This window comes from Cyclopterus lumpus, chromosome 6 (assembly GCF_009769545.1).
Source record: "Cyclopterus lumpus isolate fCycLum1 chromosome 6, fCycLum1.pri, whole genome shotgun sequence".
NCBI lineage: Eukaryota > Metazoa > Chordata > Actinopteri > Perciformes > Cyclopteridae > Cyclopterus > Cyclopterus lumpus.
This window is the reverse complement of record NC_046971.1, coordinates 22646620-22717337: the sequence shown is the minus strand read 5'-3', so window position 1 is coordinate 22717337 and position 70718 is coordinate 22646620. Positions and strand designations below refer to the sequence as shown.

The window sequence follows — 70718 nt, the reverse complement described above, 5'->3', positions numbered from 1 at the left end:
TGGTAGATCTGTGGGGATGGAGTGGGGGTCAGTGGTGTTAATGAATGATTCAAGAGGTGTGTGTGTGTGTGAGTGTGAGTGTGAGAGAGAGGGGAACTGGTTTGTCTTGTGAGGAACCAGAGGCGACATCCACACTAATACTTTTTTTGTTTTAAAATCGGAAAAGATCTTTGTCCACAAAAACGATTTCTGCCCATAATAACAAGCCTTAGAAGGAATATCGCGTGGCTATTCACGTGCACTGGGCGTGCGGGGGCCAGTCTAAACAGGAAGTATAGATTTATTGTTTAGTATTATATCAGTGTTTAATAATAATAGATAATGCTTGATACATCAGAGCTTCCTCTATAAACTATATAAACAGACATATTTCGTGGAAAGTTTTCAAAGTTTTATTTCTCTATCTCTCACACACACACAAGTCATTTACTTCAAAATGAACACTTACAAAACAAAGTGTATATCATGGGCCAATAAATGTGGTCAACACACGTCTCTCACTCGTTTCCTCGGTTTCGTTGTCATCCGTTGTCTCACTCAGGGAGCTCTGCCGACGCGCTGGAGAGCATTTATGATTTTGCTTGTTTGCAGTTTCTGTATGGACTTCACAATAGTTGTGCAGAACAAGATGAGCATCTCTCTATCCCTGTGTGTGTGTGTGTGTGTGTGTGTGTGTGTGTGTGCTCCTTGGTGTGTGTGTTTCTCTGTGGGTGTCAGGAGGGAGAGACCAACCCAGTTTGCATAAATCTCCGGCCGATATCGAGTTGACATTTACATGGCTTTCCCAGGGCCTGCTGTCACGTGTGTCAGTCTGTGTGTGTGTGTGTGTGTGTGTGTGTGTGTGTGTTCTCCAACTATCAGTTGCATATCGGCACACAAAGTTGACACAATTGCAGTAACAAAAGCCTTTTTCTTCTCGAAATGGTTTTCCCTGGAGCTTCATGCTTCAGTCACTCAACTATTTAAAAAGAAGGACTTTTGGGATCCTCTTTTTTCTTTTTTTTTGTCCGTCAGCTATTAGATTTGAAGCATGCTGTATCGGCAGTATGTTTAATATGTTACCTGAATCTTTTTCTTTCTTCAGCAGCGCCTGACAAACTTAATTCACACGTGAAAAAGGTCACACACACACACACGGTCCATTAACATCCTCCGGTCATGCTATGGTGCCAACTGAAGTCATGAGAGTTCTGCTAGAGTCACAAGGACATTCCGGTTGTTGAGGATAATATCGCCGCTCCATCACGTCAGGTACGGCTGGAGGACGAGTGATGGCACCTCGACCTAAGTGTTGAACTTACCCCACATTTTCTTCCTTAATGATTGGCTGGCTTAACATTGGATGGCATTTCCACCACGGAGCGCAAATACCAGAGCAGGAACAGGGTGTGTGTCAATGGGTTTTGATTTGCTCTTGGATGGCATCAAACAGACGCCGTCTTGTCGACTGTTAGCGAGCAGCTTTGCCTTTTTGTGGTCGGGACACGGCGGCATTGATTAATAATTTGCTTTATGAAATGTGTCCAAACAATTACTGATTTACTATCAAAGAAAACCAGCAAATCGTGTCATTTGAGTTGTTGGGGACGAGGGAATGTTTGGTAGTTTTGGCTTGATAATCTGACTTTTTTCAGTGCCGATATCGATACCGAGAACCGATCCAACACCAGTGTCGAATTAATACGCCGTGTGAAAGTGACTGGGATCTGTTCTTTTCGGTGTCCGGCAACATCAGGCTTGAACCAAACGTGTATTATTAAAACAACGAATCGCACATCAGCACGACACACTTTTATTGCTCACAGTGCAAACAGAGATTAGAAGAGATGGTATCCTTCTTGTCTGCTTAAGTAAGATTATATATCCTCTTTGAAAATGTGTTCCTCAGAACGGCGAAGCCCAAATGCATCAGTCAAGAGACGCCACACGTCTTTCAGCCAGCGCTCAGCAAATGATCTCGTTGGACAATGAGTCGGCCCATGCCGTCGATCTTTGGCGCACTAATGCGCACATTAATCATATTAATTTATAGTCACATGCTTCCGGACCCCTGAACATGATGTTTTTCTCACAATGTTTTTCTCAGACAGAAGACTATGAATCGCCACCTTAACGTGGTGGAGGAGTTTGAGTGGCTCAGTGATCCTGGGAGCTATGTTGTCCGGGGCATCAGCCCCTGGTAGGGTCTCCCAAGGCAAACAGGTCTCGGGGGAGAGCCCAGACTAAGAGCGGTTCAATAAACCCTGATGATAAGTAGCCCACGGACTGAAGCTACCTTGCCTTGGACAAGGGAAACCGGGGGCACCCTCCCGGAGCCAGACCCAGGAGGGGAGCTCGTTGGCGAGTGTCTGGTGGCCGGGCTTTCGCCCATGGGGCCCGGTCGGGCTCAGCCCGAAAAAACACCATGGAGCAGCAGTCACCCTGTGGACCCACCACTCGCAGGGAGAATTATCGGGGTCGGGTGCTATGTAGACCGGGCGGCGGGTCAGGCGGAAGACCTGGGCGGGCCGATCGCCGGCGGCATAGACTAGCTCTAGGGACGTGGAATGTCACCTCACTAGCGGGGAAAGAGCCGGAGCTGGTGCAGGAGGCGGAGCGGTACCAGCTAGATATAGTTGGGCTCACCTCCACGCACAGCATGGGCTCTGGAACCAAGCTCCTGGAGAAGGGTTGGACTTTGTCCTTTTCTGGAGTTGCCCAGGGTGAGAGGCGCCGGGCGGGAGTGGGGATACTCACGAGCCCCCGGCTGAGCGCCGCTGTGTTGGAGTTTTCCCCGGGGAACGAGAGGGTCGCCTCCCTGCGCCTACGGGTTGCAGGGAGTAAGGCTCTGACTGTTGTTTGTGCTTATGCACCGAACAGCATTTCGGAGTATCCGGCCTTCTTGGAGTCGGTGGGAGGGGTCCTGGAAAGGGCGCCGCCTGCCGACTCTATAGTTCTCCTGGGAGACTTCAACGCTCACGTGGGCAATGACAGAGAAACCTGGCGGGGCGTGATTGGGAGGAACGGCTTGCCCGATCTGAACCCGAATGGTGTTTTGTTATTGGACTTCTTTGCTAGCCACAGTTTGTCCATAACGAACACCATGTTCGAACATAAGGTGGCTCATAAGTGTACCTGGTACCAGAACACCTTAGGCCGGAGATCAATGATCGACTTTGTAATCGTATCATCTGATCTGCGGCCGTATGTCTTGGACACTCGGGTGAAGAGAGGAGCAGAGCTGTCAACTGATCACCACCTGGTGGTGAGTTGGATCAGATGGCGGGGGACTCGGCTAGAGAGACCTGGCAAGCCCAAACGTGTAGTGAGGGTGAACTGGGAACGTCTGGCAGAGGATCCTGTCCGGGTGGTCTTCAACTCCCACCTCCGGAAGAACTTCTCACAAATCCCGAGGGAGGCTGGGGACATGGAATCCGAGTGGACCTTGTTCAAAGCCTCTATTGTGGACGCGGCTGCTCGGGGCTGTGGCCGGAAGGTCATCGGTGCCTGTCGTGGCGGCAACCCGAGAACCCGGTGGTGGACACCGGGGGTGAGGGAAGCCGTCAAACTGAAAAAGGAGGCCTTTCGGGCCTGGCTGGCTCAGGGGTCTCCTGAAGCAGCTGACGGGTACCGGCGGGCCAGAAGGGCTGCAGCGGCGATGGTCGCGGAGGCTAAAACTCGGGCATGGGAGGAGTTCGGGGAGGCCATGGACAAGGACTTTCGGTTGGCCTCAAGGAAGTTCTGGCAAACCATTCGACGGCTCAGGAAGGGAAAGCAGGGTCTACCCCAGGCTGTTCTCAGCAGGGGGGAGGGGGGGGAACTGCTGACCCGGACTGGGGACATCGTCGGGCGGTGGAAAGAGCACTTTGAGGAACTCCTAAACCCGGCCAACATGTCCCCCGGAGAGGGGGCAGCGCCGGAAGACTTTGGGGTGGATTCACCCATATCCCTGGCAGAGGTCGCTAAGGTAGTTAAAAAGCTCCTTGGTGGCAAGGCGCCAGGGGTGGATGAGATCCGCCCTGAGATGCTGAAAGCTGCTCAGCCTCCCGGGAAAAGCTTATGCCAGGGTGCTGGAGAGGAGGCTCCGACCGCTTGTCGAACCTCAGATTCAAGACGAACAGTGCGGATTCCGTCCCGGTCGTGGAACAGTGGACCAGCTCTTTACCCTCGCAAGATTACTGGAGGGGTCCTGGGAGTTTGCCCAACCAGTTTACATGTGCTTTGTAGACCTGGAGAAGGCTTTCGACCGGGTCCCTCGGGGTTTTTTGTGGGGGGTGCTGCGGGAGTATGGGGTGCCGGACACGTTGGCACGGGCCATCCGGTCTCTGTACGCCTGCAGTAGGAGCTGTGTTCGTCTCCTCGGTAGTAAGTCAGATACGTTCCCGGTGGGTGTTGGCCTCCGCCAGGGCTGCCCTTTATCACCAGTCCTGTTCGTGACCTTCATGGACAGGATATCTAGGCGCAGCCAGGGGGCGGAGAGGATCCGGTTCGGGAGTCTCGGGATCGCCTCTCTGCTGTTTGCGGATGATGTGGTTCTGTTTGCCTTCTCGGACCGTGACCTCCAGCATTCACTGGGGCGTTTTGCAGCCGAGTGCAAAGCGGCAGGGATGAGAGTTAGCACCTCCAAATCTGAGGCCATGGTGCTCTGCCGGAAACCGGCGGATTGCTCCCTCCAGGTGGGGGCAAACTGCCTACCCCAAGCGAAGGAGTTCAAGTATCTCGGGGTCTTGTTCACGAGTGAGGGTAAGGTGGAGCGGGAGATCGATAGGCGGATCGGTGCGGCTGCAGCAGTAAAACAGGCGCTGTACCGGTCCGTCTTGGTGAAGAGGGAGCTGAGCCGGAAGGCAAAGCTCTCCATTTACTGGTCGGTCTACGTTCCCACCCTCACCTATGGTCACGAACTCTGGGTCGTGACCGAAAGAACGAGATCTCGGATACAAGCGGCCGAAATGAGCTTCCTCCGTAGGGTGGCCGGGCTCAGCCTTAGAGATAGGGTAAGGAGCTCGGACATCAGGGGGGAGCTTGGAGTCGAGTCGCTGCTCCTTCGTGTCGAAAGGAGTCAGCTGAGGTGGTTCGGGCATCTAGTCAGGATGCCTCCTGGACGCCTCCCATTAGAGGTTTTCCGGGCACGTCCAACTGGTAGGAGGCCCTCGGGGAAGACCGAGGACACGCTGGAGGGATTATATCTCCCGGCTGGCCTTGGAACGCCTCGGGATCCCCCAGAATGAGCTGGAAAGTGCTGCGGGTGAGAGGGAAGCCTGGGTCGGCCTGCTGAACCTGCTGCCACCGCGACCCGACCCCGGATAAGCGGGTGATAATGGATGGATGGATGGAGAAGACTGCAGCCTCTGGTGTGTGTGTGTGTGTGTGTGTTTGTGTGTGTGTGTGTGTGTGTGTGTGTGTGTGTGTGTGTGTGTGTGTGTTTGGGAGCAGGTTTACATTCAAGCAGAAGCGTTGTTTATACTTCAACAAATGAAACTGGTTTGTAATAGATGGCGATTGCTTTCATTCAGAAGTCCAGTGTCATCGTGTCGACAGTGGAGTCATCGGGGGGGCCGCAGAGACACTCCGTGACCTCACGACCTTTGGCAGTGCGCAGACACCGGCTGCAGAGAGAACGACCGATGTTCTCTGAGGGAGGTTACAGCAGGACACTGAGAAGAAACTCTTGAGTTTTTAGTGCTACCTACCCAGCTCCAAATTATTTCCGTTTTTCTTTTAGTCCAGTATACCTGAGCTATTTCAGGTGTTTCAGCAGACCTTTTAACCCCAAAGTTTATATTTTTTTAGGGAAAATCTGTGCAGTATGTTGCATTGTGGGCATTTTTCAAAGACAAAACTGCTTATTGTCTTAATCAGTGTGTCAGTCACAGGCGCACCTTTGTTTGCTCTGTGCTCTTATCTACCTCTGGACAGGATGTGGAAATACGCCTCTCTCTGGGCCTCGGCAAATTATATTTTAATTTAGTTTTCCACTTTTTGTCTCTCGCTCTCTTCCTACACAGTGATCGGAAATGCAAACGAATTCAACGATGGCGAAAGAGGCGGAAGTCGCATTTTTTATGCCTAATGTGCAAGAGAATGGCGCTCTGTGGTCGTTAACTTGGGAGGATAGTGCGTATTGTTCAATAAGTGGATTCGCAAATGAGTGAATGAATGAACAGCGGTGTGTGTGTGTGTGTGTGTGTGTGTGTGTGTGTGTGTGACGAGAACGAGATAATAATCTGTTGAATAATAGAATTAAGTGAAACCCAGAGAACTAAATTAAGCCCAATTAAGGGCAGAGCATATAGAATATAGATATGTGTGTGTGTGTGTGTGTGTGTGTGTGTGTGTGTGTGTGTGTGTACTCCATGATGTGATTGTGCCTTTCACCAGAGGGCAGGCTGTGGAAGGGGGGCGGGGGATTGATCGAGAGAGTTAGAAAAGGACTTGGTATAATATTAACAGTAACCTCAACATTAACAATTGCAATGTGGAAGATGTGGCCACTGGTTAGTCATTTATCTTTTCACCAGCATTGGAAATGTTCCAAAACCATCTTTTCCTTCCACATACCGATATCGTTACTTGGGTATCGGTCGACAATAAAGTCAAAATGTTCTCCTTTTACTTTGTTATTGACATTCATCGTGGTTTTATTTGCATAAAAACACACAATCCAAATCTTTAGGAAATAAATGATTGTATTTCTATTTAAATATGTGCTTTGATTAAAACAGCTCTTGGCATTATAAGTGTTAATCGTGTTCTTAAGCAGCTTAGAGCGATAGTCTCCCAAATCTAACGTCTCCATCAAACAACTGTATTTATTCAAGTTTACATTTGAAGACGCCATTATAAAGTTATACTTGACCTTCGCCCAGTATAAATTGTTCCCGATTGGAGCTTGAACGCATCGTAATGGAACTTAACGGGACCCCGTTAACCTTGGCCGGACTGTGCTGCCGACGCTAACGCTATCGACCTCTCCTGGTTTGGTTACGTTGTGGCTGTTAATTAAAGACGTTGTGCCATTATACTACAATTATAATACGTATTACTACGTATTACAATCCAATTAATAGCATGGTAGATCTAAGGTCCATTGCATGTGCTTTGTTTACATTCAGCTCCACTCCACACCAGCACGCGTGTCATCAGTTCTCTCCCCAACCAAGCTGTCGAGGCAAACTGTCTCTTTTACAACTCTTAAGAGCCGTCCTGAGTTTATCACCATGGCAACACATTACCTGGCTCATTGTTTTCCTTTGCTGCCATAGAGACTGCCAACACGGCAATTAGCGCTCAGGTGCCTGGCCCCAGGCGGCTCCTCCTCATCACTACGGTAACACCTGAGAGACGAGGAGAGAAAGAGAGAGAGAGAGAGAGAGAGAGAGAGAGAGAGAGGATGAGGGAAGCTGGGTGGACGGTCAGAAGGGATGGAGACGAGCATATGCTGGAAAGGAGCAATTGATTTGGGCAAAGTGTCTCACAGGAGTGACGCTGAAGCCCGCGCTTAACCCTTTACTCCCAGCGTTTGCACTGACCCGAGAGTCCTAAGGTTGCGACTTCATTTCCCCCCCCCCCCTGCCGGTGTTCGCCAGTGGACATAACGAACAGGACAGAGGAGAATACAGAAGGCTAGGAATGACTTTCCACTCAACTTTCCTAAAATATCATGATGCATTTTGCATATCCCGAATTACTAAAGCAAAGTCACGTAACTTATTTGTGGTCAACAGATCATTTCCCCATTACGTTTAGATTTTAAGGTCTGGTTTGTTCTCTATGAAATGAATACTCCAAATAACCAAATAGTGTTTAGATTACTTTCCAATGTTATGGATATTGTGTAATCAGTGCAGGTCTTTCAGATGAACCATTCTTATTCGGGGACAGAATGAAACCTCTGCTCATGTGCTCTTCTGGAGAAACACCTCGGTGTCGGGTGAAAAGAGTCAGCTGGGAATTTGCGGTGAGAAATACATTTGTGTATACAGTAGCTGCTGCCTTTTACTCCATGCCCTTTCCTACTCCAACTCACAGATTTTACACGGACAGATTAAATATAACAGAATCAAGCTGCTGTTGCAAACCCCTCTAATGGCCCGAGATGAAACCATTGCAATGTTTACTTTCTGTCAGCTGAGTGCTTGGTAATATGACCAAAAATCTATATCATTGTATTGTTTTCAGGAGTAAATGGAATATACACAAACAAAACATTTCACGTTTAACAGTTAGCATAAATGAACAAATTAATTTAAAACATTTTTATTGTGCAGTAAAAAAACAAGAACTTAAAAATAGTTTGATCTGTGCTTTTCCTTCTGGTGCCCAAGGAGTTCATTAAGGTCGATCCGTTATTCAGGCCCCCAGTAAATTGAGTCTTGATTTAAGTCTTTACATTTGTCACTGAGCGACATTCTTTTTCTTTTTTCTAACAAGAACATTTCTTCAGAACATGGCAGCATGCTGAGGGTGGACACACTGTTTATATGGCACTTGACTCACTAGTGACTATCTGTATGGTAACATGACACCTGCTCCACAAACTGGCCAGCTACACAGAGCCTCTGATTATGACACACACAAACGGGGGGAGAGAGGGAGAGGGGGAGGGAGAAAGAGAAGGGGAAGGGGAGAGAGGGAGAGGGAGGAAGGAGAGGGGGAGAGGATGGAATCTCAAGTCCTGGTCATTCAGGTTTAACCGGTTCTTTTAGTTGGAGGGAGACGAGTGATATTGCTCGCTACACACACACACACACACACATTCATTCCATTTCAAATTTCTTTTGCTGTGTCCTCGGGCAAAAAAACAAACATGCACAGACACACACACACACACACACACACACGCCCGAGACAGGAGGACACAGGAATCAAAGCATCCACGGTCAAACCGCAGCAGCGCCGCCGCAACAATAGATGATGTGGCTTGTGCTGTGGAAGGGTTGCATTCACCATTCAACACGAAGCCTCGTTTACATTCCGTCATTCGCCTCGCGAGAGAGGGCGATGGCCCCGAGCTTCAACATCGTTGCGTAGTAATCGTGTTTAGCTTCTGTGTTTTGGGTCTGTTTGTCTGCAGGATTCAGTCAAGAACTAATTGGGCCCTATTTAAATACCCCCAAACATTTGACGAGATTACATTTAAACACATCGTGATTTCCTGAAAAGAGCCTGAATGTGTCATAATGTAACTGGATTGAACCTCTGCATGTTAGCCGTTAGCGCCCGTGCTGCCAACTCTCCTCCTGATCATTAAAACACTGTCAGGGGTCCTCGACGAGAAAGCATTAATGGAGATCTCCTGATCGCATATTTGTTTTGTGCAGGTACAAACTGACATGAATGCATAACAGCGTTATTTTCGGGTTAACTTATCACATCAATAAAAAATGTCAAGGAACTTTCCTTTTGTGTTGAATTTGGCCCTCCCTGTGGACGAAAGTGGTAGTGTTTCCGATCACCAGAGTCTAGAAAACTTCCCTTTACTGCACAAAAATAGAATCATCTCGCTGAGGGTCTCGTTTACTTATATAATACTTATACTGATATAGAGGCATCAGTATAAATTTGAGCCTGTTTCATATCAGTTAAAAGTTCCTCACACTAACTTAAAATACTTGATGAATGAAAAGAGATCTTAGCATGTGCTCAATTCAGACAACATAATTGTGTGGCACGATATCTCAATATATGATATCATCACCATATGGTTCAATTGGGAGACGATAAATTATTATCAGGTTGATTTATCGCTACTCTGTCAGTGCATTTTATTGACGATACGTGGCTATTCTTTGGCACGTGCTCTGATCCGCCCACAGGTGGACATGAAACAAGAGCAGCGAAGGAGAAACTAAAGCCGGGGGTCCACTTCCTGATGGTACGCATTCAAAGTACCTAACCCCAAATCCTGAAGGAACCCAGTCGGAGTAAACAAATATGACATATTTGTTCTGGGTTGTTCTGGGTCTCGCAAGCGTCGTTTCTTACAAAATGGTCGTATCGGCGCAGGTGTGATGAACCAGGTCAGCCCCCACAGGTGCAACTGGAGGCCAGAGGTCATGGAAGCTTTTTCCAGCACGAAGGTCGCCTGTAGACCTGCTGCCTTTGATGGCCCTGTTGTGTCCTGGCTGTTATTTATTTACTAAAATCCTGGTGGGATCTCCCCCCCCACCCCCGCCTTACCCCCACCCCCCACACCCCCCACACACACCTTTAGTCCCAACATGCTGCCTATCAACATCCATAAAACACAAGGTGATGAAAACTGCTGAAGAGGAGCCCACTCTTTATGGTGAAAATGCACAATCTTTAAATTGTTGGTTTAATATTAACTCAAAGTATCAAATCAGTAAAAGACAAGAAACAAAGAGAAATACAAAAATGATGATTCCTTTTATACCACTTGCCTGATTTGGCAAGTGAGGTGTTCCATCTGCTCGCCTGATGTGGCATTTCATTGGCCCTGGGCAAGTGGGCGAGCCCTTTTATTGAGCCCTGAGAAGCCCCTTTAGTCATAATTGCTCTGTTTTAGATAAGTTTCTCACGACAATAGTTAAATATTAATATTTGCTGTTGAAAACGTTGCCGTTTTTATTTGCTCGATCGGTTTAATCTTTTGAGCCCTGGGACGGGAACAAGGGAAGGTATCCTGGATGACGTGCTTAGAAATGAAAAAATATATAAGTTGCAGGAGATATTTCTGCAGAAGACTAGGCATATAAAAAGTTCCATGCTGTACAGATTTTAAATTGAAGGGGGGGGGGGAGGGAGATCTGGTGTGGGATCGGAACTCGCCATCGGCAGATACCCGTCGTCGAGGTATTATGAATTAAGAGCTGTTACTTCAAAGGGCTAATCTGGACTAATTTCACTCTGCCCTGTCGTACGTAAGCAGTGATGCGCCATCGAGCCCATCCTTCACCTTGGCCTTAACCCATCCCCTAGTTATTAGTTCAGTATCTGCTCAGCCCTTTGCCCTCTTTCATGTCATTTCAACCCACAACCCCATTATGCCATGGAGACCGTTCCACAGTTCAACACTCCAAATGGGTCCAGGGTTATTTCCGGTTGCAGTGTGATGACTGTATTATAAATAGGAAGGGTCATTGTGACAGCACAAGTGATCGGGGTGGGCACCATTATAGTCCCATTATAACCCATCATTTCACCTTTTGACTGACAAATGCTTCCACACAATAACGGCAACAACACAGACATGATCAAACAATGATCCTACGCTCCGGATTGCTTTTACAACCAGGCCAATGTATTAATGGCTCTGATGATAACTGGTTTGACTCAATGACATGGCCCGTCAGAGCTAGGTAAATAAAGGGCTTGACAGTATGCTGCAATGCTTGCAGTTTGCCTCGGTGATTTGCATTCAACTAGCATGCACGGGATCAAGCCAGGAAGGCTGTAACATTTGCTAGCCATAACATTTGCTTTGCCATTAATGGTCTCATCTCCAAATGAATGTAGGCCGTCTCAACAGACCATATTGCTGGCTCAACAAATGCTGACTGAGTTCATTGACAAACAAAGTAACGGGCACCTGAATAGAGGTCCAGATTTAATGAGGCATAACGTTAGCCCTCCTAAATATTATTACATTTCATCAGTTTGATGGTCGGTTAGTTACTGATAACAATCAATTTCAATTCAATTCAGTTTATTTTGTATAGCCGAATATCACAAATTACAAATTTGCCTCAGAGGGCTTTACAATCTGTACACATAAGACATCCCTGTCCCAGGACCTCACATCGGATCAGGAAAAACTCCTCAAAAATAACCTTTGACAGGGAAAAAAGGGAAGAAACCTTCAGGAGAGCAACAGAGGAGGATCCCTCTCCCTGATGGACAGAAGCAATAGATGTCATGTGTACAGAATGAACAGCATTTACAAAGTTACATAAACACATTACATGAATATGACAATGTATGAATGGACCTCCAATCCATGAAACAGTGAAACAATCAAGTGCATGTAGAATACGACCGACGTAACGACCATTGGGTTCCTCTTCCTTCCCATTCCTTCCCTTTCTCTTATCTTTGGGAATACAATAAATTGTTGACGAAATTAAACTTCCTCCTCGTCCAGCGGAGGCTGACTAGTTCCTGTGTTGTGATGGTACCAGGCCACACCGCCACCCCAATCTGACCATCTCCTTTGTTTTATGTTTTGTTTTTCCTCCTGCTGGGACAGAGTGCTCCTTTTGTTTTTCTCCTTGACTGTGACGCTATGTAAAATAAGATTATTCAGTCAACCCTGCCCTCTCCTAATGATGCGTGCATTTCACTGCGATCCATGGAAGCAGAGACATGGTGACTCTGCAATAACCTCAAACCTCCTGTGGCATGAGAGGGTAAATTGAAGATTTAATAAATGTAATCAATGATCTAACTCAACGGAAAATATGGACAAAGGAGGGATGACGTAATTGAGGTTTTGCCTAAAACAACAACAATTATTATTTTGGTTTCGGATGTTTGCGGAGCTTGTTGAATGCTCTTAATCACACATGTGTAATGTAAGCTAGCGCAGCCTCATAGCCATCCCTCCCCAGACTGCAGTCAATAGGTGTCCTTCTCAACATGACAATGGGTCGAAGTAAGTGACATTTGTGTCAACAGCACAGGCATACCATTGTCTCAGCCCAGGCCTGAAGGGTACACATAGGCGCTCCTGGATCAACAGAAACAGAGATCGAGGCCAGCAATCAGTTACTGAACTCATTCCTCCTGCATTCAGTGTTTTTTTTTAACAACTAGCCAACGGCACCGGCTATTAATTTGTTCTTTCGCCCTGTGGCTGTATATGCAGTAGCGTAGAGGACGTGTCAGAGTGGGTTGATTGAACCTGAGCTGCCTTTGACTTGCATTCTCTCTCCTCGTCTGATTATATGGAAGTTTATGAGCAAATGACTTCTCACTTGATTTACTACCTCAGTAAACATTGATTTGAGTTTATGGTCTTAATCGCTACTTCAAGTCTTCTTCAGTCCAGCATGTTGTTCATTTACTAAATTATGGTCCCCTTTGAGTCAAATAGAACATAAAGCAGGGTACGCTTTTGGGCGGGGCTACCTTGTGATTGTCAGGTTGCTAACAGAGTCGTCTCTACCGCAGCGTCACTCCTCTGTAGTCCAAATATTGCCACTTTTGTTCACTGGTTGCACTAACCCAAGAAGGTGACAGACAAAATCCAAGATGGCGACCGCCAAAATCCAAGATGGCGACGGCCTAAATGCCAAACTCAAGGCTTCAAAACCACCTTCCACAAACCAATGGGTGATGTCACGATGATGCCCACTTCTTACATAGTCTATGAGATGTACAGACATGTTTTGTGAACCAATGGGCGGCCTTAATTTTCATGGTGGAAGACTAAAAAGAATTGAAGCTGAAGGTAAACAAATCAATTTGAGGTTTCTAGAGTATGGTGGACACATGTTGTCCCAATGTCCAACTTCAAAAGAAAAGAGGATCTCTTCCCACACAGGCCTGGGATCATTAGAAACTATAACTTTGTCATCAAAGATGTGGTCTTTGTTTCTTTGTTTCAGGTAAATGGCAGAACTGTTGTTCCATTCCAATAAAACTCAATTGCCATATATTTAGGCATGTTGTAAATCACTGCACCTGGCTTTTCTTGTACTTCCCTCAGATATCGCACACGTAGAGAAACTTTGAACTTTTGTCAACCTGCCACATTAAACATTGGTTAAAGATTGAGCTTAAATGTGAAACTAGCCAAATATAAATCAAAGCCTGCACTTGAGCAGGCGATGATCGCTGCAACTGTATCCTTGTAGGCACGGGTAGTTTTATCACCTTAGTGAACACTGTGTACTCTCGCTGAATTCCCCTCATGAGCTTTGTTACTTTTCAACCACTAAGGTCAAAGAATCTGTCAAAAATAATATGTAAAACAACTTGCTCGGAAAGCTCACCAGCACCTCTTTCTACCTTTCCTTTTTGTGTGCATGTATGTGTGTGTGTGTGTGCAGTGGTGATGTTTTTAACCTGTGCCTGTGTGTTATCTCATGATGGGAATATTACAACGGGTTGAGTTAACATTTAGCCCTGTTTAAACCTTCACATTTTGAAAATAAGGAAGCACAGGTTTCCCTCGAGCGTTGAATGTCTCATACATAGACTCGCAGAAGTGCCTTTTAACGTGCATTCTCCTTGACCAGCAGGGGGCGACTCATCTGGTCGCAAAAAGGGGTCCGATTGTATAGAAGCCTACGAGAAAATAACATTTTTTTTTTTTAAAAGGAGAAAAAAAAGAAAGAAAGAGGAAGCAGAGACATTGTTGATCACTTTCAAGCCAAACTGGAGCTTTCCTCCAAATATTATCACCAACAATAAGTTATAACTTGAATGAATTATCAATACTGATGCGGATCACTTCTCATTTCTGTTGTAATGTCAAATGAAGCACATGGAGGATTGCACGTATTTTGAGTATAATTGAAACAAGGGCAATGTTGATGCACAGTGAAGCATTGCCGCAGCGCACCTGCAATGTGTCGACCTTTTGTGAAGCCTGTCCTCGTATGTATAAAGTGGGATGAGCTTATTAATAACCCTTTGAGTCGCTGCTGATACAGAGGGTGTGTTCGCTTATTACTGTCGCCAACCCAAAGCTATCGCCGTGCCTGGTTCAGTGTGTGTGTGTGTGAGTGTGTGTGTGTGTGCATGCGTGTGTGTGTGTGTCGGTAGCTGTGTGCCAAAAGAGTCTGCCGTGCCGCCCTGTGTGATTGTTTTTCGGTATCGGTCTGTATCGCCAGGTACAGTTTCACGATCGACATCACAGTGTTATTATTGTGTGCAAGGCCCGGGGGTTATGGATCGCAAAACAGGTTTCAAGTAAAGTATTGATCTCATATTACTAGACGCCCGAGTGAGTTACAACATCAGATGTATTGGTCTTCCAAGAAGGGTGAGACAGCTTATTGGTCCCTTTGTGTCTGTTTTTTGTACAGTGTGATAATTGTGGGGCTGGGGGGGGGGGGGTTATGTTGCCTCCATAGGTGTTATATTACAACGGTGATGTAAGTAACAAACCACGGGGGACCTGGGAGTAAGGGTGTGTGTTGTGTTTTATGTACGTGTGTGTGTCTGAAAACCAACCAGCTGATGAATATTGCACTTGACTGACAGCCAGTCAGAGGAAGAGGAAGACCACGACGAGCTCGGTCTCTTCGTCAGCAGCAGCATTTCACCGACTTACGACGAATACGACAATATTCCTACGAGGCTGTTTACACGGCTGAGGAGAATGGATATTCCACTAATATTCCGGTAATATTAACTGTGCCTCCCTCTTTCATTCCTTCAACCACCTTCTTGAAAAGGTCAGCGCTGGGATATTTGCGCATTTCCGACAACCTGCTGCTACCCAAGTCTTTCAAACTGCTATAATAGTTGGTGTGTTTCTCCCTCCGACCAGAATCCGTTTCTAATTCAGCATTAATGGTGGAATATAAGATGGTTTCAAGTGGCTCCTTCACACGGGTCAAAGGTCGGTCCGAACGGATTCCAGCGCCAAACCAAGTTTCGTGGGAAGAAGTGCATAAATGTCCACTTATCAAACTTCCCCTGCAGCACGATCCACATCTCGGCCGTCTGTCAGTGCGCTTATTAATTTCCATTCTGCATTCATAACACTCACGTCTCCTCCAACACGCACGCGTGTGAGGCCGCAACAGCTGCCGCTTCCTCGACCACTGATGTTTAATTCAAATGAAGCTACTGCCGCTTCAGTTTCATGGGGGGAAGTCCGTGGAAAGGTTTGGCTTTCGTGATGGAGAGGTGACCGGGCCGCTGCCTCCACGGCTGACACTTCACGGCCCACACTTTCCGGTCTTTTTTCCTTCCGACCGCAGCCATCAACACCAACAACAACAACCACAACAACCTGGGCCCTATTTCTCGTACCTGGCTAACGCGGTTAGCTGGGATATATAATAATTTATTTAGCGCTTAAGAAACTCATGGTTGTGTTCATTACGTTCCCTGGCCATGTCTGTGTAAATGCAATAAAAGTTCTATATGGTCATCTCCACATACATGAATATACATATATATATTATCTACTTGTTCTGAAAGAGTAGAGATAGTTATTTTAGATCTCATTGGATGATGCATGCCATTAAGCCGACTGCCAGCAGGCACATTTAATGAATGAGGCACTTAAAATTAGCCGATACATTTTCCCAACACTTATGCTGCGTTCACACTAAAAGCTTTCTGAGTAGATTCCATAAAAGTCAATGCACAGACAAATGGATGCGAATAAAGAGGATTTTCATCCATTTATTTAGACGTAGTCACCGAGCTGTGTGAGCCTACGAGTGATGTTATGTTTAAATATATATATGATATTAATGTTATGAACCCAAAAACGAGGGCATTAGATGTTCCGAGGTTTGTGGGATTTCCACAACAAGTATAAAGCAGAAATAGTGTTTTTTTCTTCCATGGTGGAAGTTATAACTGTTTCCATGGAGATAAGCCACGCCCCCTCACCAGCGCGAGTGAATTGAATGAATAAACCACAAATAGTCCGGCGAGTAAAGCGTTGTGACTATTCGTGTGAACGCAGCATTACACATTTAACTTGTCCGATATGTTGCCATGCTTCTTGTCTAGCCCTCACAGTGTTAGAGCCATGATTATGGTCTGGAATTCCTCATATGCGTTCATGATCATCTCCTGCTCCTCAGTGGAGAAAAAAGAGGCTCTTCCTTTGAGTTTATTTGCCTTTGTGCTGTTAGAAAATCATGTTTTCTGTGATCGACGCTTCTCCCTTTTGAAGTCGGACGGGCATGCGCAACTATCCTGTGAACTGAAGTGTGGTTCAAATTAACGAGATGGTTTGAGCGCGGATCAGCCTTTGAGAAACCGGCATAGCCTGATGTCAATCATCGTGTTGATTTAAGCTGGCTAAAAGGACATTTGATCGACTTAGTTGAGCCGCGTACGAGAAATAGGGCCCAGGTCTCATATTCGGCTCACATCTTGAAAAGCGTGCAGCGCAGTCGCATCAATGATTGATGATTGCGCCGTGTTTTGCACATCTAGCTGTGGAAACAACGGCAGCTCCAGGTGTTTTTTTTGTCGGCTCAAAAGGTTCAAAGATTGAGGATCGTAAATGTTAAGTGTTGAGGTGCACATGTCACACCTTAACCTTTGTAAATGTACGACGTGGTGACGAGAGGGCTGTCCCTCTGGAAAAGAACTGGTTCATCTCTCACTGTTCATTTCCTGCCACGCCCGCACTGATCTTGCACCCCCACTATGACTCGGCACCTATGCAACCGAACCCCCCCCAAACACACACACACACACACACACACACACACACACACACACACACACAGGTCCGTGTTTTAACCAGGTTGGAGAGAAAAGGGGCTCGTCCCAGCTCTGACCACGAGTCGACCGTCTCGCTGTCAATCACGTCCATTGTATTTCATTTTTGTCTCGTTTTTCCTTCAGACTCTGAGAGAGAGGAGGAAAGCCAGTGAGACGGGAGACGAGACGACGGACGAGAATGCCGATTACAACCGCTGCAGCTCCGTGGACCTGGACAAGGTGTGTGTGTGTGTGTATGTGTATGTGTGTGTGTGTGCTGGTCATGGGGTTGTAGACTAAGAGTGAACAGTCATGGGGTTATTCTCCCTGCCTCGTCCCAACCCCGTCCCTGTTTGTTAGGACTCTGTCGTTCTCACACTGCCGGACAAGAGCACGAACCCTCACTTTGAGAGTCTTTACCCGATACCGTCCATCAGCACCAGGTCCTTGCGCAGGACATCGCGGTGACAGATTGGACCCTGTCCGTCTCCCTCACTCCGTCGCCGGGCATCAGCGCGTCGAGCTGAAGCGCGGCCCAGACCTCGAGCGGGCCTTCGGGACCTCTTTAGCCCTTCGCAGCATTTTCCGCCTCCGCAGCAAGTCCAGATGGTTCCAGTGACACGGCCGCTCGAGGCCCCAGTTCAGATGTCACTGAGACTTAAACCGTCACGGGTTTGATTCCAACAATCAAACCCGTGTGGAAGATACATGAGAGGCATTTGTTGTGTTCTGGCTGCAATGCAGAGGCAAACTGGGAAAAGCCCTGAATATAGAGTTTTAAGGCCAGAGAGAATTAGATCTAGAGCTACAAGCTACCATCACTTGTCCGGGGGAAGTACCGACCCTTGTCACAAGTCTGCATATCTTCATCCCGATTTCACTTCTTTCTTGGAATAAACAGCTGATTTCGGTGCAGCTGTTGTGTGTAATGCTCCTTTAATTTCTGCTGTAACCCTATAGTTTTTTGTCTTAACTATTTATTGCTATATGACTTAAGTGATAGTGATTACACTAAAGGTGATGTCATTTTCTGAACTAACCAGCCTGCACTTACATTGCTGATAATTATTGGTTAAAAAATCTCCAATGTTGCAATATCGCACCTGAAGGCATCTAATCATTTACTGCCCGCCATTACTCGCTATCAGTACAAGCAGAAACATGGGGCCATCAGTTCGTCCCGAGGTAATAAATGACAGATGCAACGACTGTCGGCGAGCTGACCGGCCACGGCACGCTGAACTGTCGCCGTGAGGCTGGCTGTGGAAGTGGAGCTGTGGGCCACGTTGAGAGAACATCTAAGGGTTTCTTTGGGTTTAAATAGGGGGGGGGGCGTTATCACCTGGAAAGACTATTATCAGCTCTTCTATCTCGGTGATATTGTCCGTCTGTGCCTGATACGGATGTCCTCCAATTGGTATCATAAGAGAGACACCATTAATCATCATATCCCAAAATAATATATAACAAACACTTTTTTTAGAAGTGCAACATTTGGGATCATATGATGCCTAAAGTGTCGACTCTCTGGTTTAATGTGATCTCTTCCCCAATGGTCACTGTACTCATCTGTCCTTTGGATATAAAAAAAACAATAGTCTTCATTGTTCATCTCGATCTGCATGCCTCATGTAAAAATAAAAGTAGCTTATTCTCTGGTTTTGTGATTCAGAAATTTTATTTATTTATTATTACTGGCTCAAACACAACACAGACATACAAGCAGGTTTGACCAGAGCGGTTCATCCGTTTTCTAACTCTCTGCTGCCACCTGCCGGAAGCTTCTCCACAGCGCAGGCGCGTTCCCCTGTACAGAAGCCGTTGTCGGTTGTTTTCACACAGGATTTGGTGGACTGGCGGAAGCCGCTGGCATGGCAGGTCGGCCACCTGGGAGAGAAGTATGACGCGTGGGTTCATCAGCCCGTCGACAGACCAATCAGACTGTTTGGAAACCCGTTGCTGGAGGCCAGCACCAAGACTTCCTGGTAAGTTATATTACATAACATCTAAAAAATGTATTATACAAATATACATACAGTAATATAATGATTATGTATATTATATTATGTTATATTTTTTTGTGAAAATCTTTCATAAAATCGCCCAATTTTAAATATATATATATATATATACTTGATATCAGAAATATATAGGCATAATTCTATGTATAGATACTTCTATTTTTGTCAATAGTACAGCTGCACAGTGCAAACTCCAAATACACTTCACTCCTTGACAATCTAATAGCCCGATTAAGAAATAAATGTCCGTCATCTATGAATAGATGACTGTAAAGCGCACGGCCGACTCAGAGTGCACGGATTTTAGAAGTGCTCATCAATTATGTAAATAACAAATAAACAGTCTCATATTGCCTTTTGCTGCAGTTTATAGTCTGTGGCGCTTTGCTGCGGGGCGGGGCCCCGTCCACCGACTTGCATGAAAGCTCAGCGTGTAAAAACACAACATGGCCGATACAGATCAGTTCAAAGATGCACCGGCACCGATACTTTTGAGCTACAGTAATACAGTCGCTCCCAAACAAGCGGAATTCACCATAGTCCTAGTTCATCCTCTACGGTACATTCGTTTTCAAGCTCCTCTGACCAGGAGGCTGCATCACCCTCGATGTGATATGATATGATATGTTAGAGAAAAACCAAAACCAAACGTGGCTTCTTCCATAAAGAAGGAGAGATCGACCATATTGCTTTCTGCTCTCTCTCGCTACAGGTACTGGGTACCAGTGGTGTGGCTTCCTATTGTGTTTTATGTCAGTTGGCACTGCTACACCACCCTGGCTAAGGGCACCACAAGGCTCGACCTCACATCAGGTAACACACTCACTCACACACACACACACACACACACACACACACACACACACACACACACACACACACACACACACACACACACACACACACACACACACAACACACACAAAGTGCCTGAACAAACATACAATGCATGCTGATAACGCTGGTAATGAACACAAAAGTGTGTGTGTGTGTGTGTGTGTGCGTGTGTTCCCAGGCATCTCAGTCCCGATCCACAAGTACTTCTTCCCGCCGCTCTTTCTGCTGGGCTGGTTCTTGTGGTCGTTCATCGAGTACTGCATCCACCGTTTTGTCTTCCACATGAAACCGCCGGGCCACAACTACTACCTCATCATGATCCACTTCCTCCTGCACGGACAGCACCACAAGGTACAAACACTGAGGGGCGCGGGCAGGAAACGGGTTGAACCGTTAGCTCGTCTTAAGCTTGTTTCATATATGTCTGTCTCCCTACTCCACATAGTTTTCCTTTTGTGTTCTGAATGTTATCAATAGCTATACTTGACATTGATGTTGCTTCACCCCGTGTGTGATGTCTTGTCTCCACAGTCTCCGTTCGACGGCTCCCGGCTGGTCTTCCCCCCCGGCCTGGCCTCCCTGGTGGTGGGAAGCTTCTATCTCCTCCTCTGCAGGACGCTCCCTGAGATCCTCGGGACGTCCGTGTTCGTCGGAGGCCTGTGTGGCTACGTCGTGTACGACATGATCCACTACTACCTGCACTACGGTTCGCCCAAGAGGGGCTCGTACATGTACGGCCTGAAGGCCTACCACGTCAAACACCACTTTGAGCACCAGAGGGCAGGTGAGCGCCAGAAGCCTGTGAGACCAGGGGGGGGGGTTAACTGTTCGATTTGATGCTCCACGCCGCTTCTGTTTTTGTCTGATCCATCTAAAAGTGTCAACGTAATCCCTTTCCAGGTTTCGGAATAACCTCCACGTTCTGGGACCACCCCTTCAAAACAGTCATCCCCGGGGAGAAATTCTAACACGGAGACGGCTCTCCTGAATGACCCTCCAGCTAGCGACCCGCCCACGTGCTGTAACCACCCCGTATTTCAAACTCCGCCGCCACAGCTTTACCAAACCACGGAGGATCCGACGAGTACATCTTCCTCTTTGACTCCGGCTCGCCAAACATTACTGGCCCGAGCTCGGTCATGTGGGTGCGCACCAGGACGCACCAGGACGCACCAGTACACACCGGTTCCTCTCTGTGATCATGCACGTGCACATCTGTGTACTTCCAGCTGTAGAATAGTATATTGCACATTCAAAATCACACTGAAGAAAACGCGCTCTTTGCCCGCTTCCTAAATGTTCGCCAGCAGCGCGAAAGGACGCGGTCGCACGTGCGCAAAATTTGCATCTCCACTTTCAACTTCAGCGCCATCGCAGCCTCAACGTGCGCGCTTGGCCCCAGTTGGCTCCGCCCACGTACAGCTTTGAATATCGCCTCATGTGTGACCACGCCCTGACGCCAAATGAACGTAGACCCACATTCACGCAAAAAGAAACCGTGTGCAGCCGTCTAGAGAGGTTCTTTTGGCCTCACTGTACAGCTGTGAACGGAGAACGTTTGGTTTCAGATATTTGAACATGCTGTTGGGATTTAATTTATTATGCAATGTCATGCTAATGTCACATAAAGCCAAGTCCCACATGTTTCTAACCACTAGAGATATATTTTTGCAAGTCTTTTGTAATACCTCGTCCGTTTTCCGTTTCGTCGTTCACGACACAACAAAGATGTCGAAACGATATTTTGTAAGATGCAAAAGAGGAAGGTGTTTAATTGCGTGAGCAGACTTTCTTTTTTTTTATCGCCGCTGCGTTGAGAAAACAAATGTGTTGGGATGTAGAGATGGATGGATGTAGTGCGTTGCCATGGCGTCAGAGGGACGGAGCTGAAGGCATGAGGCCGGCCTGTCAGACTTCCTGCTGTGGGGATCTCGGGGTTCTTTTATTTTTTCGTGGCCCCCAACAGGATGACGATGGATGCACCATTTGACCGGGCAGCAGGAGGCCCTGATGGCGACCGGTGGATCCTCACAACGCCTCCTCTAAACACTCCACGGCAACACTGATAACTAAAGCAGAACAAACCTATTAAATAACATTTACATGAATAAGTAGAGCAAAGTGAAAATATACCACAACTGCAGAAAATCATCTCTCATCCACTTCTAGTTTGAAGAAGATACCCCTATTTACATAATATACACATGTACATACATTCCTACGTAATGTAAAATAACATGCTAAATCTATTTCAGAACATTTATGAAGAGGAAATAATAACAATAATGCAGTGAAATGATTCCATGTGTGTATTTTTTTTCTCTCCTTACTATTCAGTACAGTTTTCAGGTAAACCTTCAGAGGGCTGTGTCGCCAAAACACTGCTTCTGATAAATAAATGAAAAGAGAAAACCAAAGATTCCTTTTGATGTCGGTAATGACAGTCGATGATGACGATGATGATGAAGAAGATGAGTGTAATTATGCAAACTGATTCCGGTGGCTGCTTGGCAAAGTGGAACGATTCCACCCGTTGGAAATGAAGTCCAAGCAGATCTTATTTATGTATATTTACATGATACTGATGAAAGACTACAGCTTGATCCTGACAAGTGGACTTTTCATTGTGCTAAATAATGCAGCGTGAAATGATATTCCCTGCATCTGTTTACTTTAATATCTTATAACTTTTATTTTGGAAGTGTCTATGCAAATGCATAAAAAAAAAAAAAGTGTTTGTAAATAAATGCCTGTATATTTCTGATGTCAGTCTGTCTTGTTCTTTTTGTTTGATTGCTGTTTATTATACATTTCTGTGGTTAAGGCAAGTTTATTTATATGGCACATGTCAACCAAAGGCAATTCAAAGTGCTTCACATAAAACCATTAAACGCATCAAATGAATTCTTAAATGGCATGGAAAGCCATCAAATATTTGTTGAGTCGACTGCCAACCAACATTGCCATTCCTAACCCTTCAGAACAGTTGATATTACAATAACGTACAAATGTACTCTTATTTTTTTACATTCATGGTCCCCAGTAGTCCACTGAACTCAGGGATCCCCTGACCTTTCCCTCTAGCACCACAGGATCGCTATTTTAGTTTTTTGTGTGAAATACGGACCAGGAACATGACCTTTGGCTTTGGTTGCAGCGCCACCACCAGGTCCACAGTGGACTTTGTCCAAGGCTTTTATTGATAGGCTACCATCTTTGCCAAACAAATGACCTTCGGCCTCAGCTCCACTTTGTGTTTGCTATTAATTAGCGAACGTTAGCATGCTAACATGCTAACCTAAGAAGGTTGGTGAACTTTACCTGCTAAATACTAGCATTGTTAGCATGTTAGCATGGGGAAGTTAGCATCCATCTCCCTGCTGTTCTCTAGGACAGCCTCACAGGACTGCTAGCGTCTCTAATTTTCCGGTGACTCAATCGAATGGCATGGTGCCTGTGAGTTTTGAGAGGTTCATACAAAGAGGGATTCTCACTCCTCAATATCTTCCAAAAACATCTTTAAGAATTTAAGTGGGAATAAATTATTAGAAAACATAATGCTCTATGGCATAATGTCCCCATCCCCCGCTATGATAATCACATTGCAACCTTTAACCTTTATTCCTCTCACGACCCCTTTTAGGGTTTCAACCCTCAGTTTGAGAACCACTGTGGTACGGTTTTCATTTGAGACTCTTTTTGTTTGGATACGGTGAGCAGGGCTCCACTCTGGTTTGACCTGACATGTTTGTCATTGTCTCAGAAGGCAAGGCTCAAAGCACAGTGTCGTTGCCCCGAAGCATCTTTAGGGGTGTGTGTGTGTTCTCACACAGTTGACACCGAGTATAGCCGAGGCGGGTGGAGCAGTAGGACCCAGTAGCAGCAGTAAAGCAGAGTGCTGGCTGGAGGGAGGAGTCTGAGTATAAACCAAACAACCCTCCACACCCTGCAGTCTCTGGATGTTCCTCCGCATTCCTTCCATAATCGCGCACACACACACACACACACACACACACACACAGATATATATCTATATACCCGCACAGAAAGCTGGGAGGAACCAGACACTGAGGCTGGGTAAGTGTGTGCAGAGAGTGAGAGTGTGTTGTGTTTGGTTTCTATTCAAAAAAACTGAAGAGATGTTGTCTCTGTGTTCTTTCGTGTGTGTGTGTGTGTGTGTGTGTGTGTGTGTTCGAACAGGAGTTGGGAGGAGGGGTTTTGTGCCTGCTGTAGGACCAGAGACCAGAGAACCTCATCATCACCGCCCCCTACCAGGTGCTGTATTTCCTGACTGCCACCCTGTACCCTGTGTACTCTCTCTCGATGTCATTGTCTCTTTCAACATAACTCCGTCACTATAGGAGGGACGGTTCCACTTCCAGTCGCGTCTTCCTGTGTCTCCCCCAAGTCTCGTTCTGTCAGTGTATCTTCGAGCCCAGAAGCGATGCAGAGGAAGTTCTTTTGTCTGCTGTCTTTCGCCGACATAACCACAATTACTTCCTGAGAGGCGGAACAAGTAACTGAAATTAGAGCACCGTCTACAGTACGCAGACTCCTGGAAGACTGTTGCTGTCTCACACAACCAGCCTGATGCTGTTGTAATGTTGTAAAAGAAAGATGAAAGTCATAACGGTCAAGATATGATTGGACTCAAATATGTAAATGATGGGTCATTAGAATGAAATGAGTCATCTCAGAAAGGAGGTTACAAAGCTTGGTAGTGTTTGATGGCACACTAACCGAGTCCTTAAACAGGGAGAATGGGAAGTAGACCTTTTATTGCCTTGTGACTGGGCTCATAAAATGATAAATAAATAAAGTAATGACAGTGAACTAACATGTGCATGCTACTGTGTCCACATTTGCAACGCGAACATGCTGATGTTAAGAGGGTTTAATGTTTGCCGTGGACTTCATCTGACATTTGTTTATTCACACAAGGTTCAGCTGAATTGTACTTTGGACTGCCATTAGTCTCGCAGGTGTTTGGTGGCAATTTGAACTGACGATAAGCTCAGAAGTTTCAAGTCGTCCCTGAATGTCTGAACCAGAAGCCATTCAAATCCATCCAGTAGTTGAGGAGACATCCCCTGAAAACATTTGTGCCAAATGTCATAGCTGTTGAGGTATTTCACTGGAAGACAATAATGTCAACTCACTGGTGGCATTATTAGACAAAGTCCAGGACTGCCAACGTCAGAAGGATTTATCCTCTGGCGACCATGTACAGTGCAATTTTTTTTAAAGTGTCACCAAACAACATTTCTTTGAAGATGATCAACCCCCCTAGCTCCTCTCTTGTTTAGGATGGAAAACAGTGAGCATAACAGCGGTCGGAAGCCGCCAACTAAAACGGTTTTGTTCACATTTCGCCACAGTCCCAGCATGAACAAGGCAGCCGGCGATGAAGACGGCGGCGGCGGCGACAGTGAAACAGCCGAGCAGCCGGAGGTCAAGACTCCTGCGGGGGCGGCCCTGAGCAAACTGGGTGCTGCCACCATTGGACCGGGCTGGACCAAAGTCAGTTGCCCCTGCTGCGTATCGGAGCGGGTCGAGCCGTTGGTCCTGGTGAAGCTCGGAGAGAAGGTTCGCCCGGAGACGAAAAGGTGGCTCATCCGAGTGATTGGAACGCCTCAGAAAGAAGGAGGTGAGGGCTCGGATAACGGTGATGAGCCGCGGGAATCCTGCAGAGCTCACTGGTCCGTCTGCATCGTCTGCACCGCATCATACTGGAAGTCTATTGGACAGGAGGGTCGTGGCCTGGAGGGTGTCGAGCATTTAAAGCATCTATTAGTAACGCATTTGCATGCCAGTGCAATGCAAATTGATTACATCAATATAGTTACATTATTATGTAAATGTGCATTTTAATATTCAAACTACCGTATTCGTGTATGAATGGATAGTTCCATTTCATTATCATTTCTTTGCTGATGTCACTCAACATTATTTTGTAGATCATCATGTTGTCCAGTTGAACGTCACATCAAAAACATGAAGCTCAACCTAACTAAGACAGAACTCCTTAACTTCTCAGGAAACAAAATGATGCAAAACCCAGTCAGTTTTGATAATATATCAAATATATTATCACTGTCTCTCCTCAGGTGCTGCATTGCTGGCCCACCCGGGTGAGGACGCCAGTGGTGACATCATCGTGCTCTCCGCCCCGCGCTGCACGTTACTTAAAGCCACGGAGGAGTTGGGTCTATGTAAGACTTACCACAACGAGGAAATGGAAGCCTTCTCCTACAACGACAGAGACAACTTTAAAAATGCAGGTACTGGCCCTGAATGCACATTACATGTTGAAACCATAATTACATTTAAAATGGTATGGCGAGTGTTGCTGTCTCCATGTTTCCTTTACCAGTTGCTCAGATCGATATATATTTATATATAGAGTCACATGTAGCATTACTAAATTAGGATGGTAGCATTATCATTGTGAGCATGTTAGCATTTAGCTTAAAGCAGTGGTTCTCAACTCCATCCCCCCCCCCCCATTTTTTTTCTTAACAGACAGCACCTAGGCATTGTCTATTGGGCTCCAGGCACTGTGGGTGTTTGGTGCATTCTGGGACTTTTTTTCCTCCCTGTAATCCCCCGTCAGAAACTTTGACTCCCAGAAACACTTGCTAAAATTATATTCTGTGGCAAATTATGTCAGCGGTACAAGTAATGTAAAAACAATCCCCAGTGTAAAATATGTTATTTTACCTTTCCACACAACCATCTGGCAACCCCCTGAAAGTATCTCTTTTGGGGGTCCCCGAACCCCGGCCCGGGTTGAGAACCACGGACTTAAAGCGCCAACGTGCCTATAAGTGCGGCCTCGCAGGTTCTCGTGTGCGTTCGTTTACATCCGCGTATCCGTCTCCATTCACGTGTGTGACAGACAACATGGAGGTGTTCCTGACCCTGGCGGAGCGGCAGCACATCGTGAAGTATGAGCTGGACGGTCTGCGGGCGCAAAGGGACCTGAGAGTACCCGGCCTGGCCGACAACTACACGCTGCAACACCGCGACAACATCTGTGAGTGCTCTCCCTGCCGGTGTTGAAATATCCATCAAGGGAGTAAAAAAAATGATGTACTGGGAGGATTTCTGTTTTTCAATTTGTCGCTTAATTTGATCATTTCAATGAACACTTCGGGACAAAGATGGAAACTCTCATCTCTTCACATCGCACAGACTCCCATCCAGTTCATAGACTATGTCTTGAGCAATCTCATCAACACTTTTTTTTATGACATTGACAGCAATGTTGTAAACACTCATTCAGCCAGTATCCACATGCACTATCTGCATCGATGTCTCGCTGACCTCAGCGGTTCTGCTCTCTGCTCGCATTCGATCAAGAAATTGCTTCGGTCAGCATCGGGCCCGGAGTGTGTGACGCACGGAGTGAGTGTGTTTATTACCGTGTACAGTGTGGATTAGTCATCGCATCTGTCCCCCTCTCTCTCTCGCCACTCTGATGTACTGTGTGTGTGTGTGTGTGTGTGTGTGTGAGTGAATGTTGCTTTGTCGTGGTTCTAAAATGGAATGTTGTTGCAGGGCAGAAGCTCGGGGAGGCTGGTGTTATTGTGGACACACTTCCCCTCCACAACCCGGACCAACTGAAGGATCTCAGTGAGGCCTGGTATTCTGGGAATCAGCTGGCTCAGCCTCTGGGTCGGTGTAAAAACAGCTCACACACACACACACACACACACACACACAAGACTTCACACACACACACACGCATGCATAAGATGATGCCAATCGTCAAACAAAATATTCAAATATATCAGAATTTGCAATGGCTGTCTCTTGAATTGATGGAACCAGCCGTGCACTTACACCCGTCTGCTGCTTTGTCCAGATTCAGTCAACGGGTATTTTGGAAGCTCTGTGGCTTTCTACTTCAGCTTCCTTGATTTCTACACCTGGTCTCTGCTCCCGCCAGCCATACTGGGCCTGTCCATCACATACTTCTCAGGTAGGTGTGCGGGTTCCTCCTTTTATTTTTGTTAATGTACACAGTCAAGTTTTCCCCTTAAAATGGAGACGTGTGCATTTATTTTGCAAGCTACTTGAGTACCTGAAGCAAAAACCTGTTTACACCTTGAAAGGTATCTTACAAGGCCGCTTTGTTTCAGCACATATTAACAGGTGAAGCAGCTGTTTGAGCTTGAAGAGGCTCTGGCCGCCATGTGACGCTCAACACCGAATGATAACAAGGGACAAGAAAGGAAACAATAACAGAGGTCTTGCTAATCTTATTAATGGAAGCCAAGAACGGTTGTTGAAAGAATTTTCTTTAATCCTGTTATCTTAAAAACTAGATCACAAGCTAATTATCTCATCTAAAATGTATAACATTTTCCCATTTGTTCTTGGCTCTCATCTTTCACTGCTCCTGAGGAAATTATTGTGGGGGAAAGGTTTTGCCTGAGGGTGGTAACAGAGTAAAGACTGTTCGGTGAGTTAGCATGTTAAAGCATGTTAGCATACCTGTTAGTTATTATCACAAAGGGGGGGGGGGGGGTGGTTGCGAAGCAGCGGAGGTATAGGACCCAAATGCAGACAGACCAGGCGGACAGGGGGGGGGGGGTCAGCTGTTTGTTGGTAGAATAAGGGCACAGGAGCTTAGTGGCCTGTGCCCTTTTCCTGTCCCACACAGAAACAGGAAAAGGTATCAATAAGTAGATCAACCTGACAGCGTCTGCCAGTTGAACACAGAGTTTCTCTCGCCCGTCACAGGGGAGGTCCAGAAGGAGATGAATGAGTCCGTCTCGGGCTCGCTGGTCACAAGTGACGAGGACTCGGGGCTGGCGGTCAGCGGTCAGATGGTCCAGGCGGTCTTCAGCATGCTCTGGTCCACGGTGGTCATGGAGCTGTGGAAGCGTCGGAGCTCCTCCCTGTCCTACCGCTGGGGGACCATGCACCTCGCCGAGCGCTTCGCGGAGCCCCGGCCTGGCTTCCACGGCGACCTCGGGGTCAACCCTGTGACGGGTCGCGTGGAGCCGCTCTTTTCTGAATGGCAGCGGGACTTGCGTATGGCGCTGGTGTCAGTCCCAGTGGTGGGGCTCTTTCTAGGTACAACTGGAACTCTAAATGTGAAATGAACAACCTCATCAGCGCACAGACCTGAAACTGTGAACATTGTGTGTCCCGCCCTCTGCAGGGTTGGTGATTCTGGGCATGCTGTGCTTCTACTGGGGGGAGGCCCAGGTGCAACAGCTCCACAGAGACTGGGACTCCCTGCTGTCTCAGACCCTGCTCTACATGCCCTCGGTGCTTCACATCGCCTACACAAATGTGCTGGGGACCGTTTACAGGACGGTGGCCCGATCCCTGACTGAATACGGTGAGAGAGACGGAGGGGATGCCGCGGGGTCAGCGGCGGGTGGAGAAGTTGGTCTAGTATTGATGATGGTTTGCGTTGGAAACCAATGCTGAGGCGGAGGTTAAAGGACGATGGGGGCGAGAGATGGGGAGACAACGGGAGTCATTCGGCTGATCAGGTCGTGCTACCCTACCAATAGTATTGTTCATAATGCTTGTGATCGGCCTATAATTCCCCTTGTGTGTCCCTTTAGAGAACCACAGGGAGGAGTCCTCCTTCGAGAACCATCTGACGGCCAAAGTCTTGGTGGTGAGTTCCTCCTCGCCCCGGTTCTCCTATCCAATCATTAAAGCTCCATACCTCCTCTTAACTCAGCAGCCACTCTCTCTCTCTCTCTCTCTCTCCCCACAGTTCACCTTCTTCAACTGCTTTGCAGTGCTCTTCCACATTGCCTTCTACAAGCAGGACGTGCCTTTGCTTCGCAAGGTAATAGCAACAAATCTTCCGCCGGTCTCAGTTGAGTGTTGTGTCTCCGAGCAGGGACCCCTAGTGGTTTAGCAATGCACTTCCCTAAACGTGGCCAACGTCACACAGCGTTCGGGGAATACCCCTCGTCTTCCCACTATTTTCTACTCTGCTTAGAAGCTTCTTAGAAGTCCTCAGGGCCTCTGAAGTGCTCTCTTTAAAGGCTAAGTGTGTGTGTGTGTGTGTGTGTGTGTGGGGGGGGGGGGGTTCTCTGTGTTGGCCCTCACTAGTGAAGTCAGTGAATGAAATACAATCAAATTCTCTCTGTCTGTCTGAAGCGCCTGGCGTCTCTGCTGATAGTGACCCAGCTGTTGAACCAGGTGACAGAGGTGGTCATACCCTTCCTGGTGGACCGGTTCATCAGCGCCCCCAATAGGACAGAGAGCGAAGACGACCCGCAGGAGGACAAATTTCGGAACCAAAGCAACCTGCCTGTTTTCCCCGTGAGTGTGCAGCATGCAGACAAACTAAATAAAAATGTGCACACATACAAGACCGGACTGAAAAGCCGCTGTGGCAGCGTTCTGACGCGGCTTCGTGTTTTTCTTTCTCGCCACAGGGCTTGTTTGCGGAGTACATCGAGCTCCTGGTGCAGTTTGGGTACCTTAGTCTCTTCTCCTGCGTGTTTCCCCTGACGGCCGTGCTGCTGCTCCTCAACAACCTAACGGAGATCCGAACGGACGCCTACAAGATCTGCAATCTCTTCCGGAAGCCCTTCTCCCCCCCCCGCGGCCAACATGCGCGTGTGGCAGGTCGGGCGGCAAAAAACACAGCGCGCAACCGTGACGTGAACAGGAGTGAGACGCGGCCGGTGCGTCACACTCAGTCACGTCGTCACCGTCCTGTGTTTCAGGTCGCCTTCGAGATCCTGAGTTTCGTCTCCGTCGTGTCCAACTGCTGGCTGCTGCTGCTGTCGCCGTGGTTGCAGAAGGTGTGCCAGGAGGGCGGGTTGAGCGGCACCAACCTCCTGCTGTTGGCGGTTCTGGTGGAGGTAAGAGGCAGCAGAAAAAAAAGGTTTTCAATAAACATGTTATAATAGCGAAAGAAAAGACAAAAATCACATAATGCCCAATGGTTAGTTAGGGCAAACATGAGGTTGCCTTGCTGCAAAAAGAAACGATAAAAAATAAAATACTGTGTACGAAAATCATTTCCTCTCACATGACGAGTAATTACAGCGTCGACTTTTTCTGTTTTTGTTGCCTTTTTTTGCGTTTGTTTGCAGCACGTGCTGATCTTTGTGAAGGTGGTGTTGACGGTGCTGATACCCGATGAACCGGGCTGGATCCGAAAGAAGAGGGAGCATATTGAGTTCACGTCCATGCAGGCCCTGAGAGAGCAGGTTAACCCCTCCACCACACGCTTCACTGTTCTTTTTTTGTTGAAGTTCCACTTCATTGGCGTGACGACTCCCCGTTCTTGTGTTCCAGAAGCTGCACTGAGAGGCGTCTCGATTGCGCGAGCTGCTGCTTGTGTTGTCCTGCGCAGCACTGCTTCCACGAGTAGACGGTACCGGGCCTCGGTGTTGTGTGGACCCACGTAGGAGAAGAGCCTTAGACCTTCAGCGGGCTCCCCAAAGCATTCCGCTGTGCCCCAAACACTGCCCCTGTACCCGTTAGTGGTCCTGCTGCTCTCACGAGTTATGGCGCTTCCGCAATGTGCACCATTTTTAAGATGCACATATTACATGTACACTGCAAGTGCCGTTGAAACAGCAGCTAAAGAGTGTTTTATTTTAAATATTAGACTGCAAATGGAATGTATTTATTATGTGTGCAGACACCCTCTAAAAAAAGACTTTGGTCTGATAACGGAGGTTTTCACAGGGTTTGTCTAGTTTGAATGAGGGCACTCTAAGGATGTTAAATCCCTTTGGCTACAGTACGTACAATCAGTAGTCACAGTAGTAAGGGACGGAGTCTTTGATGTTACCATCAGAGTCCGAGGCAGAAACAATACTTGACAAAGCTTTCTGTTTTTAGTTTTTTTGTCTGGAGTAGTGTTTTTGCTCGCACCACCTAGTGATGAGCCATAGTTAGTGTTCCAGATTCATAATAAGAGGAGAGTATCATCTCGAGGATACAAAGATACAACTTTATTTATGCTGAGGGAAATCGCTGTGTAGCAGTTGCAGTCTTTGAGACAAAAAGAAACAGATCTATCTCTTTATAAGCTGCTTTACCGGTTCACTGTTCAACATGCAGAGCATTAATATACCACCAAATAGCTATTTGATATAGTGGCGTAACGACTCCACTATATCGTGCTGTAATCCGAGCTTCTCCTTGCTTTATTGCACAGTTGGGCCTCGCTTGCATTTGGAGTGCATGTTAGCACGTAGCGTAGCGCCCACCCTCTGGTAAACACTGTTAACTTCTTCAGCACTGTTAGAGCTGTTAAGCACCGTTAGATGCGAGCTGCCAGCATATTGAGAGGCAATAGATGTGCTCTGCATCTTCACTTTGGACACCTTTAATTATAAAACCTTATAATAATGAAACCACAGAGAATTATCACCCACCTGAGCGTTACAGCATCTCTGAGCTCATCGTTTTGGTTTTTATCTTTGCTGTTTTGATCGACTCGCACTGCTCTCATCAGTCAGAATTCAGTTGTTTTCCCCCAAAAAACCCACTAAGATAGAGGCTAGCTGGTGAACATAATTGATATTTTAGCAGCTGGGACCATATATTTCCCTGAGGAGCAGGTGGAGACCAAAAACAGAGCCAAAAGGAGAGGGAATATTGGACCGTGGCACATCTGTGACATGCAATTACATTACATTACATTACATGTCATTTAGCTGACGCTTTTATCCAAAGCGACTTACAATAAGTGCATTGAATACAGCGAACTATGTACCGACATTTGATTGGCTTTGAAAGTGATGGAGAGCTACCAAAGAGCCGCTGTGTGCTTTTGCTATTACAAATGTATATATTTTTAAATGTGTACGTATTTCCGTCTTCACTCACATGCCGACCTGTTGTGTGCCTAATGACGCCTGCTGTGCTGCAACGACTACTTCACCCAATAGTCTGTCCCTTTACATTCACACTTCTGGTGTGATTTTTTATTTGATATACATTTGACATTTGGTTTTTCCTTATAAGTTATTGAAGAGTTAGTATTCTTTCCAGCCACCAGGAGGCACTCTACGCTTTCCATGTAATTCCACATGCAGCTTTTCACAGTAAATGCCTCAGTGAAGATGCAGAAGTGAGGTGAGACTTCCTCCTGTGGCAGTAAATGTGCACTCCTGACATTAATGATACACCTGTGTGTGTGTGTGTGTGTGTGTGTGTGTGTGTGTGTGTGTGTGTGTGTGTGAGATAGCGAAGGTTAAAACTAGATAACCTGGTCAGGGTTTCAGGTCAGAGAACGGAGGTTTAATGTTTGCAGGTTGTCCTTAAATAAACTCACAGAAGGAAACTGGTTGTTTGCGTGTCTGTACTCTTTGAAAGGAATCCCTCTCTCCAACCCTTTTTGCTCCATTCATTTGACTAAATGATGAGTATATTTATCATTTAGTCCATTAACAGAAACCTTTTGTCATACTATAACAATATAATACTACGGTATTTTTTAAACTATATTTCTGTATTATGTATGGCTTTTTATGACATTTAGACCTACTATACGACATGTTTTCGACATATTACTCTGACTTTTTAAAAACAGTTTTTAACATACTGTACTAGTACTTCTTTCAGGACATAATCCATTTAGACTTTTTATCGGACATGAAGCACTTAAAAGAATTAAGTAAACATGCACACACATGGATAACTCCGTCAAGCAGCCATATTGGACAAAGTGAACGTCACTCCCAGCTGGACAACAGACACAGGATTGAGGTGAAGAAACACATGAGGAGGTGAATAAAAACAGACACACTTTAACCCTAACAAGGTTCATAGGGGCATCTTATTATATAATCATGTTCTATTCGATTATATATATATATATATATATATATATATATATATATATATATATATATATATATGTGATTTATATATATCAAAAGCCGCTGCGACTCCATTTGGCCTCAGTCACCATAACAAGGTAACATGGTTAACCGAGGTTAGCAGCATTTGCTACATCTGACGTGGCATAATTAAATAAGAGAAAGTTAAGATATGAATATGAAAATGTTCTTGCATGAGGTCCAATGATCCATCTCTGGTTGTGTAAATCAGACCGAATGATGTCTGGATGTCTATCATAGGCCACATATTATAATTTCGTTGGTTTTCAAGAAGTTTAGAAAGAAGCTAAAGATGCCACTGAAATTAAGAATATGTTGTATGTGCTCTCAATATTCAACAATATTAGACAGCTTGTCATTAATAGAGTATCTTACCTCTGAGAAGATCTGTTGGTCTCTATGAAGTTCTTCTTAGATGATGTAATCCAGCCTGTGTCCAGAAGGGGATATTTAGTTCTGTCAGTGTGTGTGTGTGTGTGTGTGTGTGTGTATGTGTATGTGAGCAACAACACGGCACACTACCACTTCCCACGTTCCCTCTAAAATCAGCACACGGCACACACATAGCAGTTGATTTAATCCATTTTAATAAATAAATACAGAAAAATAACTTCACAGCTCCGTGGAGACGCGGTCCTCGTTAGAACGCAGGTCAGTAGACACGACCACACTGAGGGGAGACGGGCTGCAATCACGCAGGAACAAATAATGGGATTTAAAAAATAATAACAATTATGCGGCTGATGAAATATGAGCGTCCTATCCCGGATGGCACGCTTTAAAAAAAATAAAAATAAAAAATAGACAAATCCAACTAGTTGTACCCGTGAGGCTGCAGTGACCGACTGGAATTCATCTTATTGTACAGCTTTGGCCTTCTTTAACCTTACAAAACATTTTCACTTCTGGTCTCGGCTTCAAAAAAAAAGAGGGAATATAAATATACAGTATGATAAAATGGAGGAATACAGAGAGGCATTGTACGGTATAATAATACCATAGAGGGGCAGGGGGGGGGGGGAGACTCCTCAGCTACATAATAAGGTATTTGGTCTAAATAACCAACACATCTAATCCATCAGTCCAAGGGCAAAGCTGGCATAAAGCTACCTGCTGCTGTGTGCAATTCATCATTCAGTGGATTACCTCAAGGTACTTACAGTTACACAAGAACTACGTCCCCGTCAGATCCAAGACACATGGAGGTATATCGTGATAAATAACAGTAATAACATGCAGTCACATGTCATAAAAACAGAAGAAAAGAAAAAAAGGAACGTCATCCAAAACAAATCTGTCCCGATCAAATCCGCCGCCGCTCCGTGTGAATAAAAAGAACAAGTTCGAATACGATGGAAGACCTGCATCCCGATTAGTGATCCGATCCGTGGGTTTTATACAGTATGTCAGGACACGCCATCATATCAAGTCGACTTTTAGGATTACAGAGTACAGAGAGTCACGGCATCAGCTCAGTCTTGGGCATATATTACACAGTATCATACATCATATCATAACAGTCTGTCAGTCTCACAATGGATCTGATAGTGAGAGCTTTTTGAACCAATGACAAGCCGGCTGTGCAAAGGGACGAGGAAAACTAGCTGGTTCACACTTTATTCTAGTTCACATGTTGTAAAATATGAAATCATGGATCTACTGAGCCATTCAGACTTTTTATTTTACAGTCAGAACCACAATGACGCGGAGGCCATGCATGTACAGTGTGAAACCCATTTTCATCGTTGTATAGGCACCTTTTAAACAAAACAAAAAGAAAAGACTATAGCTTATTCAATAGAAACGGTTACGCCTCATCTCTCCCTGTCGCCCGCTATCGTTTCTGAGCAACAGATTGCTCCCCGTCTACTCGTTGTCATTCTCCTGTGCTGTACACCACCGCTAGCTTAACACGACGTCCATCACACAAGCACGACGCTGGAGGTGTTTGTAGGTATGAAGCTGTACACGCCCCGCTCTGGGGGGATGGGGGGGGGAGGTCCCACTCACAGCACGTGGCAGCAGTTGTACTGAGCCAGCGGCAGGATTTTGGGCTTGTTGTGCGTCGGTATGTTGAAGGCCAGGGCCTTCTCGCACAGGGGGAACTGGAAGAGTCTCTCGCGCAGCTTGATGCTGTGCCGCTTCCCCGGCACGCTGTGGGGCTGGGGTCGGTCCGCTGGGGGGTCCTCCCTCCCGCCCCCCTCCTCAGTCTTCTCGCCTCGCTCCGCGTTTTGCGACTCCTCCTCGTTCAGCGCGAGTCCGGTGGGGGACGCCGGCACGGCGGGCGCGGGGGACTCCGGGAGGAGAGGGGGAGGTTTGTCGGTGTTGTTGTTGGGTTCCATCTCCTCGTCCCGTCCTTCCACGGGGCCCGTGGCGTCCGGCGGCGTCCGGCAGCACGGTACCCCCAGAGCAGGCAGAGACGATGGTGGGACGTCAGGTGTCTGAGTGACAGGTATGTCTCCGTGACTCACCGGCTGGTCTGAGATCACACACCCACTGTCTTCTTTCTCCAAATCCACTTCTTCCTGTTCTTCCTGCTCTCCCTCTTCCTCCACAATCTCCACTAAGCCTCCTAATTCTTCTTCTTGTTCCTCCTTCCTGCACTTTTGATTGTCTGCACCATCAGACATCTCCTCAGCTATTCTTTCTGGCTGGGCCACGAACCACTCACCCTCCTTTGCCAAAACACAGTCCACCACCACCTCCTCCTCCTCCTCTTCTTCTTCTTCTTCTTCCTCTTCCTCTTCTTCCTCCTCCTCCTCCTCCTCCTCGCAGATCTGCTGTAGTGCGGGGAGGTTCTTGGCGATCGGAGGCTCCTCGGCCGGAGGTGGACGGAGGGTGAAGCTGATGCTGGGCTGCCAGGGGCCGGGGAAAGCCTGCTGAGGCGGGGGCCGCGCCGCGAGCAGGTCCCCACACTCCGGTGCTCCGCAGCGGGGAGAGCTGGGAGAGAGGGCCCCCGAGAGCCAGTGGGGCGGGGCCTCGGGGCTGAGCAGGGCGTCGTCGAGCCCCTGCAGCCAGTCGTGAGCCTCGATCTCCTGGAGCGAGGCTCGGTGGGACGGGTCTTTCTGGAGCATCCTGGAGATCAGGCTGACGGGGGAAACGACAGACAGGATTATTATGTTTGTCATGTTGCATGCAGAGAACAGAGCTGCAGTTTGCTTGCTGTATATTTTGCGTCACAGCAGCCGATACGACGACTGGATCATCACAGATCATGATCCGATTAATATCTGGAAAAGGTCATCTTATGACTAGAGCTGGTTCAGATATTCCAGGACGTGTTCGCGGCTGCAGATCCTCGAACAAAGCTCTTCGTTGAGCGTATTTATGCCGGTTGCCTTCTACAGAACAGGAAATCGGTGTATAAAGACGTTCATTCATTTCATTCTTTTTAATTAATTAATTTTTTAACGGTGCATTATGTAAAACACTCAACACTTTGTCATGTTTCGGTATTTTTAAAGTGCAGACTTCCCCCAATATGCTCAGTTTTTAAAAAGGAGGATTGGCTTTGTTAGGAACAACACGGTCGTGCATCACGCACGACTTTCTCACTTTCCTTTCTGGTCGTTTGGTCCCCCAGCCCATTTATTAAAAATGACTCACAAATACATAATTTAGATACATATTTAAAAAAGGCTCATTAAAACTGTTGATTTGACTAAACATTATTCAGGCCATTGCTGCTTTTGGTCTTCTTGTCATTTGATTAGTGTGAGATTATTTTGAAGAACTTTTTAATTTGACCTATTTCACCTGTCCAGTATGTAGGAAAACCAGTAGAGACGACTGTGGGACTTCAGTCCTCACTAAATGCACAGCAGTATATGTCAAAAATGATTAATTAATTAGATTAACTCAGCCCGGAACAGGAGCAGAACACGGGTGGAGGGATTAACCAATTAGAAATGATTAATTCAGAGCGAGCGCTTGCTTTAGGTCTGAGGGGCGTCGACTGAAACGGCCTCCAAACAATAACAAACACGTTATAATGAAACGGATAACGACAATATTGACAACATTTGTAAATTACGTTTGAATGCCTTCTGAGAGACTTTTCAAGATTTAGTTTTTAATTACAAAATGTACAAAAAAAAAAAAAATTTAAAAAGGAAAAAAGGGGTGAATGCAAATCTGAATTTGAACTTGAGAAAGCTGGACTTGATAAAAATCTTTGGAGTTTTTCATCCACTCTTCCAAGCAGATCGAGCTGTATGTGGTGTAGTCCTTCACACAGTGTGTGTGTGTGTGTGTGTGTGTGTGTGTGTGTGTGTGTGTGTGTGTGTGTTCTGGTTGGACGCTATAAGGAGTGAAAGTGAAGAGTGTCTGTGGTCCTCAGATGAGATTAAATCAGTCAGATGTTTTGTCATGAAAACAAAAAGGCAAATATACAGCTAGATGGATAACGCTCACTGTTTTTGGCCAAGAAAGTCATTTAAATAATGTTTTTTAGCAGGAACTGCATTTGCTGCGGGGTGGAGGAGCTTTTGGGATAACTAGGACACGATCATCATCCAGTGAAACGCACAGTAATGAGATGATTTCACGGTCAGCAGCTTCTTAACGCCGCGTCTATGCCACAGTGCAAACATGTCCCGGGGCCGAGTAAGCCTTTAAAAGGAATTAGTCAATTTCAAATATAGATTTCTTTCAACGGAACATGCAAAGATGACACAGTCATCCTCTGCCTTCAGAGAGGTAAACCGTGATCTCATTGGCCGCGTTCTAACCCGAGTGTGACTCGCCGGTACCCACTCTCTGCAGCCGCCGGAGACGTGTTCGGGGACGCGGTAGCGGCAGTCCAGGATCATGACCAGAGTCTCGCTGTCGTTGGTTTCCTGGAAGGGAGGGGCCCCACACACCAACATGTACAGGATCACCCCGAGAGACCAGATATCTGGAACACACATAGCATTACTGAACATTAACCACGAGGCCTCAAAAACACACATACGGGCTGCTATTATGTAACTGCAGACAATGTTTAACTTTGTCAAAGGGAGGGGCCCAAATGACCCTCGTGTCTCTCCTCCACATCATATGACACACACACAGATTTTTTTTAAAAGCCCACAATCCCTCTGCTATTTTAGAATTCAACGAGAATTCAAAAATAAATGCCAGTTTTTGGGATTTGACTCGAAAAAGAGAGAAAAAAACACCACTGCAGTTATTTTCTGAAGCAGAACAAGGGGGGAAAATCAGATTCTGCCCAACAAAATATACATAAAAAAATAACGGCATTATTTATCTACTCTCTTTCCTCCTCAGAGGTCGGGGGAGCAACAGAGCGGCCGGGCGGTACGTAACATCCAATTAGGTTATTCCTCAATGGAGCGGAGATGAGAGTGCGTGAGTAACGGCTGCATGACCGGTTCCATGTGTCTAGAGTGAGGCATGAGGCCTAAGCTGGAGACGGCTTGGCCCTGACTCACACACTCACACACACTTCCTGGTGCTGACCGACAGTGCTGACAGTGTGTTCTTTCCCCATCTCCTCCCTTTCCTTCCTTCCTTCCTCTCTCTCTCCCTCCCTCCCTCCCTCCTTCCCTCGTCTATCCTTATGCTAATGCAGTGAGAGCAGGTCCACGCAAACTCCACACACACACACGGGAGCCGAGGGCCATAACAAACAGAGGGCCTGTTGTGGCGTTGTGCTATTTTGAGAATGATCTTGCTTTCCCACTTTCTTTCTTTTTCTGTCTCTCCTTCGTTTCTCCCGAACACTGTAAATGTGAACAGTGCACACACTGTTCACATTGTGCGTCTGCCCTGATGTAACACTAGAAACTAGAGCCGGGTGGCAAAATAAATGCCAATCTCTGCGAATATCACATTTGTTTCTCGGGTCACTTAAAGGACAATTCCAGTTATTGTCTTTAAGAAAATATCTTTCACTTGGTGGTTCTTTTGCATTTTGTCCACCGTGTTGCGTCTGCACACCTGTATTTTCCATATGATGTTTTGAACTAACCGTAATGAACACTTTGTGTCATCATTCACTAGACATGCAGCTCTGTGTCAGTCCACCACTCTATTGGATCGACTGCATTCATGATCTCCAGAGGGTGAACCCAAGTGTTTTAGGTGATTCCTGACTTTGACCTCTTTTCCTGTTCAGGTCAAATGTCAAATGTTTTTTTTTTTTTCAATACTTGGAAACTTTACTGGGCCTCAGTAAAGTCTCAAAAGACTTTTTTTTCATGGTTATCTTTGTGGACAAATGTGCGACAAATAAAAAAAAAAATGAAGTTGATGATCACCTCTTTTTCTGAGAAGCCACATACATACACAGCATCAGATAAGATGAAAATGTGACAGCATTGCTGAACATAACACGTAGGGGTGCGATATGCGCACGCTGGTAGATACAGATAGAACGATGGAGATTGTCTGCAGCTGCATGACACTTCACAGTGAGATTAACAAGCGATAATCAGCAAAAACGTTGAATTGAAAAGGCCAGATGACGTTGAACGCCTGCCTTTGCGAGTGAACTTTTTCAATTCTCCTCTCCAAAGCAGAGCCAAATTAGATAGATGGAAAGAAAAGCCTCTTTCAGAACCCTCACTGAGATCCATATCTATCCGTAGATTCTCACACGTACCACTCCCTATGTGGGATCAACATCCAGCCATTGTCCCACATCGCACTCATGATGGTCCAAACAACGGCCCTCAGTCCGCAATGTGCAATGTACACACTCGCGTGCACGCCCATGTCGAGAGCAGTGTTATGCAACAAGGAGGGAGAAGCCACTAAGTGCTGGGAGTGTTCTTTCCTCCGCTGGCTGGGGAATATCACACGCTCCCACGTACTCGTGCAGCAACGCTGGAGAACATGGCCGACGAATGCCCGGCCTCGGTCGCTGCTGCTCGCAAAACAACTTTTCACACAAAACAACTTTTCACACAAAACAACTTCACACTCGACTATGCCAGAAAAAACAAACACACACACACACACACACACACGATTTTACCCGCGACTAAAAGAGCTCCAAACTGCTGTGGATTCATCACGATGTTTACATGCGAAAAACATTTGGTTACATTACTCTTGTAACTCGTCAATATGTAACTGAGCAGTACGGCGTCCTTACTTCCTGTGTACGTCTACATCAGGGGAACACATTGTACCGCTACATTAAAATGACAGAGAAAACACACAGAATATAGTGATTCAAATACGATGCGTTGCCATTTATTACACGGTGCAGCGTCGTAGCATTGGAAGCAGATGTTAACCATTATCGCTGTAAGAAAGGGTGACAAGTAAAGCAGTGTTGGCTCAGGGCACCTTGATGGCTAAGTCCCGCCCTGACAACACGAATAGAGGTCGTGGTTACTCAGGAACTGCGTTGGCGAAGGGGATTTCAACTGCGGTTAAAAGAATAAAAAAGTCGAGCATGGATTTAATTAGCCGAGGTATTTTGCTGGCGGTAACGTTTCAGTGTCATGGGTTTGTATTGCACCGCTTGCTTTGACACAACTTCCGTGGTTCATGAGTAGAGCATGGATTTAATAGGTTAGCTAAACCACAAGCAACAACCATCTTCTTTCCGCCCTCGGGCAGAGAAATGAGTTGTGTATGTATACTAGAGGACGCGGGGAGAGTCACTATGAATGAGATCGGAAAAGCACATCAGAGAACCCCCCCCCGTCCCCCACTTTCACCACATGTGAGTGTGTAGCTGACGCCCAGAGAAGGCTGACTTACAGAACTTCCCCCTTCTCAGAACATAGTCCACCCATTTCGGTCCCCCTCCCTTCTCTTCTTGTCATTGTTCTGTGACTTTCTCCGTCGCAACTCAACAACGAATGTTAAGATTGTTTTCAGGCGGTGCATACAAAACTATCATTATTTTTGTGACCCAGTTCTATTCAAATCTTTAGTGCGAACTAGAAACAAACTTGTCAAAATGTCATTAAAATTAAGACCATTTAGCCAAGAAACAGGTTAGCATTACTGAACATTAACCATGAGGCCTCAAAAACACACATACGGGCTGCTATTATGTAACTGCAGACAGTGTTTATCTTTGTCAAAGGGAAGGGCCCAATTGACCCTCATGTCTCTCCTCCACATCATATAACACACACACACACACACACACACACACACACACACACACACGCACACCTCTGTGTGTATAGAGAAGGCTTTATGAGTCACCTTACTAAGCTGAGATCACTAGGGGACATCTCTTCCTCTGTGCAGCACAGGATTATCACACAGCGGCCTACACATGTATTTATTGATGTGTGTGGGTGTGTGTGTGTGCTTGGATGATAGAAGTATACATTTCTAACAAAGCAATGATGTAACCGTGGCATCCGCAGCTAGAATTGTAGGTAGAATGCACTCAGGATTGGAGGTTTAAATATATACGGCCCCTTTGTGTGGACACTTTTAGAAACAGGATGTCACGTAATTTTTTTTTTTTTTAAAGTAGAAGCTAAATGTGAGAAAATGTTTCTTTGTGACTGCTCCCTTTTTTTAAAAAATTTTTTTTTACGTCTATCCCACAAAGAGGATTACAAGCAGACAAAACAACACAAGGGGAAAGCTCTTAAAATCACACTTTCACATCAGACACTGGAGATCCTTCAACAAGATCGGCTCCCGATTGCGGTTGGGATGCACTGGTATTGTATTCAGTATTCGGTACAGATGCCTTTGTGGTCACCAGAATAAACAGCCAAAACCCCAAACCCTGCCAAAAATCCACCCTGATCCAGTCTAGCGGATCAGGCCACTGACCTCCCTGAAGTCGACATGCTGTGTGTTTTTTCCTTCTGTTGCTATCACATCACATCCTGCAATCTATCGGCCTCCTGTGTCACACAGACCCACAGCAGGACGGACCAACCTTTCTGCTGTGGATGAACAGTGATGCACATTCTCTTTCTCTATCTCTCACACACACATACACAAATGCTTGCTACGCAGTGTGAGAGACCAGTGGTGAGCTGCAGTGTTTGGTTCCACTGCAGAACGTGCCCCGTTGGCTCAGGACTGGCTGGCTTGCTTAGACTGACCCAGATACACACACTAATCCGTTATGGACATTGCACACACACACACACACACACACACACACACACACACCGGACACACACACAAACGCATATGTACAAACACACAAACAAACACACACAGATCTGCACGTACACACGGTCAGGCACAAACAAATCTAAGCACATACATATGGAAGGGGTGTACAGCGCCGGGACACACTCACTAAAACACAAGCAAATACCCGGGGTCAAGGGGGACAAATTAATGTGGCCACACAAACCCTGTCACACATTTTTGGGGGTTTTGACTGTTTTTTGTGGTCAATATCAGAATCCAGTGTGAACTGTTCACAGTCCCGAACTGACCGGCATGCATGAAAGAACAATAACAAAAGATGTCACACGCAGAAGACACCATGTTGGCCACTGAACCGCTTTCAGGGCTTTATCTACGGGTTGATGGGGAGTGGAGGCCAGCGAATTTTGTGGATGACTGAGGATGGAAGACCGGACAAGCTAATACTGTCCTTTTTATTCTATTTAGCTCATTTAAGTTGGCTTCCGAAGAACACGAGAGCTGCTGCCAGGCAGGCAGGCAAGGAGAAAAGTGGAACACGGGACCTTTTCTATCTTACCCAGTAAAATAAGGGGATTCTTCTTTTGGGTGAGGTGGTGTTACGATGCTCAGCCAAAGAGTGATTTTATTTTTTACATCATAAAAATCACTCACCAGCAGTTCCACAATCGGAAGAAAATAAGCCACGTTAAAAGAAAAAAAAAAAAAAAAAAGAACCTAATTGGTACCACACAGCACATATATTCTGTTAATCATCTTGACACCGTTCAGATTTCTCTCGTGACCCCCAGGTCGGGAACCATTGATCGAGACCAAAAGTTCAGTTTCAACACTCCCACATGCAAAAAGACGAACTAAAAACTAAAATCTCAAAGAGTTTCTCACCCACAGCCGGAGCGTCATACTCTTCTCCCAGCAGAATCTCCGGGGCGGAGTACGCCAGCGACCCGCAGCTCGTGGCCAACATTGTCCCAGGTTGGAACAGGTTGCTGAACCCAAAGTCTGTCAGCTTCACCGCCCCCTGCTGTGGGAAGAACACCACGTTCTCAGGCTTCAGGTCCCGGTGCACCACGTGGAGCTGGTGGCAGTACGCCACGGCACGTACGATCTGGGCGAAGTGGCGCTTGGCGGTGCCCTCGGCCACGCCTCCCTCGTGGCGGAGGATGTAGTCGTAGAGGTCGCCCCCCTCCGCCAGCTCCATGATCAGGTAGAGGGTGGTGGGCGTGTCAATGACCTCGTAGAGCCGCACCACGTTGGGATGCTGCACCAGCCGCATGCACCTGGAAGTAATGAGTAATTATGGCGGGATGATCGTCAGCGAGGGAACTAAGAACTTGAGCTTCTACAAGAGGAGGCTTAGAGAAAGAAATTGACATATCCGGGTTTTTTTTCATACGTGGTTCCACGTTTGGCTCAGATGGACCACGCATGCTTAACTACCAGCATGGCCGTTGACCATGACCTAAAAATAGCTACAAAGCGCTCCCACTTAGTTGTGTTTTTCAACCCTATTCCTAAATCCTTTCTTCTCAAGCTTTCGTCTTTCAGCAGCATTTACCTCACTTCCTGTAAGAGGTGGCTCGCTGCCATCACGTCGAGTTTCGTCTTGTCAATCATCTTGACAGCGACCAGTTGCCGGGTGCTAACGTGACGGGCCAGCTTGACCACGGCGAAGTGGCCCCTGCCCAACGTCCGACCCAGGTGGTACAGCCCACTGAGGTCTGAGCGGCCGGGGAGGCTCCTGGGGTCGAGGTGTCCGTCCTGGCCGTTGGTGCTCTCCCCAGAGGTGTCCATGTTTGAAACAAAAAAAGGGGGCGAGGGGGGGGGCACTGAAAGAGCTTCAGGAGAGAAGGACAAAAAGGAAAGGGGCGAGACGGAAAATAGTTGTTTCAAGGTGTCGGAGGGGGCGGAGGGATGAGGGCCTCCTTCTTACAGGGCCGCGGAATTCTTCACTGGCGGGGAGTTGCCTGGCAGGACAAAGAAAAGAAAACATGGTGAGACGCAACGAGAGCATCGTTGATTTTGGCCCTCGGGGCCCCCCGGAAAGAGAAACGGGCTTCGACGAGGTCAGCGAACGCCACATCCCCTTTCAAGTGCCGGCCCCAGATTGACATTTCGCATCTTTGTTTTCAAAGTCGAGTAGTGAAAACTGGATCGCGATGTATACAAAAAGGTCTCCAAAGGCCCAGAAGGAGAACGGTAGAGGGTCAAAGACGATTCTTTATTTGTTATTATCTGCGATGCTGAAGGGCTGCGTTTGGCTCGATCTCACATAACAGCCATCCAGCACAAATGGCACGCCAAATCAATACTGTAACAGGAAACCATAATGTGTGTGTGTGTGCGTGTGTGTCATTAGCTTGTCTAAGAGGGTCAGAAGGTGGCATTAGACCTGATGATGTCATCATCAGACCCCCACTAGGGAAACAAGTTGTTTAGCTGCCGTCATCATCTTCATCACCACGGCCATCATCACTCCCATTACCACTGTCAACTTCATCGCTGGTACCTTCATATTATTCATCCTCATCACCCTCACACAAGTGATGGTGACACACACACTGACACACACACAGAGGGTTAATATGCCCTGGTACCCTTGGCTGTGCAGTTTTACCCCCCCCCCTTTCCCAAACAACAACACTGCGTTATGTCCATGCCCGCGGGCTGCTACACTTGCGGTAAGGCCAGCTGCTCTCTTACTTGGCCTCCGCCGCGGTCCCGAGTCCGCACATACGCATGTAGTCCCCCTCCGGGCGGCAGCCCAGCACCTCCAAAAACAAACGCTACCAACAACCGGCCCGGACGAGCGCCGCGAGCATTGCTACCGGGGAGGAGGCGGCTCCGACGCCCGCAGTAACCCCCCCCCCCCCCCCCCCCCCCCCCCCCGCCCTCCGCCCTCCGCTCCCCCGGTGGACCAACTTACCGTTGTTGCGCAAATACCCCGTAGCTGCGAACTGTTCCGCCGCGCGGGTCCTCCCGTCACTCCGCCGCCTCTCCACGCCGAGCTCGGACTGTCGGAAATGACGGCGCCGCCTCCTCGCTCGGTTTCATAACACTCCATGTTCGCGGCCCGTGTGTGCGCTCATACTTTTCTCATGAAGCGTCCGTCCGTCCGCGCCGCCTGGATTCTCTTCAGAGTCTCGAGCTGCGTGAGCGCGCGACCGCTCCGCTGTGAGAGAGAGAGAGAGAGAGAGCGATACAGCGGGACGGGAACATGCCGACGTGCGCACGCTTACGCACGCTTACGCACGCGCACACGCACACACGCGCGCGCGCGCTTGTGTCCAGCTTTCCTTCTGACGTCAATACATTCCGACTCGCTCCCGCGGCGCAGCAGCAGCAGGAGCGGGCAGCCGGCAGCGGGCGCGAGCCTCTTGTGCTCGTGCGCAGTGGAGAGAGCAAAATGTCAGAATGAATGCTCAGGAAGTCCAAGAAATGATATAACTGACTAATGAGTGTTTTTCTCTAAATAGAAGAGGGGCACAATGAGCTACGCCATAACATACTCGGTGACGTACATTCCTGACATGCTTCTATTATAATGATTTTATTCATAAGGCTTGGCTTCACACAGAAGACTCAGAGGGCCACAACAGAAATAAGGACATACACTAACAAAAGCTATTTCCACTCATACCCCATGTTGTCCTTCAGATATTGGGGTGTCTTACAGAAAATGCACATCGCATTATTTTACTATCTCCATAGGGAGCTACGGTGTGTCAAATAGGACCTCATCTGACCTGAATGTAGTGCGTATTGTTCAAACCCCCCCCCCCCCACCATATGACATTCTTGGACTGACTGAATTTCATATGCTGTCGTCATCTGTAGGTTTTAAAGTTGAAGCCTTGTTGTCATATTGAAAAGTCTGCACTGTTGAGCCAGAAGTCTACTGGATGATCTCATCCCAGCTGCTCTTTGTTTCCTCCAACCAGCAGAATGATGGGGCCATCTAGTGGTACTTTTCTTTCTTTCTCTTGTTGCAATCTCTACCTGCAACCCGGACACTGTTGTGTGTGTGTGTGTGTGTGTGTGTGTGTGTGTGTGTGTGTGTGTGTGTGTGTGTGTGTGTGTGTGTGTGTGTGTGTGTGTGTGTGTGTGTGTGTGTGTGTGTGTGTGTGTGTGTGTGTGTGTGTGTGTGTGTGTGTGTGTGTGTGTGTGTGTGTGTGTGTGTGTGTGTGTGTGTGTGTGTATATATATATATATATCTCGCCCCGTTAAGCACTTTTCAGACCAAAGGACAGATTATTCAACTATAGCATCAACTGTCAAATCTGCAGATCAGGAAAGTTCAGTGCACCTCAGGGGAAAAGCAACTTAGTTTTTTTCCACAAATTACAAACAGAAGGAATATATATATATATATATATATATATATATATATATATATATATATATATATATATCTTTTATTGTTCAAATTTACTCAAACTTCACATTTTCTTTCAAGTGACAGGTATTTATGATTTTCTTTTTTATCGACCATGATAACATGGTACGAGGTACAAACAAAATATATTAAAAAAGTAATCACAAAACAACGACACTATGGCAGGAATTAAGTGGTTAAACATTCTCTAAAAAGTCACCTACCTTACACACAGCTGTTGGCTTATCTGACTGTAATGACAATATTTTCTCCAATCCCATTTACTCCCCCGTTAATACATGTTGTGTTGGAATGCATTAGAGTAATTAAGGTGCGACCTAATAAAGTGGCAAAACACTATTTTGTTTATTCCTCAAAAAATGAAGACTTCCTGAGAAGATGTAAAACAGATATGAACATAAAAATCCTAAATGATCAGATGAATTATTGCATGTTACACTCAAAGTGCCTTCTGCACTGCTGCTGCACACCGTAATGCTTCTAGGGAGGAATGGCTGCTCCTCGGTCGTCCCGTTTAAAGTACAATCTGACAGTGTCAAGGCATGTGTTTGTTTTTTTAACCCCGAGGTAGCACACGAAAATCAAAAATCAGGCCCACCCGGCACAGAAACAGTCCACGCTCCTGTCCAGCAGCTGTGGATCCACCATCACATCGAGAATCCTCTCTCCTTTATCAGGGCCACCGTCAGCCTCTCCCGCAGGACCTCCTTGGACGAGTACAAGGGCAGGTACAGAATGGAGTGGCACGTCAGAGACCCGGGTAAGTGCTGATCGTGGCGCTGACCACTCTGGACTTGCTGGACTTGAACCTTCATCCAGATCTGGTCCATGCCAAGAATAGGAACCCTCCTGTACCCAGTCACGAACACTGCAGAACAACACCGCGGAGGGAAAGGAGGGAACTTCAAGTCACTCTTTACCATCAGCATCGTCTGCTTATGCACTTTTGCACAATCTAAACGATAAGCATGGCCACGTTATTTTTTTAAAGCCCATCACCATCATGCACTGACTCTGCCCCCTACTGTTTATGCGCGAGCTAAAAGCACAAAACACGTAGCTAAAAGCGAGTATATCTCTATATATAAGCGCTATATACATTAAATGCATTATTATTATTATTATTATTATTATTATTATTATTATTATTATTATCTCTGGCTTTAGAAATACCGCCATAATGTCCCGTTCTCAAGCACACAGCATTGATTCCAACCTTTTTTGTTTTTGTTTTCGTGGTGTGGGAATTAATTGTGTGGAGGTAAAGTGGGCGACTGGCTCCGGGCCCCAGATGTACCTCCAACATGAAATACATTTTCCTGTTGCCCCCCCCCCCCCCCCCCCCCCCCACCATTAACCGTGATGTTGTTTGTGAAAAGACCATCTACAGGATTCAACAGCTCACATGCCGTGAAAAGCTGTTGACTCGAGGTACAGTACTTACAAAAGAAATCTTTCTTCTGGTCTTCAGTCAGTTCGTCAAAAATCTCCCAAAACATCTGCTTGCTGTTGTTGTCAAAGTCAGGTTCCCACACTGTGTTCTAATTGAAATAAGAATGAAAAAAAAAAAGATTGGTGCAATCGTCTGACGCGGTTTAAAACGAGCATGTGGAGACTTGGAACAGGCGGAGCTCGTGTTTGGGACTGTGCGCGCTTCACCTGTTTCAGTTTGGGCCAGTCGTAGACGTCTTGGCCCACCAGCACTCCGCGCAGCTGCTCCGGCAGAAACATCTTCACCAGGGCCCGCTCACACACCTGGAAGAAGCCTCGCTGGAACTCCTCGAACACGCCCACCACCGACGCGTTGAAGGCGTGTTTCACGTAGGCCTCCACAAACTCCTTCCTGTTGTGGCAGATTGACGTTTAAATTCAACAAACTTCCTCCGGACCTCAGTGCAGGTCACACATACATAAACACACACACACACAAACACGCACACACACAAACTTAGATTTATATTTTTTAAAGTCTTACTTATTTTGAACTGTCAGTGGCTTTTCAGGATTTTGGGGGTCAAGATCAACATCTGTCCCACCCCAGTTAATCTGTCAATCAATTATGAAAGTGGAGGTTAGTGGAATTGCAGAAAGAAAGGTAAAAGAGGCACATTACTTTTAAAAAACACGCCCTGAATACAGTTTATTTCCCATGCTCTAAGTATTAAGCACTTCCTGTTTGACGCAGTTTCCACATCCCTCCCCATTTGAAACCCAAATCATTATTCGCGTGGTTAGTAAATGGAAGCCCTGCTCGGGTAAAACACCAACCTCAAAGTCCAGGTTTTTTAGGTCATCCTCTTCATAGTCCAAGATGCACTGCAGTCTCCTTAAAAAACACAGAAACTAAAAAGTTACAGTATAGTCAAAGAAATACTGAATCGCTTACTGAAATCACAATATTCAGACATCAATTTAACACGACAAAATCTGTGTTACTAAATTGAGCTGAATACTGACTTTCCAACAACCGGGCTGAATTCCGTTAAATCGTCCAGCGTCGGCTCGATTCCGAGCAGCTTCTTGAACAGAGCCAGCGGGAAGGGGAAGTGTATGATGCTGTTGTTGTACAAGGCCAGTCCACACAGGACACCGAGCAGGAAGAAGTTGGTCTTGTCCTCCTCTGTCGTCTGTATTGAGAAACAACCAACAACGTAGGTTGACTAGTGCATATTGTTCCATTGTTGCTTATCAACATTAGTAGGAAATCCATCAAGTGAAGGGAACCCCGAGCCTATGGGATGGAACGATGGGTTTGAAGTCTTACCGTGGAGGGGAACCATGCCAGCGTTTCGGATTCGTTGAACATGAACATCCCGGATACAGTTGACATCATTTCACGGAACAAGTGGTGGAAAAGGTCCTTTTCGTAGACGTGCATGACCTTTGGGTCCTCATCAAAATAGACCTGAGAGGTCATTTGAAAAAAGTCACAAATATGCTGAGATCAGGTTAACAAACATGTTGTATGTGATTCAATGACATACGATACAAAATAAGGATAAAATGATTTGCCAGGGCTTTGACCATCAGGTCAAAACTGAATATTTACCACGAGTTGCTTCTTGAATTCACTGGGATGAGCAGCGGCCAGTTGTTTGAAGGTGCCTTCCAAAAGTGACGCTCGCTTCAGCTTCAGTTCAAAGAATTGAGTTGACGTTGGTATCACTCCAAAAGGCCACATCATGTTTTGCAGGTGTTTTCTCTATAATACAGTTCAAAATGACTGTTAAATAATGTTCCTATCTTAATTACATTTGTATTGGATGTATTGTAATGCATTTCATTGTCAAAGCTGCATAATTGTTTTTGACCACTTGGTGGCGACGCAACAAGCTGTAAAAAAACAACAGGGACATCCTATCACCTCATAAAGTGACAAACAGAGCAAACAGTTCTAGCTCAAGTGTTAGTCCCCACCGAGTCCTGAGGGAAGTATTCATATTATTAATATATATATTGATATTAGAGGCCATTTCTTAAAGCAAACCTGTAAAGCAATGGGCCGTCGAACCAAAACAAAGAGCTGAAAGACGCTTGTTACGAGGTTCCCTGTCTTTCCTCAAACAAACTCTGAGTTAACAATGCATAATAACACATTTTTAACAGGTTTATCGGGAATTTCCCGACGGCCCTCGTTGTATTGCCTGTACGGTTTAGTTGGCCTACAGGCAAAGTTCCAGGATCAAGTTACCTTTGTGTATGAGGCGTAGATGTCAAAAGCCATTTTCTTCGATTTCAGATCCATCACAAATGGGAAGTTAAAAATGACCAGCGGCTGATAATCCAAGAGCACATAAGCAATTTAATTACAAACATGTAATTTCACCTAAATGTTCACTGTATGACAATTGACAGAGAGAAATGTTGTATTTCGTTAACAGTTTTTTACCTTGATATTGGATGTCGTACACCAATACTGCAGCTCCTCTTGAAGAAACATCGGGCTAAACTCCAGACCAAAAGTTTGTTCCGGGATCCTCTGACGTCCTGCAATCCTGTGGTTGGCCTTTAAAACAGATATATTTTAGGTACAGACTGTGAGGGATTCGGTCGGCGATGAAATGTTTTTTTCTTAGTAGAAAAAGCTGAGTATTGTGGTTTGAAATTCACAGGGGAGAAGAAGAAAAAACCAAAATGACGGATACTAACATTGTACATCATCTGGAGGACGAGCAGCAGGTTTCTGACTCCAGAGTTGCAAGGAACAGACTGTGTGGACAGGATCCCTGAGAGGGCCGTCTTCCACACCTCAACGTGCTCCACCATGGTGGAGGGCGGCAGAGAGGACCACCAGTCCCCTGAGGAAGACGTTAACGTCAGAGAGCATTTTAACAGCTGAGCCGTGCCACCGGAAGAGTTCACGGTAATTATTAGACCAAATTATAACCAATAGTAACATTTATACAAATGAACAAAGATGGATGAATTGATCGAATGAAAATGCATTTAATCAATGCTTTAAGGAACTCGTAAGTTTAAAAAACAAGTTACAAGAGCATTTGTTATTAATTTGAACTTAAATTTAGCCCACTTACTAATATGTCTGCCTGTACTAATGCCCTGCCTTACAATTTCTGTGGGGGGGGGGGGGGGGGGGGGGGGGGATCGAAAGCCTTTTTGGGGGATAGTTAAATTACACAATTGCATCCTGCCCTCCATAGTTTTACAGTCATGTAAATGTACACACTTCCCACCCCTAGTGATTGCTGCCGGGCTGATGAGCACATCGTCCCCATGTCCTATAAATAATGTTAAATGAAGCGTCACAGGCACTCAAACAGCTTTCTCTCCTCGTACCTAAGACCTGGAGGCTTTCGGCAGAGAGCCTCTGCACGGCGGCGGCGAGCGGCTCGGCGAGGGCCGTGCCCGTTCGCAGCAGGCCGCGTCTCTGGGTGGCGCGCAGGAGCTCGTTGAGAAGCAGGAAGACCCTCAACCCCTCCACTCCCAACGGCATCTCATCCAGAGAGGGAAGCAGGAGCAGGACAGCGGCCTCGACCTGTCGAGAGCATAAACCAACAGCAGCTGAGCAGAGCGTCACCGAGAGGGGTTTTCGGAGAACGTGAACGCGCCCAACGCCGGTCGCTTGCCTCCGCCAAAACATGATCCTTCTTCGCCAGTTTCTTGAAAGCATGTCGCGCGGCTGACAAGTCCAGGCCGGAGTACTTTGACGAGGTCTGGAAATGTTTGTCTTCGCTGCGGAGGTGGATTAAACAAAGAGTGTGGATGTGATGCAACAGCGACCGATGCGGGGGGGGGGGACGGGGACGTGGAGAGCGTGAGTGGAGGGCGTTTACCTTTGGTCAAGGAAGATTTGATTCACACCGGACGTAGAGGAGAACGTCCTGCGGATCTCCCTGCACGGTTTTCATTTAGGTTAGTCAATGACACTGAGGATAGGGTATTAATCGATGTAACAGCTGTTTGCGATAACTTCTACTGCATCTGCTTACCGTTTGATCTTTTTCCACGGCTTTGAATCGCATTCAGAGACCCATTTGTTGATCACGTCGCGCGTGACGTTGCTGCCGCTGGCGGTGTTTGACTCCTCATGCGCTTCCTGCGAAAGACACAAGAAAGAGCTCATGTTTGGTGTGTCGAAATGTCTCCACACGTATACATAATTGGGGTTACGGTATATTATTACACCTCCTGCAATGATGAAGTGTTCCGCATGTATTCGTGTTGGTACCTTAACGGGCGTGCACGTAGCAAACGAACAGTTTCCTCCCGCGTAGATGTTTCTAATTTTAAGACCATTGCTGGCGTCTGGTGGGATAACAGAAAGAAAAGTTATCTCTGTCTATGAAATACAAATGGAATCAATTTAGGTATTACAGAAGTGTGGTCACCTCGTGGCAGCTGAACGGCTAGCGGCACCAACGGGTGACTCTCCTCTCCGTGTCCCAGCTGGCCATGCTCTCCACACCCGAAGGAGTAGACCCTGTTCGAGTCCGTCAGCGCCAATGTGTGATGCCTGATTGAGATAACAGCATTTTAATGTCAACAAAGATGCATTCTCAGGAGTTTTACAGCCTTCAGACAGAAAGTCCTTGCTATTAATGACCCCGGTGGCCATTGAGCGAACGGCTGTTCCACAGTAATCATAGGCAACCGAGAGGGTCGGGGAAGGTCTCTGTTTTTTAAGATTTGTAACAACCCATTTGCAAATCGGCAATACAAAAAGAGTAATACATGTAAATTGCTTCACACCGTGACCTTTAACTTTTGGCATTTCTAAGCAAAAAGGGTCACAATTGGAAGATGCAAAAAATAATCAAAGCATGCTGGAAGTGCACACAATAACTGCCTGAGAGTTTAGAATTGTAGTCTTTGATTAAGTGAAATTGCATTATAAAAAGGTGATGGAACGCACCGTCCACATGCAACCTTGGTGACCTTTGCCCCCCAGAGCTCCACAACAAGCCGAGGTCGTAGTTCATCGGCGAATGAGTTGTGCCCGAGCTGTCCGTACTGACCAGAGCCGAATGTGAACACTGCACCATTCTGTGGAAGCAACCAGAGTTTAAATTCCCAAACATGGTTTATTGTTACATATTTACATTTCTGTGGGATGTAGGAAGTTAGTGCTGCATTGGTGAGGCAGGTACAATAATTTTGTCAGAGATCATTCATAACACGTTCTATCATTTCAGTGTTATTTGTAGAACTGCTTTTATTTTATTTCGTCTAACCTTTGTCAAAATGGCAGTGTGGTCCTTTCCACAGGAAATGTAAATAGTTTTCTTTGTGTTGAGGCAACAAACCGGAGTTGGTGTAGGTCTGTCTATTGGGGGAAGGGGGGGGACTAATTACAATCAGCTTTACATAAAACAAAAATAAAAATGTTTTTATGAGTATTAGATATAATGATTGCTTTAAAAAGAAGAAGAATAAAACCCGTGTTTATACCTGTTGTGTCTCCCAGCCCGAGCTGCCCGCGGTCGTTTCCGCCCCAGCCGAACACGCCCCCGGAGACGGAGAGGGCGAAGCTCTGCTCTCCCCCAGCAGCCACCTGGACCAGGGGGAGCGCTGACAGAGAGCGGAGGAGTTGGGGCGAGTCGGAGCGGGACGCGCTGCTCCCCAGACCCAGCTGGCCCCTGGAGTCCCGGCCCCATGTGTACACCTGGCCAGCTGTGGAGAAAAAGCAATCATTTGTTGTGCTAAACAGACAGATGTTATTATTCTCATCGTTGTTATCTTGGACTATGCCTTGATATCAGCCACCAGTGGACTTTGAGTCCACCATCCCGTCTCAACACAACAAAGGCTTTACAAGAGGCAGTTGTGGGATACCAACATAAAGCATTCTAGATTTCAGTTCATTGCCTGTAACTGTTTTAGACCCCAGGAGTCCCCACGACTTTCAGACGAGCCAGCGGCTCTCAGCTTGTACTTCGGTGGCAGGTCACTGTCGACTTCACTGTACCTTGGGTGAGGGCCACTGAGTGCCGGCTCCCACAAGCAACCTGAGACACTGCTATGTTGGAAAAAGCTTCCAGGGGCCTGAGAGGAAAAGAGACAAGACGTTGTTGCTCAAACACAGTAAGTGAGAAGTTTGTGAGACACATTTGCTCCATTTTACACATTATTGTTGCACATTCAGGACATCGATGGACATCACGAGGTGAGTTTCTCCTTACTTCGGAATGTAAGTGCAAGTTGTGTCCACGCAGAGAACTTTTCCTCCCTTAGAGAGCAGCGTGACCCCATCATCATCTCCACAAACCACGGCCTGAATCTTCTCCCGACACTTCACGAACTCTGAAAGAACACAGCAGGTGTACAGCACGTGATGCAGCTCGTTATGAGAACACTCATTCAGTGAGGAGGAAGTCACAGGACTGATGCTCACTCTGTTTTCCTCGGACTCTCTGCCCATCTTCGCCCTCGTTGGTGCGGATGATGACGGCAGCATCGGCGTTGCTTTTGATGAAGGCGAGCACGCAGTGGCCCGCGGACAGGTCTGTGACGTCAAAGCCGAGGTTTACAAGGTGAACTCCGTGGCCAGGTGAGACATTCGGGCCATCTCGCGACCGAAAGCCCTGCTGGCCGTTCTCTCCCCACGAAAACATCTCGATGAAATGTCCTCCGGAGAACCGTCAGCTGCTTTTTATGGCTCCGCTCCGCCTGGCTGTCAAGAATCGAAACTTGTATCGTATCGTTGCGCATGCGTGGGCGTGAGCGGAGGAAATAAAACAAACTTATGGCCACGACGAAACGAAAGTAACACGCGCAGTGAGTCAGAGGCAGGAGGGGCGGGGCGGTGAGCTGAGGAGGAAAACGAAAGTGGAAACTGCTGTTTGCGCATGACTGCAGCAGTTTAGTATTTACACTGTTTAAGTGAACAGGAATACTGGACTACTGGACTACTGGTCCTCTAGTTTAATGAGACGTTCGCATACTCAACATTACTCAGGATACAACCTACTTTCAAAAGATCCGTATGTCCATTCCCTTCTTCTATGGAAAAGAATCAGCTCAGCTGGAAAGAACCAAACACCCGGTCCAGAAAAGGGGGCGTACCGACTGACAAAAGAAACATTGGTATTTCATATTTAAATTGCGTTTGATAACGTAACGTTTTAAATAGCCAATATTAAATAAATGAATCATCTGATTCCCAATTCTCAGTTCAAATTGACATTGGCTATGGTAAGTTCGACGTTTTAGTCTTTTCCACAAAAATGAAAAATGGTCAAATACTGCTCTGTATTCAAGCTTAATAACCCACTGAGCAGTATAAAAACAGGTGTATTTTTTTTTATTTTCGATAGAAATTCTTACTTTTTATATATATATATATATATATATATATATATATATATATATATATATATATATAACATAGACGTTGATCTCTTATGTTGCATTATTTCCCTTCAACTTATATTAACCCCGTTGACTATTTGCAACAATAAGAATGAGGACAGCGCTTCAAGTCGCTTTTCTATCTTTGTTATCATGGGTGTGTGTGCACCCTCCTCGAGTGGGCTGTTTGAGTGTCTGGAGTAATGCAAGACATGCTGCAGTTCAATTAAACCTGTTTTATTTTTAATGCACCGACATGAAAAATGTTACATGGAACAAACATTTTCTTACGTTAAAGTCTACTTTGCTGTAGATATTTATTTTGTACAGAATACATTTTTTGCAACTAGGCCCCAAAATAACACTCTTTAGTACCTGAGATGCAACACTTGTAAAATCCCTTAACAACAGCAACAGATACAGATTATACACACTATCTACACCCATGTTTTCAATATGAGCCATGCATTCTTGACATACAACTTCATTATAAAGAATATAAAACTCCCAACGTTTGCTCATATACAGTGTTACATTAGCAGTAGCTCAAAGGCTCCTTGCTCAGCCATTCACAAAGTGCTCGATTACAAAGTGAAGTCCAGTACAGGTACAAAGTGAAGTCCAGTACAGGTACAGCCCCATCATCACTTGTAGGATCTCCTGTTCTTGCTCAGAGCCTCTGTAAGCTTGGTTTGCATGATCTCCTTGGTTGAGTATAAGGGCAGCTCCAGCATTGAGAAACATGTATGCGTCGCAGGGTAGTCCTGGTCATAGGAGAGGTCCGGAACTTTAACTTTGACTTTCAACTCGATCTTTTCCATGCCAAGAATGGGCACCCGTTCAAAGCCAGTCACAAACCCTAGTGGAGGAGAAAGTGGTCATCAGTGAGTTCCTTGCCTTTCCATTTATTTTTGTGACATGCTAAGTGTTACTGCCCTTCCCTGAAATCAGACTGTTGAGTTTGGCTGTTCACGCCAACTATTACTTTTGATTTATTGACTCCAGGCAACCAAAGTTTCTGGTAAAACATCATCTACTGCACAACAAAAGACTTAGCAGATACCGAGTGTACAGAACCAACTCAATCTTATGGGAAGATGTATTAATAGAACAACATTGATACGTTATTATTACATTTTTTAGGCTTTTCTCACCATGAAATGCGGTTATGTTCAGGAAACAACACTACCGTAATGGCCACATTTAGGTTTAAGCAACAAAGCCACTTCGGTTAGGTTTAGAAACACTATTTTGTAGGGCCTAAAATAAGTCTGTAAACTAGTAAAAAACACAACAGTAAATGTGAAAATATCAGACAATTGTTTTTATATTTCAAAATCAGGTACAATACTTACAAAGAAAAGCTTTCTTCTGGTCCTCAGTTAGTTCATCAAACACCTCCCAAAACATCTGTATTGTGGGATGTGGTGGTGTGGTACTGTACACCCCCTCATAAACTGTGTTCTAATTACGGGGAAACAGACTTGTTACACTTAGTTCTGTTAAAGATCATTTTACGTATTCAAATCAAGCACAATGCAGGGATGAGGATGCAATAAATCAACTTAAATCAATAAATTAACTCTGGTTTTAGACTGTACCTGTTTCAGCTTTGCCCAGTCATGGAAGTCTGCGCCCACCAGCACATCCTGCAGCTCTTTTGGTCGGAACAGCTTCACCAAATCCTGGTCACATACCTGGAAGAAGCCTCTCTTGAACTCCTGAAACACGCCCTCCACTGATGTGTTGAAGGCATGATTCACGAAGGCATCCACAAATTCCTTCCTGTTAAACAGATTAAAGTTTCATGTCAACAAACGTCTCTCAGGTACCTTCGTTATCTTAAAACAAACTTGTGGTATACCTCAAGGATTGATTTGGGGACTCATTCTTTTCTCTTTTACATGCCTCCCCTTATTCACATAATTAGTAGATATTATATATCCTTTCATTTCAATGCCGATGATACACAGTTATATCCTCCTGTCAACTCAAAACAGTTTGGTTGCCCTATTTGCTTTGAGGTATATTAGGACTGCATTACTTTCTTCACCTAAATGAGCATATTAAGACTTTCTTTTTTATATATAAGTAATACATTAAATCACCTGCTAACTAATTTTTTTAAGTACATGCCCTTTTCCAAACAGTTTCCACTGACTATTTCTCAGATGATTCTGAGTGACAAACCATCTTCTGTGTTAAAAACAACCATTGCCAAAAACCTTTGACCTGTACTCATTTATTAATGCTAATTAAGTGTTTTCCTTCAATTATTGTCAAATAACAAAGCACACAAGAAAATCACAAAGAGGCATGGTCTTTACTTATTTTCCCCTGTCAGTGGCTTTTCAGGACTTTTAGGATCAAGGTCAACCTCTATGCCATCCCAGTAGATCTGTTGATCAATTATAAGAACAAATAAGACAGAGATATCATTGCTTTGAGAAATGATGACAAGAGGAATGACATATCTTATTGACTATATGTAAGACCCATACGGCAAAATCCCAGTCGAGGTCTTTTATGACATTATCTTCGTAGTGTTCCAGGATGTTCAGCAGACACCTAGAAGCAAAATAAAAAGGATTAATACACAAGATATCCAAAAAGGATGTTTATCGTCTGTTGTGACCAGAAGTCTGCACCTGAAACCAAAAGTTTGTGATTTAAATATACAATTATTTCCTCTTACTGTCCAACACATGGGCTGAATTCGATCATGTCCCCCAGGGAGGGCTTTACACCGAGCAGCTTCTTGAACAGAGCCAGCGGGAAGGGTAAGTGTATGATGTGCTGGTTGTACAAAGCCAAGCCGCACAGAACCCCAAACAGGAAGTATCTCTGGTCCTCCTCTGTGGCCTGGTGTTGATGGAAGACAAAACGTATGTCAGAAAAATAGAAACAAAATAGGATGATTACCATTTAAGATCTAAATTGAATATTTGTTTTCCTGTTTGAGGATTTACTTTGGGGAACCACGCCAGTGTTTTGGAGTCGTTGAACATGAACATCCCAGTTTCAGGTGACATCATCTCGTGAAACACTTCGTGAAAAAAGTCTTTTCTGTAGAGAGCATCATCATCACTGTTTGTGAAGTTTTCATCAAAATAAACCTGGAAGACAAAATGGCACAAGCTAAGTTTTCCTCCTGGTACAGTCGCTTATACAAGAGCTCTACAACAACGCAAGACTTAGAGTGTGACTTTTGGCCATCAGATCAAAACTACATGTTTACCGCAATCGGTAACTTGTAGTCCTCGTGATCAGCAGCATCAAGTTGTTCAAAGGTGTCGTCCAAAAGAGATGCTCGGCTCAGGTGCAGGACAAAATACTGTTCTTGAAATAGCACGAGTCCCAAAAACATTGTCCAATCTGTTGCTTCCATCTGTAATACAGTTCAAGATGTTATTTCTCATAGCTCACTATACCATTTGAAACTGATTACTTGATCATGACGGTATTGAGTGTAAAAGTTGAAGGTTTTAGTTACCTTGGTGTACGTAGCATTCTGGTCAAAAACAAATTTCTTTGACTCTAGATCCATCAGAATTGGAAAGTTGCACAGGAAAAGCGGCTCAGCATGCATATACTGAAGAAGGGGGAGGATCACAGTCAAAATCTGTTTTCTTTTCTAAATAGATGGTGTCTGACAAGTGAGAGACACAAAGGGAGACAGAAGGAGGGACAGCATCGTGGCTTTACCTTGCGTTGAGACAACCTGCGCCAAAGCTGCAGATCCTCAACGAGAATTTCTTTGTCAATCAACAAACAGAAGTTGGTTTCCGGCATTCTTTGGGGTTCTGCAATCCTGCTGTTGGCCTTTTAAACAAGTGTTTATTAGTGGGAAAGTTCATCAAGTTAAAAAGCTGTATTTTGGTGAGTAGGATTATGCTGTAACGTTAATAGAAAACGTAGCCGATAAATGATACTAACATTGTACATATACTGGAGGACGAGCAGCAGGTTTCTGACTCCAGAGTTGCGAGGAACAGGCTTCAAGGACAGGATCCCTGAGAGGGCCTTCTTCCACACCTCTACGTGGTCCACCATGGTGGAGGGCAGCAGAGAGGACCACCAGTCACCTTAGGTCAGTGAGCATACGTTTGATAGATCACAATGTTCTATGCATGGGTTATTGAAAACATATACACATGTCCACTATTTTATTAATGACACAAAATAAATGTAACGGATAAATAGGCCGTGGGAGCGACCTGTCAATCACTGTCAATCACAGTAAGTTGTAACACAGTAAGCCCGCCCTGAAGCAATCCCTGCTTTATAATTTACTAAATGAACATCAAACTGTATTGAAGAAGACTTGAAACTAGAGATTGAGACCATAAACTCATGTTTACAATGTTTACTGAGGGCATAAATCAAGTGAGTGATGTCTCCTGCTCGTCCCCCATGCTCAGGTTGGGGGTTTGAACCCAGCACGAGGAATGGCGGACTTTTGCCACTTCCAATAAGAACAAATGTAATGGAAATTTTCATGGATTTTAACTTGAATGTACAAAGTGTTATATATGAGCAACTTTTTGCTGACAGCACCTATGACCCGGAGACTGTCAGCGGACAAGTTCACGACGGCGGCGGCGACCGCCTCAGCGAGAGTTGTGCTCGTTCGGCGGCGTTGGTGCCTCTGGACCGCATGCAGGAGCTCATTGAGGAGCAGGAAGATCCTCAGCCCCTCCACTCCCAACGGCTTCTTATCAAGGGAAGGAAGCAGGTGCAGCACAGCAGCCTCGACCTGTTGGTTTGAAAAGGACAGCGATGGAGAAACAACGTGATTTTGTCTTTTTTACATTTTTATTTAAACGCCTTAGACTAGTTCGCAGCCATATTATGAACATGTTTTCAGAGTAATCATAGAGTAACAGCAGCACACGCAGGATACTCAAAGTAGATAGCGTAAACCCTTCGTGCACATTACACATATTTTAGTTCCATACCGTGGCGAAAACATCGTCCCTCTTCACCAGTTTCTTGAAGGCGAGTCATGCGACTGACAAGTTCAAGCCCGAGTACTTTGGTGAAGTCTGGAAGTGTTTGTCTTTGCTAAAAACACAAAGAAAGGAGACTCAGCTCACATTTAGACCAGCTCCTCAGGCACAGTGGTGTGTGGCCATCAACCAATATTGGGACTATTGAAATATTAATAATACTGCGTTTACCTTTGCTCAAGGAAGCTTGCATTCACACCTGATGCAGAGGAAAAGAACCTGCCGATTTCCCTGTGAACATTTAACATTTTCAGTCCGTTGCACGGAGAAAAACTGTCCGTTTCGACAATTATTGAAAAATAAATCCGCAGTGCAATTTGCTTACTTTTTGATCTTTTTCCATGACTTCGGATCGCATTCGGTGGTCCATTTGCCAATCGTGTCATCGAGGCGACGCAGCGCTCCGTCGTCGAGACGGCTGGCGTTCGCCTCCTCGTGGACGTCCTGCAAAATAAACAGGGTTGAGTCGATGTTTCCCACCGCCGCTTCTCTGTGCTGTACGGTTTTTATGTCCGTACCTCAGTGGAGGCGCACGTCGCAAACGAACAGTTTCCTCCAGCGAAGATGTCTCTAATTCCAGCGTCAGCCGTGTCTGGAATGAACAAAATAATTATGAAAGTGGAATTCCCTCTGTGACACCATTCCTTGCATCCACATCATTTCGTCTAATTATTTCAGAAGTGTGGTCACCTCGTGGCAGTTGAACGGCTAGCGGCACCGACGGATGACTCTCCTCTCCGTGTCCCAACTGGCCATGCTCTCCACACCCGAAGGAGTAGACCCTGTTCGAGTCTGTCAGCGCCAATGTGTGATGCCTGAGTCGATGTTGTATATTAAAAAAATACTTTTTAACGCCGTCACAGGTGTGAATATATACTTTGATTGGCTACATTTTAAACTACATGTTTGCAATGGAGCCACTTGAAGCAGCTCTTGTAGTCTTTGATTAAGTGAAATTGCATTATAAAAAGGTGATGTAACGCACCGTCCACATGCAACCTTGGTGACCTTTGCCCCCCAGAGCTCCACAACAAGCCGAGGTCGTAGTTCATCGGCGAATGAGTTGTGCCCGAGCTGTCCGTACTGACCAGAGCCGAATGTGAACACTGCACCATTCTGAGTAAGCAAGCAGACCAAACCAGAGTTTATTATATATAGTTACTTGTTTACACATCTGTGGAAAACTTTTTCCCTATAAAACCCACAGTAAATCTATAATATTCTAAATATAAGATGCACCAATAAATCTTTGTGTAATTACCATGGAGCCATTATCATACCAGTCTGTAACAAAGCTCTAAAACTTGGTATTTAACATGCCACACTAATACTTTCACCCCAGGGGCCTTTAAAAAAGAACGAAAGAAGATATTTGGGTCCACAGAACAATTTAAAACCTATTTAATCATTCCTCGGGTGTTATTTGGAGAGATGAATTATAATTATTTGTACTTGTGTCTATTCTTGAGGAAAAAAACACTCTTATGAGGCGGAGAAGTGCAATGCAGAAGAAGTGACTTAAACCTGCATTCCCTCTGATGGCCATCAGGGGGCGACTCCTCTGGTTGTATTGTAGTAATAAATCTCACTTGATTTATTATTAACTCAGTGAATACTGTAACAAATTATAACGTTTATGTTCTCAATCTAGATCATAGTCTTCTTCTTCAATGTTCATTTATTAAGTTATGGTCCCATTTAGAGTGAAATAGACTATAAAGTAGGGTATGCTTCAGGACGGGGCCACCTTGTGATTGACAGGTCGTTACTACAGTGTTGTCCGTTCTGGTAGTTATCTGTGTTTATAATTTTAACCCTTTCACAGTGTGTTTTGTAACATTTTGGTCACATAAAAATGTTTTCGTTCAGCGTTGGGTCACAAAAAGCCAAGATGGCGACAGCTAAAGACCAAGATGGCGACAACTAAACACCAAGATGCCGACAACTAAACACCAAGATGGCGACAACTAAACACCAAGACGCCGCCAACTAAACACCAAGATGGCGACAACTAAACACCAAGACGGCGACAGCTAAAGACCAAGATGGCGACAGCTAAAGACCAAGATGGCGACAGCTAAACACCAAGATGGCGACAGCTAAAGACCAAGATGGCGACAGCTAAACACCAAGATGGCGACAGCTAAACACCAAGATGGCGACAACTAAACACCAAGATGCCGACAACTAAACACCAAGATGGCGACAACTAAACACCAAGACGCCGCCAACTAAACACCAAGATGGCGACAACTAAACACCAAGACGGCGACAGCTAAAGACCAAGATGGCGACAGCTAAACACCAAGATGGCGACAGCTAAAGACCAAGATGGCGACAGCTAAACACCAAGATGGCGACAGCTAAACACCAAGATGGCGACAGCTAAAGACCAAGATGGCGACAACTAAACACCAAGATGGCGACAGCTAAAGACCAAGATGGCGACAGCTAAACACCAAGATGGCGACAGCTAAAGACCAAGATGGCGACGGCTAAACACCAAGATGGCGACAGCTAAAGACCAAGATGGCGACAGCTAAACACCAAGATGGCGACAGCTAAAGACCAAGATGGCGACAGCTAAACACCAAGATGGCGACAACTAAACACCAAGATGGCGACAACTAAACACCAAGATGGCGACAGCTAAAGACCAAGATGGCGACAGCTAAAGACCAAGATGGCGACAGCTAAACACCAAGATGGCGACAGCTAAAGACCAAGATGGCGACAGCTAAAGACCAAGGGCCAAAATGCTTCGAGGCTTCAGATGGATAGTCCACAAACCGATTGGGTGACGTCACAATGACTACGTTAACCTCTTACATGCAGTCTATGGATACAACATCTTACGATATGCTACTCAAAGTTGTGAGAAGTAACTAAGTAGGCAATGAGTGGGGAATGAGTAGAACATCTCTGGGGAGGAGCGGGACGCGCTCCTCCCCAGACCCAGCTGGCCCCTGGAGTCCCGGCCCCATGTGTACACCTGGCCAGCTGTGGAGAAATCACCAAGATCTTGTTTCCTTTTTCTCACGACTGGACAGAGCCAATGAGCTCCTCCTCCCGTGGTGTGCAGTGAGGAACTCCTTTCTAATTCACTTGTTAATAAACTCTTAAAAGGGTCAGTCCGCCCAAATCACACAAAAGAAACAAAACACTTCAAACATTGAAAAGTTTCCTTTTTTAATCGGAAAAAAGAGAATCACACACAAACATATCAACAGCATTATGTCTAATTATACAGCCTGTGCTTTAGTCACCTTGGGTGAGGGCCACTGAGTGCCGGCTCCCACAAGCAACCTGAGACACCGCTATGTTGCACAAAGCTGCCAGGGGCCTGAGAGGAAGAAAGACAGAAGAAGAAAAAAACAGACGACAGCATGAATTGGAGATTTCGCAAGACAAATTTGCACCATTTTATATATTTCGTTGCATATTCAGGACACCGATTTGCTCCGAAACCTTCGCTTCTCCTTACTTTAGATTGCAAGTGTGAGTCGTGTCCACACAGAAAACTTGTCCTCCCTCGGACAGCAGCACCACCACGTCGTCATCGTCACCATCATCACCATAGCAACCCACAGCCCGGATCTTCTCTTTACACTTCACGAACTCTGAGCAGAACACAGCAGGAGTAAAGAGATCATCATCATCATCATCATCACTGAGAAAACGATTGTACAACTTTGCAAAGAAAATAAATAAATAAACAAATGTATTTATTATTACTGCAAAATAAGAAAACGTTTGCGTAAGTTTGAAAAGTAAAACATTTTGATTTCTGATTTTTTTTTAAAATTTTTATAAATAAACGAATTTACTTATTATTACTGCAGAATAAGAAAAGGTTTGCACGAGAGATTTGTATTTTATTTAAATAAACAAATGATGTATTAATTCATTAACAAATAGTTAATACATAACGCAACATTATTTATACCCAAAAAAATAGAGGTTGAATTATTGTTTTATAAATAAATGAATGAATTAGCTCACTCTGTTTCCCTCGGACTCTCCTCCCGTCATTGCTCCCGGTCGTGCGGATCACGAACGCGTTCCCGTTTGTTTTGACGAACGCGAGCGCCCGGCGGCCCGCGGACAGGTCCGCCACGCGGTAACCGAGCTTCAGGTGATGGACCGGGTCGTCCGTCGGCGGCCCGGTGTCCACGGTGGCGCAATCTTTGAGCCGAAAGCCCCGGTGACCGTCCTCTCCCCATGAAAACATCGCTGTCTCCAGGAGCTGCGCGTGACCGGCCGCTTCGAGGGACTCGGAAACGAAAACTTAAAGGTCGGATGACAGAACTGTGGCGGAAAACAAAAGCTAAACACGGTAAACGAAACCGCGTGAAACGAAACGCGGCGTCACGAAGAGGCAGCTGATGAGTTTGTTTACCTTGTAATGAAGATGAAAAAACGAAAGTGAAACAGCGAATATCACAGTTCGAGCCGGTATTTGTCATAAACGTGGTCATATTTAGACTTTGAAGGGGTCTTCGTGTGTGTCACCGCAGTAGAAGTGTACATAAGTGCATATGGTAGAATATACACATTGATATGTTAAGACATCCACACGGGTCATGATTGAAATGATTGTCTTAACTCCATCAAATATAATACAAATTAAAAATAGAATAATGTTAACAGACTGGACGAACTTTGGAATAGACAATATACATTAGAAAATAAATATGCAAAAGCTGGACTTCACATTATTAATACATTCATAATAAACTGGTTGGATTTTATATGACGATAAAGTTCTTGATAATTTCAGTGTGTGGGATTCTGACTTCTCAAAACTATTCAATTCAAATTAGAGTTCGACATGCAGCACACCATCACCCACAAGGTGGCGCTAGAGACTCAATCTGCCTCCAGCTTCGCTGTCGGGGATCCACTGGTCCACACAGAGCCGCTTTTGATAGTAAAAGAAAGACTATATTCGCAGGCCTTTAACTCGCTGAAACCCTTTGGAGATATTGTATTGATTTTAACTCAATTTACCATACAAGGAAAGACTAAGATAAACAAGCACCGCTGAACGGTGACGTTTTGGTAATAAAATAAACTCAAGATGAGTGTGTTGCTGCTAAAAACACGTTCAGAGGCTATCTCCAACATTGTCTTTGCAGCAAAGAGCGTGCTGAGAAATGTAGTCTCTTATTGGTGAAACGCTCGCACCAATCAGAAGGATGGCATCTCTTTGTGTCTGCTGATCGCCTTCTTCTCCCTCCGTTCTCACACAGTGAAGGAAACGAATCCCAAGTGAGAGGAGCTGTTGAGTTTGTCGAACATGTGGTTTAAAAAAATGAAAAAGAATCCTCTTGTAGGTGAATCCGTCTCGACCTCGGTGACCTCTGCAGTGCATCGCTCCAGAAAAGTAGAATATCTCTTTTTCCTTTCCCTCCGTTTGCTTTCATCTGTCTTTCAAAAAAAGTAAAAGAAAAAGGAAGGAGGTCACAGGCAGTTTGAATGCATGTATACCACCCTGTGTCCTGTATTCATGGGATGGATTGGACAGAATGGATTCACAGCTCAGTAACTGTGTCCTATAAATAAATACATTGAATAAATGCTCACATTTCAATGGTTCCTTTGTTTTTTGTTTTTGTGATTAAACACATCAGTGAATGTTTTTAGAATACCCCAAGAAGATCCATTTCGGGAGGGGCCTATGAATTAAAAAACGTAAACATTATTCAGCTGCAAATTTGACGGGCACATTTTTTTATCATACGCATTATATGGAGAAGATGAATGAAAGTACTTGACGCAAAACAAACTTTGGGCCGTGCTAAGCATAAATAAATTGTCCCTGGCGGCGAAAGACTCGTATCTCGCCAGACTTGAACGTCATCATAACATCAAGGAATCAATCTGCAGATGCTGCGATTCAAAAAGGAGAAGAAGCTTTGCTTTAGATTCTCAAGCCGCTGGTCGTTGAGCCGTGGACAGACAGACAGACACACACACACACACACACACACACACACACACACACACACACACACGGTTGAAGCTTGATCTCCATGCATGATCAGATGCAAGAGTGTGTGTGATACGGTCATGTGTTGCAGGGTTGGTTGGAAGCATTTAAGAGCTGAAACTACAGGACATTTATTTATCATGTTCAATGTACCGCTATCGTTTATCTCAAAAAACATAACCATATTTAATAATGCGGACTGTGCGCTGATCATGAGATCTCACGTGCACTCCCATTTCGTGGCGTTCCCTTGTTGTTCTCTCGGCTCCACTGAAGAGGATGAGCAGGAAGGTTCACGTCGTCTTCTTCCAGTTTTGGGTCTTCGAGAATCAAATCCAAAACAGCTTCAGGCTCAAAATGAAAAAACCCAGAGTGTAGATAACGTAATAATGACTTTATTGATGATGAAACAGGGTTGTTGAAATGAAGTTTGTCCTACAACAAGGACCAACAGAATGATAAATGACTGCTGACTACTTCTGTTTACTCAGCACTTAAAAAAAAAATTACAATCTCTCATTTGCTGAACTCATGGCAGATTATTATTATTTTAAAAATGTCTGTTATCCTCTTGAAGCAACTTGAGTCAGCAAGTAAAGGAATGCAGCCTCTTATGCGTATGTGTGTATGTGTGTGTGTGTGTGTGTGTGTATGTGTGTGTGTGTGTGTAATTATGTGTGTGTGTGTATACTCGGGGGAATGGGTTGTGCTGAGCCGTACCAGGACCTAAACATCCACAGTATCATCTCCCGTTCTCCACTTTCACAGTTCACAGAACAACATGACACAGGGCGTCTCTTTTACTCGTTCTCCCAGTTTCTTCTCTCTACCCAAAACACTAAATCTGATTTTTTTTTCTTTTTTTTCTTTGATTGCTCAGCCACCGGCATGACCTGACTTTGATGAACACTTAATCCCCCCCAGCTATGAGTGTTGCCCACCCTGTGCTCTCTGTCATGTCCTCTGTTAGGGGTGGAGAGAGGGTCCCATTTGAACAACAATCTGGCATAAACACAATGAAACATAGTAGCTCATGGAGGAGAGTGGTCGTCCCGCGACCACGAGTTACCCGGTTCAATCCCCGCTCTCCCCATAGTTCATGTTGAAGTGTCCTTGAGCAAGACACTGAACCCCCAGTTGCTTCACTGCAGTCCACTGATCCTTAATAACTAAGGATGGGTTAAATGCAGAGAAGAATTTCCCCACTGTGAAATTAATAAAAGTGTACATTATTATTAGAATATGAGTTGTTTCAGTGCGTGCAGTCTGGGCATGGCTTCATGCATGACACCAAAATAAACACATTCATTCATTCATATTATTCTAAACTAAACTAAAAGCGTCAATAATTAGACACCTTTAGGGCCTTTTCCACAGCTATCATTATGACACGTTAGGGAGAGCACAGAAACGTATGTTTCCAATGTTCACTGAGGGAATAAATCAACTGAGACTCACAGTCATTTTATCATAGACTTCCATACAATCAGACTTCTTAATGCACCATGAGGAGGCGCCCCCTGCTGGCCATTAGAGAGAAAGCACGTTTAGGGCACTTTCTGCATCAGCTTCACTTCTCAGACTTGGAGGTTGCCGTCAGCAGTTGATACATGACAACGTCCAACCAGACGTGATCTAAAGCTGCATGACCCAGTTTGCGGCCACCAGAGGGCAAAATGACATGATTGATAAATATATTTATATATATACATATGATAGTGGCTTTACCATGGCTTTTGTTATTCTCTTTAGCAAACAGGCTACCTAACTAGCCCTCTAGCAGCTACCATGTGGCTCAGCAGGGAGTTGCTTGCAGGTTAAATCACCTACAGAAATGTTCAGATTGGCTGAGCTCCAAATACAATGTCTTTTTTTCTTCTTCTTTTTTCCTCTCAGTATTTTTCAACAGGCCTAATCCATGTAGTCCGTATCTGCTCTAAGTAGAACATTTCGATACAGCGTCTTGTGTGACTACTGCAAGTGGACAAAACTATACGGTTACACTGAGCAGCTCTCTGGCTTCAAAGGCCTCCAGCGGCATGAGGCTGGGATGAAGATGAAACACCAAAACACACACTCACACACACACACACACACACACACACACACACACACACACACACACACACACACACACACACACACACAGAGCAGAGAGAGATGAGAGATATAGGCCTTGTCCGACAGCTGAGATATAGCACCAGAGCCCTGGGGAGTTTCAGGGGATTTCCACCGAGGGAATCGGACACGTTGTCTGATTTACACTAACACTTTGGCTAAACTTATGATAAAAGTTCACAAAAAAAACATTGCTCTATCTGTCTTTATCCATCTCGGCCTCCATTTGTCTCTGTTTACTGCTCTGCTGTTCTCTCTCTGTCTCTTTCTCTTCATAAATACTGCGGTGGCCGCCGGTCGAGCACATTTTAAAGTCGAGTTATTGTTTTTTGTGTGCACTGATGAAACTGATGAAACTGATGAAACTACCCGGAAAATTAGGATTTTCATAAGTTGTTGTGAAGCTGAAGGCCACAAGGGGTAAAGAAATAACCATAAAAAAAGTGCATTTCAAACATGACAAATAAAAGTGGAAATAAAATGCATGAGAGAGTGAAAAGAGTGAAAGAAAACACGTTCACTTTTATCGGCCTTTGCTGCTCCCTTTTTTTTTCACTGAGAGGAGCCAAGGAATGCAATGAGGAATCTAGGGAGAGATAAAGAGAGGAAAGTGGATGGTACTGTACTATAGTGTGTGTGTGTGTGTGTGTGTGCGTGTGCGTGTGTGTGCGTGTGTGTGTGTGCAAGTGTGTGTGTGTGTGTGTGTGCGTGTGTGTGTGCACCTATTTGTGTCTATTAGAGTTTTTTCCTTTCTTTTCTTCAAACTTTCTCCCTTCGTCTCATAAAGCTGCTCTTTGATAATGTTTGAATTAGTTTATTAAAATGAAAAGAGTGTGGTTCTGGCCCCAACAGGGTATAACTGTGCTGTACTGTGTCTAAAGCGAGGGAACCTCGGTCAAGGTCAGCTGATGTATGGATTTTATGGATGTATTTGCACATATTTTTGCACATAAGATATTGTAACTCCAGGGTTGTGGAATGTTCCCCAACAGAAATGATAGAGTCATAATGATGGAATCATACACAATGAGGCCCACGACATTTAATTGGTTTCCCTGTCTGTGTGCGAGGAGGAATACAACTATTATGTGACCTGCTTGTGGGCTTCATGATGATATCTTTATATAAAGGCTGACTTAAGGCGAGACACTCCAAGCGCTAAAAGAAAATGTTTACATTTTGAGAAGTTGTGCTCCCGTGACGTGTTTTCATTCCTGTCTTATCTACTTTGTCTATTTTCACTGA

General features: G+C 45.7%; 5 protein-coding genes across 7 annotated transcripts in view; 2 read left to right on the top strand and 3 right to left on the bottom strand.

The window, feature by feature from the left end:
- fa2h (fatty acid 2-hydroxylase) overlaps positions 1-22968 on the top strand; it is a 24732-nt gene extending 1764 nt beyond the window's left edge. For both annotated transcript variants that reach the window (XM_034535964.1, XM_034535963.1), the window contains 6 exons: positions 17491-17586; positions 19189-19331; positions 20080-20180; positions 20383-20555; positions 20736-20988; positions 21105-22968. In XM_034535964.1, coding sequence (XP_034391855.1) covers positions 17491-17586; positions 19189-19331; positions 20080-20180; positions 20383-20555; positions 20736-20988; positions 21105-21172 — 834 coding nt within the window. In that variant the 3' untranslated portion in view covers positions 21173-22968. The remainder of the gene's footprint in view (positions 1-17490; positions 17587-19188; positions 19332-20079; positions 20181-20382; positions 20556-20735; positions 20989-21104) is intronic.
- Positions 22969-24121: 1153 nt separating this feature from the next.
- ano10b (anoctamin 10b) lies at positions 24122-32769 on the top strand. The gene is given in 17 exon segments (XM_034535080.1): positions 24122-24281; positions 24405-24479; positions 25583-25851; positions 26312-26485; positions 27103-27240; positions 27765-27881; positions 28072-28188; positions 28953-29288; positions 29377-29559; positions 29792-29847; positions 29950-30024; positions 30342-30506; positions 30623-30784; positions 30786-30815; positions 30917-31054; positions 31289-31405; positions 31494-32769. Coding segments are annotated over 15 exon segments (2082 nt in total). The 5' UTR covers positions 24122-24281; positions 24405-24479; positions 25583-25589; the 3' UTR covers positions 31506-32769.
- Positions 32770-34620: 1851 nt separating this feature from the next.
- Positions 34621-47158, bottom strand: snrkb (SNF related kinase b). Of its 2 annotated transcripts, none has more exons than XM_034535796.1 (5): positions 46077-47158; positions 44709-45117; positions 44036-44430; positions 38810-38951; positions 34621-37141 (listed from the first exon to the last, which is right to left on the bottom strand). In XM_034535796.1, the coding sequence occupies exons 2-5, from the start codon at positions 44942-44944 to the stop codon at positions 36061-36063; spliced, it is 1854 nt and encodes a 617-aa protein (XP_034391687.1). In that variant the 5' UTR covers positions 44945-45117; positions 46077-47158; the 3' UTR covers positions 34621-36060. The 2 variants fall into 2 exon arrangements, with proteins under 2 accessions (XP_034391687.1, XP_034391688.1); XM_034535797.1 differs by lacking the exon at positions 46077-47158 and adding an exon at positions 45854-45970 and having other exon boundaries at positions 34668-37141.
- A 709-nt stretch (positions 47159-47867) lies between these two features.
- Positions 47868-55786, bottom strand: LOC117732800 (probable E3 ubiquitin-protein ligase HERC4). The gene is made up of 23 exons (XM_034535978.1): positions 55399-55786; positions 55187-55307; positions 54973-55049; positions 54456-54677; positions 54239-54330; positions 53920-54050; positions 53396-53520; positions 53236-53312; positions 52997-53103; positions 52841-52900; positions 52634-52739; positions 52344-52542; positions 51696-51844; positions 51436-51552; positions 51238-51321; positions 50596-50748; positions 50311-50451; positions 50004-50173; positions 49815-49872; positions 49522-49592; positions 49206-49389; positions 48991-49087; positions 47868-48414 (listed from the first exon to the last, which is right to left on the bottom strand). The coding sequence occupies exons 1-23, from the start codon at positions 55616-55618 to the stop codon at positions 48194-48196; spliced, it is 2982 nt and encodes a 993-aa protein (XP_034391869.1). The 5' UTR covers positions 55619-55786; the 3' UTR covers positions 47868-48193.
- A 789-nt stretch (positions 55787-56575) lies between these two features.
- Positions 56576-65751, bottom strand: LOC117732062 (probable E3 ubiquitin-protein ligase HERC4). Its single transcript, XM_034534673.1, is given in 22 exon segments — positions 56576-57213; positions 57710-57818; positions 57956-58139; positions 58682-58752; positions 58856-58922; positions 59050-59216; positions 59324-59470; positions 59593-59742; positions 59848-59946; positions 60060-60176; positions 60291-60439; positions 60912-61110; positions 61313-61418; positions 61535-61594; positions 61689-61807; positions 61882-61955; positions 62054-62178; positions 62349-62483; positions 64282-64363; positions 64630-64706; positions 64848-64983; positions 65366-65751. Coding segments are annotated over 22 exon segments (2817 nt in total). The 5' UTR covers positions 65595-65751; the 3' UTR covers positions 56576-56998.
- Between the last annotated feature and the right edge of the window lie 4967 nt (positions 65752-70718).

Bases quoted from the DNA above. Each gene is read 5' to 3' on its own strand.
- snrkb (XM_034535796.1), bottom strand. From the start codon at position 44,944: ATGGACACCTCTGGGGAGAGCACCAACGGCCAGGACGGACACCTCGAC. The intron at 44,431-44,708 runs GTAAATGCTGCT...CATTACTTCCAG, and splicing joins CACCTCTTACAGGAAGTGAG to GTGCATGCGGCTGGTGCAGC. The intron at 37,142-38,809 runs GTGGGTACCGGC...TTCCCCCGTCAG, and splicing joins GTCTCCGGCGGCTGCAGAGA to CCTGATCTCCAGGATGCTCC.
- LOC117732800 (XM_034535978.1), bottom strand. From the start codon at position 55,618: ATGTTTTCGTGGGGAGAGAACGGCCAGCAGGGCTTTCGGTCGCGAGAT. The intron at 50,749-51,237 runs GTAACTTGATCC...ACTGTATTATAG, and splicing joins TCTACGCCTCATACACAAAG to AGAAAACACCTGCAAAACAT. The intron at 49,593-49,814 runs GTTGGTGTTTTA...ATTGATTGACAG, and splicing joins TAAAAAACCTGGACTTTGAG to ATTAACTGGGGTGGGACAGA.